This window comes from Tamandua tetradactyla, chromosome 15 (assembly GCF_023851605.1).
Source record: "Tamandua tetradactyla isolate mTamTet1 chromosome 15, mTamTet1.pri, whole genome shotgun sequence".
NCBI lineage: Eukaryota > Metazoa > Chordata > Mammalia > Pilosa > Myrmecophagidae > Tamandua > Tamandua tetradactyla.
Window position 1 is genome coordinate 83,334,777 of NC_135341.1, and position 71,422 is coordinate 83,406,198.

The window sequence follows — 71,422 nt, forward strand, 5'->3', positions numbered from 1 at the left end:
GTCGCTCGGAAAAACCTCCTGTTAATATGATTTTTGTTCCTCTCTGTATTACCTATTTTTCTCCTCTCTGGAAGTGTCTAGGTTTAAAAGAAATCTTTGCTATAATAATAATTCTTAAGAATATGAGGAATAAATTAGTTATCATTTATTTGTTATTTATCTCTGTAATAACTGATACTCATTTTCAGTCAATTTAGTGCTTGGTTTATTCTTTTAATTAGAAAATGTTGGAGTCTTACACTTTGGGAAGCTGTCTTTTCCTTTTCTTTGAACTTTTGGTGCAGAGTCAAGTTTAGCATTCTCCTCAATTCCTAGCCTTTTATGCACAGCCTTCTGTGCATAACCTTCTCTTAATTTTGCCATCTTTCTCCCTTATCTTTAGTCCTCACTTCCATTCACCAGCTCCCTCCAATGGTGCCCTCTCTAATGTTTTTGCCACATATCCTTGTACTACATTGTATTTTCATTTGTATACATGTTTTTCTTTTCTGTCTTCTTTTTCTAGACCTGAGGTGCAGAAGGCTGAGTTACTCACACTCCTCAGTTCATGATCATTTCCATTATTTGTCTATCCTAGGCTGCTCTCTTATTTTATTTATCTATTGCATTTTGTTTTCCTATCTACTCCAATCCCCTTCCCTCCCATCCCTGGACGTTTGTGTGTACTCGTGTAACGAAAATATATAAGGTTGTAATCTGTGAAGTTATTTTCCATTTATACGCATGGTCTTTTGCTACAGAGCTCATTATGCTTCTTTTCACTGATCAGTGGTTTTAAAAGATCCTTCCATGCTGCTGTTGTGTGTGTGTGTGTGTGTGTGCACGCGTGTGCACAGTTCTGGGATGGGGTACCAAGTGCTTTACTTGCTGCCTAGAGATTGATCCCCCAGAGAAAGACACTTAGGTTGCCTCCATCCCCTGCCATCTCAAACACCGTGACCATGAACATTGCACACATGTCCCCTTATGAAACCCTGAGGGATGTTCTTGAACTATACGGCTAGATGTGCAATTTGTGGATGATGGGATATATGTTTTCTTAGTTTGGTTAACTACTGCCAAATTTATCCCCAAAATGCATGTACCACTGCATCCTCCCATGATCAGTGAGTGAAAGAAAGTTGTTATATTCTAACATTTTGTCAAAAGTTGGCATTATCCAGCCTTCTTGTTTTTTTTTTTTTTTTTTTTTTAGAGAGAGGGAGGAAAGGAAGGAAAGACAGAGAGAAGGAAGGAAGGATGGAAGGAAGGGAAACATCTTTAAACATTTTCTTGTATTTTGTTTGTTTGTTTGTTTTTTACATGGGCTGGGGCCGGGAATCGAACCGAGGTCCTCTGGCATGGCAGGCAAGCACTTTGCCCGCTGAGCCACCGCGGCCCGCCCATTTTTTTTTTTTTTTTAAAGACAGAGAAGGAAGGAAGGATAGAAGGAAGGAAAGGAGGAAGAAAGGGAAACATCTTTAAACATTTTCTTATTTTATTATATTTTGTTTGTTTGTTTGTTTTTTACATGGGCTGGGGCCGGGAATCGAACCGGGGTCCTCCGGCATGGCAGGCAAGCACTCTTGCCCGCTGAGCCACCGCGGCCCTCCCCAGCCTTCTTGTTTTTAACAATCTAGTAAGATACAGGAGTCTTGATGTTTTACTTTGCATTTTTCTAAACACTGAACATAGTTGTTTCAGTTTTCTCTTTGAAATTGCCTGTTCATGTTATTGCTCATATTTTTTTTCATTGGGTTTCTTGTTTCGTTCTTGATTTTTAGGACTTCCTTGCATAATCTAGAAGTGACACCCATGTCAGTTTAATATATTGCAAATATTTTCTCCCAATCTGCCTATAATTTTCTATAATTTTATTTAGCCAAATACATCTTTGTCTATTTATGGCTTGTGGTTTGTGATTTGGGGGTTCTAGGAAGTCCTTTTCCGCCTCTTGCGTACAGAAGGTCCTTATCTATTGTGAATGTTATAGTTTACTTTTCGCTTGTAAGCCTTTAACCCACCTGAGTCCTACTCTGTGTGTTCTATTAGCTGAGGATCCAGGTTAAACTTTTCCCTGAAATGAACCATGTTTTTCCAGGGCCATCGTCCAAAGAGACGATCTTTCTCCTGCTAACTTGTGATGCCACCTGGCTCTGCTGATTTTCCAAGACCCAGCCCACACGACTGCAGCTGTGGCCGTCGGGGTATAAAGAGTAGTGGGGAGGAGAGAATGCGGGAGTAACCTGTGTTAGCTGCTGCACATCCCAGTGGGACCTGGGAGGGTAGCCAGCTACTGCCTTTCTGCTTCATCGAAACCAAGGGAAACCAGGGAAGTCCCAAAGCAATTTCAGGGAGAGAAAAAGGCAGACCAAAGCACTCTCCCTTACCCGTCTCCCACCCAGGGGCTTGGTTCTCTTATGTGCTGAGCTGCCACTCCCCCCTCCTCACCCACAACATACTGCCACTGCCCTGGAACAGTGGGGTCCCTGCAGAATTTATGTATGGGTTTGGCAGGCTTGTCACCCTCCCTTTGGTTTCTGAGAATGAACCAGTGAATATGCTGGTTTGCTTTCTCAGAGGGATGTTGGTGCTTTTTACTTCCTCTGTAGTTTCCCCCTCTCTTTTTATTTTCTCTGCTCACTTCTCCTGGAACACCTATTAGAACACAAATACTGGAATTTCTAAATCCATATATCTCTTAATTATTCTTTTGTGCTTACCAGACATTATACCTCTGCACTGAATTTTAAAGAAATTAAAACAATCTTTTAGCACATTACTTACTCCTCAGCTTTTCTCTTTCTGACACTTAATGCATTTAATTTAGTTTTTAAATTCTGATGACTGCATTTTTCATTTTCCAGACCTTTGATTGCTGTTTCTTTTAGGGGAGCTTTTTCATGGATGGGTTATCCTCTCTTATTCCTCTTAGGACATTAGTATACTCTAACATTGCTTTCAGATTGTTTTCTAAATCTCTTTCCTTAGCTGTTGGTATTATTTGTTGAATTTGGTGATTCTTCGGTGTGTCCTTTCCTTTGTTTCTGAGATTCCCTGTGTTCCCAGCTGGAGGTGCTGTTTTGTTTACTGTCAGAAGCCTGGTTCTAGTGTTTGTTTCCAGAGGGAGGGGGCATGGTGAGTGTGGGGGAGCAGAGGTGTGGTGGGCTGAACTGGACTCCAGTGGACACATGTTCTTAATCTTACTCCAGTCCCTGCGAGTGAGAACCCATGACAAAGGGAACCCTTTGAAGATGTGATTTTAAATTAGGGGGTGGCCCACAGACCCAGGGTGGGTCTTAATGCATTCTACCAGAGGCCTTATAAAGAGAAGAGAAACGGAAGTCAAGAAGGTCCAGGAAGAAGCAGGAACTCAGCAGAAATGGAAGAGAAAGAAGAGGACGTGGTCAGGTGACAGGAGTCTAAGACCCACGTCAGGGTCCCCAAGGATGCAGGTGACAGGCGCCAGAGTGCTGCGTACGCTGCGTGCGTGAGAGCTAACCTTGCTGATATTTGATTTTGGACTTCTTCTGGCCTCCAAACTGCGAGCCAGTAAATTCCTGTTGTTAAGCCAAAACCAGTGTGGTATTTGTGGCAGCAGCTCTGGAAAACTAAGACGAGAGGCTCATGAAAATGTGCGCACTCTAGGCAGGGCTGTCAGGACTCATCTTTGAATTCTCTGCTCTGAGCTCCTGGCTTCACCTTACAGGCTGCTGCTTGGCACAGGGATGGGGAAAAGGATTCTCTTGCGGTGTTCCAGACACCACATCCAAACAACCATCCTGATGGTCACCCCTTCCTGCTCGCGTGCCAGCTACTTCTGAGCTTAGAAGCCCCCAGGGTTGTACCGTATTTCACCGCGACCCCCAGCTGAGTGTCTTTGGGTGGTGTTGCTTCCAACGGCCCAGTCCCATCTGTGTTCTGTCTTTCAAGAATTCCTCATCATTTCTGGTCACCACTAGAACTGCTTCTTGAACTTAGTTGTTTGTTTTGTCATTTTAAGGATTTACGCAGGAACAGGCAGACATACGTGCTCAGTATGCCATCTCCATGGACTATTTTTATTAATTGTAAAATCAATTTATTGTTCAGAAAAATATTTTTATTAAGTGTCAAGTAGATAAAAATTGCACATACCAGCAACCCAGGAACTGGCAGTTACCGAATAGCTGTGAATTGTGCTACAAAACTGGACCAAAAAAGGTCACTTTTCATGGATGGAGGCTTCCTTTCTCATCTTTGAGAGATGTAGACCCCAAGGCTCTGGCAACCCTGGAAGCACATGGGGACAAGCCTCTTGTCTGCAGCCCCCCACGGCGGCTGTCCAGACCCCCTCTGCAAATTCACCAGCTCTGTTCAAAGGCAGGCATTCTGCTGCTTGCACTGACTGTGTCCTAGCCCTCTACGCCAAGCTTGGCCGTGGGGACTTGTCTGTGGCTGGCACTGACACAGGGCTAACGGTCCAAAGTTTGGACGGCCCCACAGTCACTCTAGCTGGAGGCCTCTTACTCTCAGAGCTTTGTGCACCTGTGGGCCAGTGTCCCCTACCCACAGATCTCTGACCTCTCAGTCTCAGGGTCTTTCCTCCCCACTTGTCTTGCTCTCTTCATCCTCCTTCTCCTCACCCTTTCGCTGTCACCATTGATGTTGATCTTTAAAAATGAAGCTTATTTGTAGTTGACTCCAGACTTCTCTCTCTTTATTTTTCCTACCATGAAACTCTAAAATACCTGGGAGGAAGAAGTCCAGAACTGAAAAGCTAAAGGCCTGGCTTCCCTGCCTGTGACAGGCAAAGGCTAAATTCCTTCATTCCTTTTCTGATGGCCTCACCCCAGCCAAGGTGGACGCACGCCCTCAGCTGCTCAGCCACGCCCCTGCCACACCCACTGCGGTTGCTGTTAGTGTTGGGTATGGGTTTCAGGGCTGTTTCCAGAGGCAGGAGGCACCTCCGTGGGCCCAGCCCTGCCCTCTGGCCTTCGGTAGTCTGTCCCTCTGCCCAGTCTCTCAAGGTAATGTCCCTTTGGAGGAGAATGGTGTGCCCTTCATCTCTCCCCTGGGTTAAGTGAATAGGCATAGTGAGGAGAAGGGGTCTGCCAAGGGAGATCCAAGGACAGACAGACAGACAGCCTTGTCAGCACCTGAGATGCCCATGGAGAAACTTCCGCAGGCACAGGAGACATTCCCTGGGAGTGCAGCAGCATCTGGGTCTGTGCGCCCACCCCATGCCTGGACGTCTAACCCGGGCTCCTCAGGCCTCTGCAATGGGGCCTGCCGTCTTCTCAGACATAGGCAATCCGAGAGGGGAAGCTGAGGAAGCCTTCAACCTCTGGGGAGGAGATGTGACGGCGCTGAGATTCCACTAAGTCAGGGACGCTGATGAGGTCCGGAAAGGTGAGAGGAGCCAAGGCCAAGCGTCCCCACAGGAGCCCTCTCCCTTCCACCCAGGCAGGCCACGCTGCTCAGAAATGCCAGAGCTGCCCTCACCAGGACTGCACCTGCAGTGGCACAGACTCCCGAGGTGGACAGACCTATGGGTCAGCTACTGCCCCTTGACTGCCACCATATCCGATGTCTGCTCCTGGAAGGCAGGCCTCAGGGCTCCTCACCCAGGTCCTTTGTGCCCATCTCAGCACAAGCCAGGCCCCTGGTCCTTCCACCCCCCGTTCAGATGGGACTCAAGGCGGTGGCTCCTGTTTACCCATCTTTGTGTCTCCTAATCCCAGGCAGACTCTGGGCCCTGCTAGGCGTGACAGGTGTTTGGTGGCTGAAGGAGCCCAGCTATCAGCGCGTGTTTGCCGAACCCAGCTGTGTGCTGAGCTCCGGGCCGTGGGAACCTTTGAGCAGAGATCTGGAGCATGGCCCCTTGGAGCCAGAATCGGTGCCAGAGGGTGCCGCTTCACAGGTGTGACCTCTGCAGAACCCCTCGGCCTCCTCCCACCCTGTGCCGTCCCAGCCCCTCTCCTCGGGCAGCTCAGCAGCACCCATGGGAATGTGAGGCTCTCGGGCTCTTGTTTGTCTCAGCTAATCTGAAAAATGCACTTGTTTTCCCTGTTGGTTTGGGAAGTCCTCAGCAACGCTCCTTCATGTCGATAGAGCTGGGGGCAGAGGCCGTGGGAGCCAGAGGGCCATGAACTGCAGCGTGTTCGCTTGCTTTCTTGCTCTTTCCAATTGTTTCTGTTACCTCTAGGCATCCCAGCAACCATGGAAGTAAATGTCCTGCATTTCAGAGCTGCCTCCACCCCTTCTGCTTCTCCTCACGGTAAGCAGCATCTGGGCAGGTGCCGTTATCTCCACTTTACAGAGGAACCCAGAGCTCACAGAGGCAGGGGCTGTTCATGCCACACAGCAAGTGAGAGCAGAGCTGGCGGAGAGCCCAGGACCCCCCTCCTAGCTCCCAGGACCCTTCCTCCAGTTCGAAGCTCCCCCTCCTCCTGTCAGGGTGCTAATCTCCCAGGAGCCGCTCTGTGTCACTTGCTGTCTCTTTCACTGGATTGTGAGTTCCTTGAGGGAGGGGGCTCTTCAATAATCACCTTCAGATTCCCAGACCTTGTGCTATGGATTGAATCATGTCCCTGCAAAGACATGTCCAAGTTGTAACCCCTGGTCCTGTAGATGCGAAACCATTTGTAAATAGAGTATTTGAAGATATTATTAATTAAGGTGAGGCCAAAGTGAACTGGGGTGGGCTTTAATCCAATGTAACTAGAGTCCTTATAAGCAGATAGGGAAAGAGTCAGCAGGGGACAGATAGGGAGAGAGAAGGCTACGTGGCAGAGACAAAAACGGAGCTCTGCATTGCAAGCAAGCCACCACCAAACACCACAGACTTCAGGAAGATGGTGGAGAAGGAAAGTCCAGGAATCAGTCCCTCCCCCAGAACAGCTATTGACCAGGCAGGAATTCTCTGAATCAACTGTTCTGAAACTCCGGAGCCAAGTGGAACACTGTACAGTGTAGAGGGAAGAGCGGAAGGAAGAGGCTGCTAGACTACCGTAAAGACCAGTAAGTTGCTCCCTCCTCGCAGTGGTCACTGATGACCATCTGCACTGTTGCAGCAGGCAGAAGTGGATCTGGCACTGGCATAGCTTGCTGGCCCTTGCCAGAAAGGGACCTACAAATCCACTTCCCCAAGATCTGGGTGGGCCCAGGCCAATTGCTGATCACGGCTTTGCTTAGTGTTCTGGTTTGCTAGCTGCCGGAATGCGACACACCAGAGACGGACTGGCTGTTAATAAAAGGGGATTTATTTTGTTGGTGCTTCAGAGGAAAGGCAGCTAACTTTCCACTGAGGTTCTTTCTTACGTGGAAGGCACAGGATGGTCTCTGCTGGTCTTCTCTCCAGGCCCCTGGGTTCCAACAACTTTCCCCAGGGTGACTTCTTTCTACATCTCCAAAGGCCTGGGCTGAGCTGCAAGTGCTGAGATGAGGAATGCCGAGCTGCTTAGCTGTGCTACGTTGTGATCTCTCATTTAAGCACCAGCCAATTAAGTCAAACATCACTCATTGCAGCAGACACACCTCCTAGCCGACTGCAGATGTAATTAGCAACAGATGAGGTTCACGTACCATTGGCTTATGTCCGCAGCAACAAGACTAGGTATGCTCACCTGGCCAAGTTGACAACTGAATCTAACTAACACACTTAGTGACATTGGATCAGTGGGGGCCTGGCTCTGACGTGGCCATTGTTCCAACCTGCCTCAGACAAAGGAGGGGCGGAGACTCAGAGACAGTGTTTCCTCAGAACTGCAGAGGGCAGCTGAGGGGCTGCGTTTGTTGGGTAGGTCAAGAAGATCAGCATTGGGGACCCATGGAGGAAGCTCTTGGTGCTTTTCCTGGCCCCTCCCTCGTCTGCTCCGGGGCAGTTTGGAGCCAGCTGGCCATCCCTTTGTGGGCTACTGGCCTTGTTCTGGCTGGGAAAGACTGACTTGGGATACTCTCCTCCAGTGATGCTCCTCCCAGAATTTCCTACCGAGGAAAAGCAACTTAAGACAACAAAAGCAGTATAAGAAACAATTAAGGCAGATGACCTGGGGCAAAGGCTTACCTGCTTTTAGACTAACGGGGAGCACGCAGGAGAAGGTCTGTTCCCTGGGAAGTAGAAGGGGCATCTAAACTGTGAACTGGGGAATTCCTAAGGCTACTGGCAAGAATAAACCCAGGTCAAGACTCAGGTCCAGAAGAGACAGGGAGGCCCCATAATTTGTATTTGCCATGGGTGGGCTTTCCTGAAAGGAGCACACTCAAGAAAATATTTCTCATTATTACCAGCTGTTTACAAACTCAAGAAGCAGACATCTCAGGGAATGAATTTCAGAGTTAACATTTAAAAATATTAAAATGTACAGTGTGCAACAAAAGATAATAAGACAAACAAAGAAACAGGGAATGATGGCTCATTCAAAGAAATAGGATAAAAATTCAGAAAAACATCAGTGAAGAAGACCAGACTGTGGATATACTGTACAAAGACTTTAAAGAAATTATCTTCAGTCTGCTCAAGGAAATGAAGGAAAATACAGAGAAAGAACTAAAGGATATCAGGAAAACGATGAATGAAGAGTATGAGAATTTAGCATTAAATCTCTCAATCTTAGTAGAGAGATAGATATTTGTAAAAGGAACCAAACAGAACTATAGGAGTTGGAGACTGCAATTACTGAAATGAAAAATTCCCTGTCTGTTTTAATAGCAGATTGGAGAGGTCAGAAGAAAGAATCAGTGAACTCGAAGACAAGTCAATTGAAATTGTCAGTCAGGCTGAGGAAGAGAAAGAAAAAAAGAATTATGAAACTTGAAAATAGCCTAAGAGACTCTGGGATACCATCAAGCATACCAATATTAACATTATGGGGTCCCAGAAGGAGAGGAAAGGAGCAGAAGTAATGTTCAAAAAAATAGTAACAGAAAACTTTCCAAACTTAGTGAAAGATATGAATATACACATCCAAGCAGCCCAGAGAACACCAAACAAGGTAAACTTGAAGAAAAATATGCTCCATCATATATTGCTTAAACGGCCAAATGCAGAAGACAAAGAGAGAGTTCTGAAGCTGCAAGAGTAAAGTCACATATCATGTGCAAGGGAACCCCACCTAGACTGAGTGCTGATTTCTCATGAGAAACCATGGAGGCAAGAAGGCAATGGGTTGAAATACTTGAAGTGCTGAAAGAAAACATTTTCCAAGCAAGAATTTTATATTTGGTCAGATTTTCCTTCCCAAATGAGGATGAGATGAAGGCATTTCCAGATAAACAAAAGCTGATGGAGTTTACCACTATTAGACCAACCCTATAAGCAATTCCAAATGGAGTTCTTCAGACTTACAGGAAAGGACACTAGACAGCGATTTAAAACAGCATAAAGAAATAAAGACCTTCAGAAAAGGTAACCATTTGGGTAATTATAAATTCCAGTGCTATTGTATTGCATGTTTTGGTATATAAGTCCATTACTTCCTACAGGTGCTAAAATGCAAATATATAAAAAGTAATGCTAAATCTGTGGCTTTTGACATACAATGTGCAAAGATATTGCAATGGTTCATGTGTCAATTTAGCCAGGTGATGGTGTCCAGTTTTCTGGCCAAGCAAGCACTGTCCTATCTGTTGTATCTGTTGCTGTGAGGACATTTCATGGACTTAAGTCCTGAGCACATTGGTTGCATCCACAGCTGATTACATCTGCAGTCAGCTAAGGAGAGTGTCTTTTGCAATGAGTCATGCTTAATCTAATTACCCAGAGGTTTTTAAGAAGAATTCAGATGAGAGAATCTCTCTTTCCATTTCAGCCAGCCAGCCTCTCCTAGGGAGTTCATTGAGGACCTTCATTGGAGCTTCCAGCTTGCACCCTGCCCTGAAGATTTTGGACCTTTATGTCCCCACAGTTGTGTGAGACACTTTTTATAAATCTCATATTTACGGATATCTCCTGTTGGTTTTGTTTCTCAAGAGAACTCTGACTAATACAGATATAATTTGCAGTGAGTACGAAAAAGGTGGGGGTGCAGAGGAGTATAAGAACAATAGTTGTGTATGCTATAAGGTTGTGGTTTAACTTAATCCATTCCTGTGGGTATGACCCATTGTTAGTAGGATCTTCTGATGAGGTTACTCAGTTAAGAGGTGGCCCAACTCAATCAGGATGGGTTTTAATCCTATTACTGGAGTCCTGTATAAGCATAATGGAGTTCAGACAGACAGAAGGAAAGCCACAGAAGTAGAAGTCAGAAGCCAAACACCAAAAGAACCTGGAAGAGGAGGGAGAGGCCAGGAGAGGCTGCCATGCATATTGCCAGATGACAGAGGAGCCCAGGACCAAGGATCACCAGCAGCCAGTCCTAGGAGAGGAAGGGGAATGTGTTTTACCCTCTCTGAAGTCTGATGGGGCAACATTTTTCCTGAGCAATGAAGTAGAAGGCCCACCCTCTGCTTCTGGAGCAAACTCACCCTCTCCACATGCATGGATGGATCTGCTCTCCTGGGCCAAGATTTCCTGACTCCAGAGCTTAGCTTTCACGGTTCTACTTTCAAAGTAATTTCCCCTTTTCTGTCCCTTTTAGTCCAGACTGGCAGTAGTTCCATTTATGCAGATCCTGCAACACTCTTGTCAGTTTTTCATGCAGTATATTGGGATCACAACTGTCAGACAATAGAACTTTCTCCAATCCTGGCTTATGCTGAATGGCTGACTGGTTCCATGTTTGGTTAAATTCTCACATGGGGCATTAGTCTTTGGGGTCTCATTTTTCTGGAAGCACAGAATTTTCCAGAACATCAATTTCTGGTTTCTTTATACCCAAGGGTTCAGTTCTCAGCTTATGTCTTTCCTCTCACATTTTACTATAAGCTACATGGAGAAACCAGGTTGCATTTTCCACATTTACTTTGGAAATTCCTCAGTGTTTTGGCTTGTGAAAGCTGACAGAATGCAATATACCAGTAATAGAGAACCTTTTAAAAAAGGGAATTTATTAAGTTACAACTTTACAGTTCTGAGGCCATAAAAATGTCCAAACTGAGGCATCCAGGGGAAGATATCTTGACTGAAGAAAGGCTGATGGGTCCAGAAATCCTGTCAGCTGGGAAGGCATGTGACTGGCATCTCCTGGTTATTTGGCTTCTGGTTTCAGTTTCCCTAGGGAATTTTCTTTTTGCATCTCCAAATGTCTGAGTCTCATATTGGCTCTGAGCTTTCTCCAAAATGTTTCCCCTTTTAAAGGACTTGAGAAAACTAATCAAAGCCTTCTCTGAATGGGTGGAGTCACATCTCCATCTAATCAAAAAGCCATACTCACAATTGGGCATGCCACATCTCATTGGAAGTAATCTAATCAAAAGATCACACCCACAACTGTGTGTGTCACATCTCCATGGAAACAATCCAATCAAAGTTTCCCACTCTAAACAATAGGCCTGGCCCTACAAGATTGGGTCAGGATTAAAACATGGCTTTTCTGAGATACATAATTGTTTCAAATTGGCACCCTCAGCTAGATATCTAACATTGCCATGTGCCTTCCTATGTGACAGAGAAACCCCAGATGCAATTGGCCTTTCCTGTGTGAAGGTATCCTCTTCTTGCTGCCTTAATTTGGACATTTTCACAGCCTTAGAGTTGTAACTTTTAACTTAATAAATCCCCTTTATAAATCCAGTCCATTTCTGTTATACTGCATTCCAGCAGCTTTAGCAAACTGAAACAGATTTTGGTACCAGAGAAGTGGGGTGCTGCTGAGTTTACAAATACCAAAAATGTTGGAATGGATTTCTAAATGAATAAGGGGAATATTCTGAAAGAATTGTGAGACACATGAAAGGAAAGGTCTAGAATGCTTTGAAGGGACTGTTGATAGAAATAGAGGTGCTAAAGATTGTTTCAATAAGGCTTTAGACAGAGATGATGAGTGTGTTGTTGCAAACCGGAAGAAAGACAATCCTTATTTTAAAGTGGCAGAGAATTTGGCAAAATTGAATACTAGTGTTCTATGGAAGGCAGAATTTGAAAGTGATGAGCTCAGGTATGTCTGCTGTCCTTCTCTCTGGGCTTCTGATTTCAAATGGCTCTCTCAGCATCTCCAAGTGTCTGTGTCTTGGTTTCTTCTCTCTGTTCTCTGTAATGGCTCTTTGAGCATCTGTCTGCTTTCTTCAAAATGTCTTCTTCTTAAAGGGCTCCAGTAAGTAGATTAAGACCTACCTTGAATGGGTGGAGTCACATCTCCATGGACATAATCTAATCAAAACGGTGGGTGGATCACATCTCCGTGGAAACAACTTAATCAAAGATCCCATCCAATAATGGGTCTGCCCCCACAAAATTGGATTAGAAGAATATGGCTTTTCTGGGGAACATAATGGTTTCAAGTCAGAACACTCTCTCTAATTTTTAAAATTCTCTAGTTCATTGATCTGTGCTCTAATCTTGGTTATTTCTTTTCTTCTGCTTGCCTTGGGTTTAGTTTGTGCTTCTTTTTCTAGTTCTTCCAGTTTTGAGATAAGGTCTTTAGTTTGAAATCTTTCTTCTTTTTAATGGAAGCATTTAGAACAATAAATTTACCTTTTAGTGCTTCCTCTCCTGCATCCCATAAGTTTTCCTATGTTTTTAAAACATTTTTATTGTGAAAAATAATATATATACAAAAAAGCAATAAATTTCAAAGTGCGTTTTAGCAAGTAAGTATAGAACAGATTTCAAAGTTTGATATGGGTTACAGTTCCACAATTTCAGGTGATTCCTTCTACTCCAAAACACTGAAGACCAATATAATGATTCAGCAGTCATACTTATTTGTCGAATCCTAACTTCTCTGTTATAACTCCTCCTTCTCCGATCCTTCTTCTAATCTTTAGGGATATTTAGGCTATGCCCATTCTAACTGTTCATGTTGAGAAGGATGTCAACAATAATGGGATGGGGGTGGAGCTGGTTGATGTTCTTGGAGAGATGGCTATGCTGTTTTTCTTAAATTTTCATTTGCCTTAGGATATATCCTACTTTCCCTATGATTTCCTCTTTAATCTATTGGTTGTTAAAGCATACATTATTTAATTTCCATCTATTTGCTGTATATTTGTGAATTTTCATTTACTCCTATTATTGATTTCTAGCTTTGTTCCATTGTGCTTGGAGAAGATGCCTTGTATGACCTCAATATTTTTTAAACTTATTGAGACTTGTTTTGTGACCTAACATATGGTCTATCCTGGAGAATATTCCATGTGTACTTGAGAAGAGTGTGTATCCTGTTGTGTTATATGAAATGTTCTCTATATGTCTAGTTGGTTTAGAGTATTGTTCAAGTTTTCTATTTCTTTATTGATCTTCTGTCTAGATGTTCTTTCCATTATGGAAAGTGGCATATTAAAGTTTCCTACTATTTATATAATCACTGTTTTTCTCCCCTCAAATCTGGCAGTATTTGCTTCATGTATTTTGGGCATCTGCTGTTACATCCATATTTATTTATAATTGTTATATGTTCTTATTGAATTGACCCCTTTATCAATATTTATTGACTCTCTTTGTCCCTCAAACTGTTTTTGACTTAAAATCCATTTTATCTGATGTTGGTATAGCTACCCCAGCTCCCTTTTGGTTACTTCTTGCATGATATATTTTTTTCCCATCCTTTCACTTTTAACCTACTTACGTCTTTGAATTTAAGGTGAGTCTCATGTAGATAGTGCATAGTTGAGTCGTGCTCTTTTATCCATTCTGCCAGTCTCTGCTTTTTGACTGGAGAGTTTAATCCATTTTCATTTAAAGCCACAACTGACAATGCAAGACTTTATTCTGCAATTTTGCTGTTTAGTCTTTGTAAGCCTTATACATTTTTTGTCCTTCAATTCTTCTGCTAACGCCTACTTTCATCTTTATTTGCTTTTTTAAAATATAGTATTATATTGAGTGCTCTTCCATTTCTATCTGGATATATTTTTCTTGTGGTTACCCTGGGGTTAAAATTTAAGATCCTAAATATATAAAATATGTTGCTTTGACCCTTGGTCTTTGGCTTCTCTGTTGGACAGCACATGGTGACCTCTCCTGGTCGCTTCCTTCTTTTCCAGTTTCTCTTGATGTACAGCTTCTACTACTTCCTCCATGGCATTCTATTCTTCTTCCTGAATTTTATTCCATTCATAATTTATTCCAGTAATCCAGTTAAGATCCATACTGATTGAAGTGGGCCATACCTTTACTGAAGTATTTATAATGGTTACTTAATCTGCAGGACTGGATTAAGTTTAAGGACATGTTTTTCTAGGGTACATACAGCTCCAAACCACTACACCAACAACAACAAAAAGGGAGAGGACACAAATAACTAAAATCAGACATTTAAAGGGGGACATTAATAATAACCCCACTGAGATAAAAGGACTATAAGAAGATAGTGTGAAAAGGTAAACTAGATGAAATGAGCAAATTCCTAGCAATATACAAACTACCTACACTGACTTAAGAACAAATAGAAGATCTCAACAAACCAATAACTAGTAAAGAGATTGAATCAATAATCAAAAATCTCCCAACAAAGAAAAACCCAGCACCAAATGGCTTCACAGGGAATTTTACCAAATATTCCAAGAAGAATTGACAGCAATTCTGTTCAACCTCTTCCAAAAAATTAAATGAGAAGGAGCACTCCCTAACTCATCCTACGAAGACGGCATCAACTTCATACCACAGCTAGATAAAGATACCACAAGTAAAGAAAATTACAGATCACTATCTCCTATGAACATAGATGCAACAATCTCTCAAGAAAATAACACCAAACTGGATCCAATCACATCTCCTCTAGCCTGTGGTGGTCACCTCTTCCCAGAGGCCCTCTATGACTACATCAGTCCTCAGAGCAAGTCAGGAAGCACGTGTCCCAAGATCCTTGGAGAACTCTCCATGTACAGTGCCTCACCCAACCACACTGAGGCCATAAACTCATTTCTTAGGACTTAAGAATTTTCCCTGGGAAGTTGAAGATGAATATTACACATCGAATTCCCTGAAGAGAAAGAACATCTAAGTTAACTTATCTTGGAGTAGGTATGCACACATGGGGCGCTGCCAGGAGCAGGAGTTCTCTGGCTGCATAAAAGGGAGTGAAAACCCACAGGGGAGGGAAGGGACAGCATCAGACTACCTGGCCTCTGCCGTTCAATGGGCACTCAGTTCTCCCATGCTCACTCATTGACTCATATGTATGTATGTTTGTGTGTATGTGTGTATATATGTATGTATGTGTGTGTGTTTCCTCCAATATGACTCCTGGAAGAAGAAAAATTTTCTTGTTGGTCCCACAACTTCAGCAAGGAATTAGGTACACACTTGGTGCCCAATAAGGGCTTGTAGTTGGCTTGTTGCCCCAGGCAGGAAGGGTTGAGGCAAGAGAGCATCTTCCTGGTTTCCTGTGCTGCTCCGATGAGCTCCTTTCCCATGAACTCCATGTCCTTCTGGCGTATGAACTAATAATCTAATCGAGCAGCTTCCCAGGCTGCAGGAAGTAGTTGAGGGGCAAGGAAGCCTGGACATGCTTTCAGGGTCCCACAGTCCCTTTCTAGGGCCGGAGTCCCTCTTGGGAACTGTGAACTTGCTGCAAATGGTGGGAGACCTTTTCTTCAACCTCACCCAACCCTTGTTCCTTACATTCATTCAACAAGTATTTATATATGTGGGAAGCACTTGCCTGGGTGCTGGAGATGCAGGGTTAAACAAAACCGACAGAAACCTCTGTGCTTATTGAGTTCATATTCTAGTTTTTTTTGAAGGGGGCAGGGGAGGTGGGGTCAAGGGGAGGCAGCAATAAAAAAGGAAATAAAATATAACACCACATTAGGGATGAGCCTTAAGGAGGAAAAGATAAAGCAAGGAAAAGAGATGTGAAATGTCTAGCGGGGGAGAGTTGACATTTTAGAGAGAGTAGGCAGAGTAGACCTTTTGGAGAAGGTAATTTTTGAGTAAAGATCTGGAGGAAATGGGGACACTAGGCATGTGGAAGAGCACTTGGGGTAAGGAAAAGCCAATGCAAAAGCTCTGAGGAGACATAATGGTGGGTAGGTCTGGCTGGGAGTGAGGAGGGTAGATGAGGTCAGAGAGGTAGAGGAAGGGGAGTGACAAATCACGGAGGGCCTGGAGTTTGGAGAGGATTTTGTGTTTACCCTGCATGAGATTGGAAGCCATTGGAGGGATGTGGGCAAAGGAGTGATATAATCTTACTAATGTCTACCCCCCCCCCCCCCCGGTGACTGTGTTGAGAATAGATTTAGGGGTCTGGGGCAAAACCAGGAGGCCAGTGAGGAGGCCACCCAGGAGAGAGAAGATGGTGGCCTGGACCAGGGGGTGGCAGGTGGTGAGAATCTGGACAACAGGATTTGAAGAGAGACTGAATGCAGGGGTGAGCGAGACAGCCAAAGATGATACCAAACTATTTGATCTGAGTAATTGGACAAATGGAGCTGAGTAATTGGAGGGAGGAAGATTGCTTCAGGAACAGGTTTTGGGGAAAGATCAGGATTTCAGTTTTGGACATGTTCTAAGTTTGGGGCATCCATCAGGCATCCCTGTGGGCAGTTGGAGATGGGCCTGGAGTTCAGAGGAGAGGTCCTGGTTGGAGTCATAGAGCAGTCAAGGAGATTCCTACATCACTGTGTGACCTTAGGTCAATCCCTTTTCCTCTCTGGGCCTCAGTTTTCCATGAGCAAATAAGGTGGCTGTGGGCAATGGCTTCTAGTTTTGGTATTTCCTGATTCTAATTGGAGAGAAATGGAAGCAGGTGCTCTAGGCTGCCCCCACCTCTTCCAAACACTTGTCTCCCTTCCCTAGATGATGTCCCACCTGTCTGGAGACCTCTTAAGATCACCTTCTCAAATAGACGTCCCAGCAATTAAGACCCGGATTTCAGATCTTGGAAAGCATTGCAGAGAAGGAGCACAGCCGGTCAAATGCTCACTCAATGATATTAAGTCCCAGTTCTCATCAGAAACCATAGAGGAAAGAAGGCAGTGGGCAGATTTATTTAAAGTGCCGAGAGCAATGGGGAGGTAATGCAAAATGAGTGTAAGTTTTCTGTTTGGGGTGAGGGAAATTTCTAGTAGTAGAAATGTCTGTTTGGGGGAAGGGAGCTTTCTAGTAGTGGAGGTGATGAAAGGATTGTGACATTGTGACTGATTAATCTCGCCAAGAGTAGGCGTGGGAGGGGCTGGAATGGGATGTGTGTTGGATGTATGTTTCTACAACTAAGAAAGAAAAACCGAAGAGATAATGACATGATTCATGATACTGCATGGGTTCTAAGAATGGAGGAGAAAAGGCTCAAAAGGACTATAAGAAGAAATGGAATAGAGAAAGGGAGCTTTATGTCAACGTTAAATTTCTTGCACTTGATAACTGCTCTTAAGTTGATTACATAAGTGACTCTGTTCATAGGAAATGCCTGTAGAAGAGTTGTGTGTGTTCAAGGAGGATGCTGTGTGCAACCTGCTCTCAAATGTTCAGAAAATACATAGGGAGGTGGAGAGATAGACACATGTATTAGAGATAGATAGATAGATAGATATAGAATGATAAGGCAACGTTTACAAAATGCTAACATTTGTGAATCTGGGTATTTGGGGGAGGAGGATGGTGGAGGTAATTTGGGGTTCTCTGTATGTGGTTTGTATTATTTTTGCAACTGTCCTGTAAATTCGAAAGTATTTCAAAATAGAAAGTAAAACAACAACAATTAACCAGTTTGGAAGAAACTGGGGTGTTCCTGGCGCCGGGGCTGAGGACTGTCAGAGGAGGTCAGTTGCCATGGGGTGAGGCCTGATGTGACACACAGTGCACTGCACGGTGACATCCTTCGGAGCAAGGACAGCCTCTCCCGGGGCCCCTCACGGCGCCCTTGCCGTAGGTCGGGGCTGAGCTCAGTAAAGGCGCTTGTCAGGAGGGGTAAACAGGGGCCCGGATCAGACCGTAGGGTGGCGGCTGCTGTGCTGCCAGGGCGCCATATGGTAGCACCAGAGACACCCTGGCTGGAGATGCGGGGACCCCAGCAGTGCTAGAATGCCAGGGAGGGGGGCCATTTATTGCTCTACAGCCCCCTAAGCCCCCCAAAGGACTTAGCCCCCCCTCCCACCCTCCTGTTCAGGGCAGGGCTGATAGCATTCCCTGAGGGCAGCTACTGCTGAAAGAACCCGGGGCCATGTCCCCCCAGTCAGTCCAGAGCTGGGGAGCAGGGCCCAGGAGCCCTCCCGGCCCTGCCGACCGGGGAGCAGCTTCCAGCATGGCTGTGCCCACCGCTGCTCCCAGGCACACCTGCTCCCGGAACTGCAGCTCTGGGAGCAGTTCACCAGAAAGTGCTTTCCTGGGACCCAGGCAGTGGTCTTGTCTTGCTGAAGCACAGAGGGAAATAGGGCCAGGTCCCGCCTTGCACAAAGATCGGCTCCATGGATGTCCTGAAAGGAAGGAATGGAAAGACTATCAGAGGAGGTTTCACATCCCGAATGCCTCTGTGCGAGGACTCTGGGGATGGGTTTCTGAACCCCCATGCGCACGTCCAGAACGGTACAGAATCCCCAGGGAGCCAGGCTGGAGCCTTGAGAATGGGGTTGCCCTGTAATTCGGAGAGAGCCCCCTACCTCTGGGGCTGTGTGGGATGGGGTGAAGGGAGGCGTGGGTCTGTGAGTCAGCAAGTCTGGTGTGATATTCACCCGATGTATTGGCTGAGAAGCTGTGAGATGCCACTTCTCTGGGCCTTTGCTTCTGCAAATTGTGGCTTGCACCATCCACCTCCGGGCACTAATGAAGCATGCAAGGGCCCGAGCCCTGCCTGCAGCAGCAGAGACTCTGAAAAGGGCATTCCTGAATGTGGGGAGATCTCGCATTCTGGTTCAGTTGTTCCAAGTTGTGCAACCTTGGGACGGCAGCTTAACTTTCTGAGCCTCAGTTTCCTCGTCTATAAAGTGGGGAGAATAACACCTTGCAGGATGCTGGGAGGAATGAAGGAAATGGCACATAGCGCGTCAACCACAGCGCCTGGGACATCACAGGCGCTCAGTAAAGGCGGTCATGGTGGTGGTTATTATTATCAGGTGCCAGACTGTGTTTCACAGGGTTGGAAGTCCAGAGAAGAGCTGGGCAATGGGAGGCCACGGCTGTCACGGAAGTCTTCCTGGGGAGGCAGCGTTTGTGCTCAGCCAGATAGGTTTCGGTTTGGGAGTTCTCAAGGAAGAGAGCTCTCGCCCCAGAGCAGGGCCGACAGTGAACAAAGACAGAGCTGCGTATTTGGTCAGGTGAGGGGCTGACCAAAAAGGTAAGGGAGGGGGGTGCAAGGGTATTTCTGTGGTAGGATTTTCGCCTGCCATGAGGGAGACCCAGGTTCAATTACCAGTCCATGCACTTCCCACCCCACCCCCCAAAACAAGCAAAACAAATAGAAGACAGACAAACAAAAATTCAGCAAATGATGCTGCAATAATGAGCTGCTCACGTGGAAAAATAATGAAATCTGACCCCGCCATACAGCATACAAAAAAAAATTAAGGGAGAATTTTGGGGGAGCAGCAAGAGAAAAGCCATTTCTGCTCAGGTGTAAAAGATCACAGAGTCGGGGGGCCTGAAAGGACAGCGGAGGAGAGCAGGGGGCCCCTTGGGCAGGGCAAGAATTCACCCCATTCTACAGATGTCAAAACTGAGGTCCAGGGAGAAGAGATGAAATGACTGCACAGAGTGAACGAAGATCTTGGCACTGGAATACAGGTCTCCGGACAGGTGGCTCAGGGCTGGGTGTTTGTGCTTTCCTGAATCTTTCATTGGAAGGAAGAAGCAGCCACAGTGGGCAGCTGCCTGCTGAGATATATCCGGAAGAACAGGGGGAAATAACAAATGGGTGTGGGGCTCAACCTGCGACATTTGGAGAAGAACCCAGACAAGCCTGCTTCTCTCTCTGTTACGGAGATTAATAGCCACAGACAAGGGCCCTCATGCATCACAAGGGAGAGGATTGCAAAGACCCTTAAAAATCATTGGGAAACATTTTAAAGAGAAACCGCTGGCAGTGCAGCCAGAGCGCCAAATGCGATGGCCTATATCTGCCCGGGAGATGCTTGTAATCTAATTGCCCATGAGCAAGAGTTTAAAACAATATTTATGATGTGGAAAAATAGCTCGTGATTTGATTTGTACAGAAGAAACACTCCTAATGAGTAAATTAGATTTTGATCTTTCTGGCTCAGGTCCTGGGGGTGGAGCCTAGGCCTCTGGGGAGGGGCTGCAAGGCTGTCCCAGCTGCACCCCCACCCCCAACTTCCCTCCCAATCCTTCATCTTCCCAGGGTGGGCCCAGGAGCTGCTCTGGGCCCTGGTGTGATGTCTGAAGCCAGCACCAGCCCCTGACGTCCATGCAGGGCCCAGCTGGCCAGAGCAGCCGGGAAAACCTGTCCCCCCTTTTTCTTTGGCCTGCCAGTCCTGTAAGCCCTACCTCCTCCTCCAGGAAGCTTTCCCGACTGCCCAGCCCTCTCTTTTTTCACCCAGCACAGCCCCAAGAGCCCATGGCATACAGTTTGGTTTAGATGAACTGCAGCTTGGCTCTTAATTAGCTGTTCCCTCACTTGCATAGCTCTTGCTCGGTGTGTTGTCTCCTGAGGCTGCCGCTCATTCCTCGGCTGCCACGTTCCTTCCTTGCCATATGCAGTGGAGGAGCGCTGGGGGATACTCACTGTTTGTGTCTGTCCAGGGCCCATTTCCCAGCTTTTGGCCAGAGCTTGCTGATTTCCTTGGTCTGGGCTGGGTGGACTACAGTCCACCCTGGGCACATGGCCCCTGCCTGGCCAAGCAGAGCAGCTCTCATTTCAGCCACGGTCCCCTGACCTGCCCCAGGCCAGTGACAGGCCTTGTTGGGATGGTGACTGGACAGTCAGAGGAGAAAGGGAGCTGTGGGACATATAGATCCCGGGGTCACGGTCAAGCCCCTGAAACCAGCTTCACTCCAGAACCTTCTCCCTTATTTTTTTCGTTTGTTTGTTTCAGCCCATTTGAGTTGGGGTGTTTTACAGCGAGACCAGTCGTTCTGATTTCCCTGCCTGGCACAGGACAGGTGCCTGGGGGTGGTGAGCACAGATAATCCAGGACAGAATGAAATGTAGAGACTGTCAAAGTGATTAAACCATTTCTTGACGTAATCTGGGCGTCTGTGACTGAAGCCAATTTGCCAGACTTTTCCGGAATGCCTGCTCTGTGCGGGCTGTTTCTCTGGATGCTGGGGACACAGAGGAGAATCAGAGCAGGTCCAGCCCTGAGGGAGCCTGCCTTATGGGGAGATGAGGGGAGCTCCAGCTCACTGCAGCCGGGTGAAGGGCGGAAGCGGTGCTGGGGGCTCTGGGGAACCTTTCCACGCGCGGGGCTGTGGGAGCCCTCAGCAGCAGAGCAGGGGCGAGACTAGGAAGGTATGCGAGCTCCCGGGGGAAGGAGATGGGGCCCAGGAGAGGGTGACAGACAAATGGTGAGGTCGGCAGCAGTGCCAGGACTGCCAGGGTGAGGAGCATGGAGTCGCCTTGCCCGGGCCTCTGGGGCCCAAAGTTGATGCAGCACCTGCTCCAGGCCTCTTGGCTGTGTCTCCCCCCTTGCGCCACAGCAGCCCCTGCAGCTGGGGGATGTGCTTGTCTGGGGGGCATGTGTGGGCATCTGGGGACAGCTGGCAGGACATGGGGCTTTCTACCTGCACGGACCCCCAGGCGGAGAGGCACGTGTGCGTGATGCGCGTGATGAAGGCCTTTGCAGCAGCAGCAGCGGCAGTTGTGACTCTGACGTTGGCCGGGCACTGCCCTGTGGCTTTGCTTTCAGCCCTGTGTGTCCTCACTTCTTAAAGGCGACTGCCCGTCTTGCCTCTCGCTTTTTGGCCACGAAATGAGATGGTGCTTAGGAAAGCGGCAAGTCCTGAACCGGGCAGCGTTGTCTCGCCCTGGTGAGAGGGTCTGCCTGGCTCCTCGGTGGGTGGTTTAGTAGGAAGTAAGTCAAGCTGAACTCGACCGGTTCCCTCACCAGGTGCCTGTTTCCTGAGCCTGCCTCCTTCTCCAGTCAGCGGGCAAAACCAGAATCTGAAGCAGCCCGAGATGAAAACACAGACACTTCACCATCAGCTCAACAGCTCAACAGTCAATGCTGGAAGGATGACAGGGTTCAGAAATACACACAGAAAAGGGCAGCTAATTGTGTTGCAGCGATCAGGAAGAGTGCGCGGCACGTGCGGAGGTGCTGAGTCAAGCTGGGAAGAAAGTGGGAAGGGGAATTGGCCTTCGGGCAGCAGCTTGTTATGCAGTCAAATCCTAATGGCGGCAGGTCCCCATTTAGTATGGTCCACGCGGCGCCACTCCTAAGAAGTACATGCCATCACCCCATTTTACGGAAGAAGCAGTTGAGGCTCAACACGACTGAGAAAGCTGCCAGGGCAAGCACAGCAGGGCTAGGATCCAATCCCAGGCTGCTTACGGCCAAAACTTAGACTGTTTTCTCTTATGGCTTATTGCCCCTTGAGTATCTGTGGCTTCTGCCACCCCTCAGTGAATCTGCAGAGTGGCGCCTCCTGTCACTCTGCAGGGCTGGCACTTTCCACTCCTCAGTGGATGCCGAGTGTCACAGCCCTGGAAAGGATGGCAGAAGTACTTTCATCTGTCCCCTTCCCCCCCCCTTCACAGGTAGAGAAACTGATCTGGGAGAGACACAGGCTCCTGCCTCTGAGCTTGGCTCTCCCCAGCGTCCCTCTCCTCCGATTGTGGGGATGGATGTCAGACTTCAAAGGCTGCAGCGCCGTGTCTCTCCAATCCCAGGCCCCTGAGAAAGTGCCCAAGTCCCAGAACAAAGGTCAGTCCCGACTCATCACCTGCTGGGCACTCAGCACGGGGCTTAATGAGAGGAAGCAGCTTCTCGGGGAGAGAGCGAGAAGTGAGTGAGGACGTCCACAACCCTACAGGCACGGCCATTAATAGAGCCAGACTCACTGCGAGTAGCCCACTTGAATTCTAAACAGGACACATAATTGGGAATCTGAGCAGGGTGAGTGGTGGGGCCGGTGGGGTGGATGACAGAGGTCTGGCAGCTGCGGGAGACCCTCTGTACTGGGCGACATGGCCAGGGCCAGGGTTCCTGAAGTAACTCAGCCCCGGTGGCCGGTGACCTCTCGGCCGACACCCAAAGACTAGGCCCCAGGTGATGGCGATAGTTGACGCTCAATGCACTTGAAATGCTTTGAGGACACTGCTCTCGGTTCTTCACAAATGTTAGTTCATTTAATCCACATATGTGTGTGTCCATCTATCTGTCTATCTTTCCATCCATCCATCCATCCATCATCCATCCATCATCCACCCATCCATCCATTCATCCATCATCCGTCTGTTCATCCGTCCATCCATCCATCCATCCATTGATCCATCATCCATCCGTCCGTCCATCCATCCATCCATCATCCATCCATCCGTCTGTCTGTCTGTCCATCCATCCGTCCATCCATCCATCCATCCATCGATCCATCATCCATCCATCCGTCCGTCTGTCTGTCCATCCATCCTTTCATCCATCCATCCATCCACTTACCTACCTGAGGAACAAGGAGTTTCATAATTTTCCCAGGATCCCTAGATTGCAAATGGCTGAGCTAGGGTTGTGAACCTCGATGAGATGGTCTGAAAGAACCTGCTCATGACCCCTAACCCCACTGCCCCCCGAGCGGGCTGCCCTCTCATGCCTGCTTTGTTGGATGGAGTGGGCAAGGCCCACCACTCTCTCCATCAGCAAATGTCTATCAGGCACAGGGCAGATGTGACAGCAACAGCAGTGGCCACTGTGTATGGCCACTCCTTGCCCAGCACTGAGCATTTTACACGCAGCATCTCCCTTAACCCCCTACAACCCATTAGGCAGGTACTTTTACTGTCTCTGTTTTATAAGAGAGGCTAGGTAACTTCCCCGGTCCCCTGGCTAGTGTGGAGTCAGAATTCAAACCACATCTTTTAGTTCTAAGTTCAGTCACTGTTGCTGTCCAGTGCTTATCCTCAAAGCATCCTCACGTGGAGCCTGGGCGGGTGTGCTCGCGGGCAGGGAGGACACGGCTCGGCTGATAGGTGCGGCACACACCCAGACCTCAGCACCCCTGGAGATGAGCCAGACCCAGGGATGGCCCCCGAGTCCATTTATGGCCTTGAGGCCATAACCCTGGGACACTGCCTGACCCCCACCAGCCCTGCCTCTAGCCTGCTGCCACCTGCTCATTCCCAACAGCCCGAAAGCTGGGGGCGACTGCCCCAGGGATTCTGTGCCATCCTGGCGCTTGTGGGGGAAGGCTGGGTGCCTGCTAGATGAGCGCCTGGCTCCATTCGGGCAGGAGACAGAACCTGATACCTACTCAAAAGGCACCATAGCAGAGCAAAATGGGCATCCCTGTGGGAGGCACAGGCCTGGGTCTGACTCCTGATTTGTGAGCCTCGGTTTCCCTATCTGTGAAATGGGCCCAAGCATCCAGAGACGGGGTGGTGGGGGCTGGCTGTATGGGAGCCCACTGAAACCTACGGCACCTTCCCTGGGGAGGAGGAAGAGAGTCTACGTCTGTGACCTGGAGAACACAGGGAGAGGACGAAGCCTTCCTCCCCCAGCCCATCGTACGGGGCTGAGGAGACCCCTTGGAACAGGAGGTGAGAACAGTTAGGGCAAGTGGGAGGAGTGGTGAGCGCCGAGGAGGAAACTCAGGCCTTGCTGCCCACAGAGCACCTTAGGCTGGAAACGTGGATGGGCCCAGGGCACGTGGGTCCCTGCAGGCGCAGGCCAAGGGGTCCTTGTGATGGATCAGGGCACAGCGTCGTCTTGAGGGCCATCAGCCAGGAGTCTTGCCCCAGGAGGAGCGCGGAGGGTCTCGCCACCGCCCTGTCCCCCACCCCCCCCACGGGGCCTGGAGAAAGTTCTGCTTGGAGGCTTTGTCACATTGCCGAGGCTGGCAGGGCTCCTGGGCTTCTTTAGGTGGGCGAGGGGCACGCAGGGTGAGCGGTGGTGCGGGTGCAGAGGGAGGCAGCGTCTGTGGGCGCTGGGCGGGTCTGGGGCGGTGCCCTGCATGTTCTCCCCCAGCCTGACACCGAGTCTATGACTCTGACCTCTGGGTCTTCCCACAGCGATTACCGATGACCGTGACCGTGCCAAGGATGAGAGCTGAACCGGCACTCCACGTTAGCTGCAGATAGCAATGGATTCAGGGGGATACTAGCCAGCGTGGGGCAACAGCCCTGAGTTGTCGCATTGCTGATTTCTGAGAACTGCACCTCTGAACCACCCAAAGTGCGCCCCGAGCAATTCATCAGGCGGCTCGAGGCCCGCACTTCAGGCCCCCCCACGGGCAGGCCCCTCCCAAGGCTCGGGCACTGTGCTTGTGGGGCAGTGTGACCGTTACTGTTTGCAAGAGTGATATATGTTAACTGCAACTGCCTAAGACTGCGGCCCCTTTCCACCTGCCCAGCTCATGCTCTCTTGGATTGAGTGGTTTGGAGTGGTCTTGGGCATAGTGTAATTTGTTGTCATTGTTTTTCTCGTTTTAAATAAATATTCGTTTTGAACCTAATTTTGCTTTCTTTTACTTAAAGAAGGCTTCGAAAATTATATATGCTTCCAGCTGCAAAATCTCAATTCAGGGTGGGCAATGGTGGCTCAGTGATAGAGTTCTCACCTGCCATACCAGAGACCTGGGTTCGATTCCTGGAGCCTGCCCATGTAAAAAAAAAAAAAAAAGAAAAAAGCCAGAAAATCTCAATTCAACCTGGGAGTGAGTTAGATTAGAAATTATCCTCCAGAAAGTCTTACAGATTGTTACTCTGTGCCTTGGAGTCACATTGACGCGTGCAAGTTCATGATTCGGTCCAGTTTCACTGCCTAAAATTCCTCTTTCGTTATGCCAAAGCTCTGCTCAAAATCCGCATGGCTCCCCTTGAGCCCTGAAACTGGCATTCAGCAATTTACAGGTTAACTCCCATCTCCTTGCCAAAAATACCTCCTTTACTCCCTGCACATCTCCTAAATAAAACTTGCTCCCCTTGTACCTTTGCTGAGCTTATTTCCCTGGCCTGGAGAACATTTTCTGTCTCTTCCTTTCGGCATTTTGTTAAATGCTTCTTCTTTATGTATTGAGATGATTATGTGTTTTTTGTCCTTTATTCTATTAATTGAATTTTGGATACTAAATGATCTTGCATTCCTGGGATAAATCCCATTCGGTCAGGGTCTATAATCCTTTTTTATGTGTTGTTGGATTTAGTTTACTAATATTTGTAGAGGACTTTTGTCTTTATATTCATAAGGGCTATTGGTTTATAGATTTCTTTTCTTGTGAGGTCTTTATCTCACTTTAGTATCAGACTAATACTGGCATTACAGAATGAGTTGGGAAATGTTTTCTCCTCTTTTATTTTTGGAGGAGTATGTGACAAATTGGTATGAATTCTATTTTAAATGTTTACCATTTCACCAACTCAGGAAGTCATTTGGTCCCAAGTTTTTCTTTGTGGAAAGTTTTTAAATTATTCAATCTTTTTACATGCTGTAAGTTTATTCAGACTTTCTATTTCTTCTCGAGTCAGTTTTGTTAGTTTGTGTCTTTCTAGGAATTTGTCCGTTTCATCCGAGTCATCTCATTGGTTGGCATAGCGTTGTTCATAGTACCCCTTTATAGTCCTTTTTGTTCTGTAGCGTCAGAAATGATGGGCCCTCTTTGATTCCTGATTTTAGTGATTTAAGTCTTCTCTCTCTCTCTCTCTTCCCCCCTTGTCTATCTAGCTAAAAGTTCGTCAATTTTGATGATTTTTTTCAAAGGACAAACTTTAGGTTTGGTTGATTTTGTCTCTTGTTTTTCTGTTCTCTATTTCATTAATTCCCACTCTAATCTCTATTTCATTAATGCCCATTCTAATCTTTACTAGTTCTTTTCCTCCACTTGCTTTAGATTTAGTTTGCTCTTTTTCTTCTAGGAGAAAGTATGGGGAAAACTCCTGAAAGTTAAATAACCTAATATTGAAGTTTTAGGAGATTGGCTGGAGATGTAACGCAGGATGCTGGCCACATTTGTTATACAAGGCAGCAGAAGCGGCCCGGTGACAACTCACCCCCACTGCCCACCTCCAGCTGCTTAGAGAAAACAGAGATTTGAAAGGGATTCAAGAGTTCTGGAGTTCTCCCATCTCTGCTGCCCCACAGGGAAGAAAGGGGATGTTCCCACCGCAGACAGGCTAATAGGGCTCCATGTGAGCGTCTCACAGGAGTCTGGAGAAGGCCAGCAGGAGGGGGGTCTGCACAGACCCCAGGCAGGTATTTGTGGCGCTTAAGGGGTGATCGTGGAGACCATGGCACACACCTCCTGGGGCTTGGGAGCGTGTGTGACCATGGAAACTACAGACTCCTCCTTTCTAGGCACTAAGGATGGAGGGTGGCTGCAGTGGCCTGGGGTGGCAGGGGACGGGCAAGGTATGGCAGTGAGGCTACCACGCATGAGAGCTGTCCGTGTCCGTGGCCATGTGGACACCATGGAAATATCGGGCTTCGAACTGTCGCGACATGACCTGCATGCTGGGGGTTGGGGGTGGGCTGGACCATAAGCCTAAGAGGCCATGAGGAGGGTCGCACAGCGTGGGCAGAGGGGAGCGCCCTGAGAGGTCGGCCCGGGGTGCACAGCTGCCACTAGGGAACTGGGCTGCACAGTGACAGGGCCCCATGGCGCCTCTAAGAGCCCACAGATGCATCCTCTGTGGGCAGGGGGAGGTCAGCGTTTGGATGCCTGACTTTACAGAGGGCAAAACGCCAGTCAGCGATACCCTGCAGGGAACCATGAGCATGATTTGGCTCCTCCTTTCTTTAGTCCCTTCTCCACACACCCACCCCCAACCATGGAACGTTCTGGAACAGCGGCGACGAGCGGTAGAGAAGGACCACATGCGTCCCCCACTTCAGGCTCCTGAGTCAGGAAGGTGTCACAGGTGAGGGCGGCGGAGGAAACAAGTGTCAGCTGGAGGTGAGTTTGAAGTTGTAAATCAGATAGGCCTGGTGTTTTTATTACCTGAAAGGTTTAACTCCTGGCTGTGGGATCCACTGGAACGTTTTGGAGGTAAAGAGAGATGTGGGAGGATTTCTCCTGCAGCGCATCAGACCCTTCTGTGCACAGGCAGATGCTGTAAGACCATCAGCAGGACCCCTTCTGAGCGCCAGGTGACAGAGCATCACACCTGGGCAGGCTGACCGCCGCCAGTCCCCTGTGGCCCACCCCCTACCGAACATGGAGCGACACACAGGAGATCCTCAGGCCTCCCTAATGCACAGGTTTGGGAGCTAAAGTCCACAGAGGGGAAATTTTGTCCAAGATGACAGTGCTGGGAAGTGTGAGGGGCTCCTGACCCCCCAAAATATCAGGAAGTAGGAAGCTAGGACACTTTCCTATTCATCCTTTTCATTCAATCCAAAGAACTTAAATGATAAAAGGACATGGAAGGGAAAAAAAACAAACAAGGAGAGGATAAAATGTAGACACTCTGAATTTCATTTCCATCATTAAATGTTCCTCGGGGGGAAAAAAAAACCAGGCCAGATGGGGAAGTGGAAATGGCCTGCACTAGCGTCTAGAAGCTATAGAGAAGGCATTATTTTAACTCCATTCCCCCTGAATTCGTATTCATCTCTAGGAAGCTGCCAATCAACCTTCCAGCAAAGGAAAACACACACACACACCTCTGCACGAATGGCTTTGATTAGACTTAGCTGTAGGTTTAAGAAAATTTAATCATCTTAACCTGTTTAGTCTTTTTCCCTGATGAAAATCATCAGTCAGATTCCAGCATGAGCCGGTTAGAGCTGAGCTGCTGTCAGCACTGTTGTTTATGTTAATACGTTATAGGCATGAAATGGAGGAAAGGAGAATTATGAGAAAAAGTCCTGAGTGAATTAGGAGAGTGGGCTCTGCAGCAGGCGCCCGGGGCCGGCAGGCGGGGGCTGTGAAAGGATTGTTTATTTATGAGTCTCCAGCTAGAACCTCCTCCTACCTGCTAAAAGGAGGTTGAGAAGCTCTAAAGTGTGTTCTCCCTGTGGTCAGGACTTGGTGCAGCAGCGCCAGCAACCGTGTAGGCGTTTGCTCGCTGTGTGACCTTGGACTAGTTACTTACCCTCTCTAAACATCAGTTTCCCCAGTGGAGAAATGGGGCTGATAGGAGTGACGGGTGACTGGATGGTGTTGGGTCAGCGGACACATCCAGTAGAGGGACGGGCCCAGGGCCTGTCACCCTGCTCTCCTGTCCCACGAGGAGGCGGCAGGCAGTCCCAGCCTCAGATGCCCCCACGTCTGTCTTTCTGCTCACAGGGGCCTTCCTAACCTTCAGTAACCATAGCTACCACCTCTGTGCACCGACTGTGTGCCGGGCTCTGGCCCTGAGATCATCCTCCTTCCACAGGTGAAGAACTGAGGCACAGAGAGGGCAAGTAGTCTGCCTGGGGTCACTCAGCTTGGGAAGAGTCAGAGCCAGAATTCTAACCCTCGTGTGGCCAGTGCCAAACCTCTTGCTTCCCTCCTTAGTCTTTGCTGAGTGAAGTGGCTGTGGCTGTGGCTGTGCCGGTGGCTCTGGGGGTCAGCAGGAAGCTGGGGCTACCTTCAGATCTCTGGGTGTTCTGGGCTCTGATTCCCTGCGTGAGACTCCATGGCCACTGGTAGATGTCACAAGGGGTACAGAATACAGAGGGCCCTTTGAATTCAGGCTTCCAAGGCCACTCTTGTATAATGTCCTGTATGAGCTAAGTGGGCAGCATACCTGGTCCCCACTGACAGCGGTGGAACTCAGAGAGGCTCAAAGAGGCCAGGCAGCTTGCCAAAGGCATGCGGGAAATATTGCTCTCTAGGGAATGTGAGAAAGCCTGAAATAGCCAAACTTAATAGCCTTTTTGAAGTCCTATCCTTGTAGTCACTCCTGCCTTCTTTCCCCTTTCCAAATCACCACTCCCACCCTCCATACCCTGCCTTAGCAATGTCCATTTCCTTAGTGGTCTGCTGTCAGGGCTGTTCCACCTGAAAGGGCTGATAAACTAATTTATACTAGAGTGTGAATGACTCTCACTGCCTTTCTAGGGGTCTGTACTTTCTGGAAGATGAGATACCAAAGCAGTAAATCTCTAATTGTAAAATATCAGTTACCAGGACGAGAAGAGATTTGAGAAAAGGCAAAGGATCTCCCTGGAGTATATACATCACATTAAATATTAGACTGAACATAAGAAATGACTGAGTATTTTACAATTTTTGACTTACAAAAATGGCAGGTCATATGGATCAACTTAGTAAATGCCCACATCCTTGCCGAGATGTGCCCTGATGAGGTTTTCAGTGGAAAAAATCTAGGCCCCTAACCAGTGTGCCAGTGGGCTCTGGAGTCTCCCCTCCCTCTCCTTGTGGTGTGATGTTGGACAAATCATTGAGTGCCTCTGAGTTTCAGATTTTTCATCTGATTATGGGGCTCAGAAGCCCCTAACACCCCCAGAGTGGACACAGGAGCTAGTGTGATAGGCTGGTGTGAGTTGGCGCGGAAATTCCTGCAGCTGGCTGCATGTCTGGACCTTCTGCTCTGTGCAGCCCACTTTGGGGTTTCTATTTCCAAGTTTGTCGGCTCCGGTTGGCTTGGGGGGATCCGGCCTTTGTTTCTCCCTGTTCTGGGTTGGGCCTTGGCTTGGGCTTTGCTGGGCTCCCAGAGACAGATCAGCTGTGTGCCTCACCAGGACTGGCTAGGCAGCCTTTCTGGGTGACACGTGCCACCCAGCAGGGTGTCTTGAGCAGCACATCCTCTGCCCCCATCTGGCACTCCCTCTTGCCACCCCACAGGCCCATGGAGGCTGCTTCTGACTAATCTGGAAATCTGCCCCCAGAGCAGCCCCAGCCTCGGCAGCTTGGAGAGGAGGTGCTTTGCACTCACGTCCCACAGACATCGGAGCCCAGGCTGCCGTGTTTCTGGGTGACAGCTTGGTCCCCTGGACCCTGCCCCCTCCTTGTGGGGTGATGTTGGCAGAGGAGGTGCTTTGCACTCACGTCCCACAGATATCGGAGTCCAGGCTGCCGTGTTTCTGGGTCCCCCTGGACCCTGCCCCACATGGCAGAGGGCTTTATGCAAACCCTTGGCAGTGGTTCCTCCCTTCCTGTATGTAGCTATTTTCTAAGCTGGACTAGAAAGCTGTATTTCTGAGATGACATAAAAAAGGCTACTTTCACCCAGTGGGTTTATCTTTCCAAGAGGGAGAAGGGAATTTGGGGGTGGAAGTGAGTTGGGGGGGATGGGAATTAGATGGGTGGGAGGAGGTACGGGGTGGAAGGGAGAATAGTGGCAAGTTGCTGACAGAGCAAGTTCCCCCCCGAGGGCAGCTGGACATCTGTGTAAAGGGGTCTGACTTCTCTCAGGGGCCCCTTGGTCCTTCCATTGCCTGATTTTTGGCCCCCCCCTCTCAGCACCCCACTTTGGGGTGATCCCGCCGGTGGCGAGTGCCAAGGGTACCAGCCGGGATGAGTGTGCCAAAGCTCGTTCTGGACACGAGTCCATGAAACCCGGCCCTGGCAGATCACGGTTTCCAAGTGGCGATGCCTCTGCCGGGGCCCGCAGGCGGCACTCACCCCGCCCGGTCCTCAGAGGGACGCTGCGTCTTCCCGGGCGGACTTGAGGATGCTGAGGCTTGAAGACGGGAAAGAGCACGTCCAAGGCCCATGTGAGGGGCTGAGTTGGGATTTGAACTTTAAGCCCACACCTTAAAAAATAATTATTGTAGCAACACATATAACACAGTTTCCCATGGGAACCTTTGTAAGTGTACGATTCAGTAGATTTGATCGCGTTCGCAGTATTATGCTACCATCACCTCTACCCATTACCGGGACTTTGTCATCACCCAGAGCTTGTGATTTCCATTCTCCCCACACCTTGGCCCCTGGTGACCTCTAAGCTACTTTCTGTCTTTATGAATAGGCTTATTCTGGATATTTCCTATAGATGTAATAATATAGTATTTGTTCTTCTGTGTCGAGCTCATTTCACTCAACATGACGTCCTCAAGGTTCGTCCATGCTGTCACACGTATCAGAAATTCTTTTGTGGTTTAATAATATTGTGTTGGACGGATGAGCCGCATTTTCTTTATCCAGGCGTCGGTTCAGGGACACCTGGGTTGGTCCCATCTTGGGCTCTTGTGAATAGCACTGCTGGGAGCATTGGTGTGAAGTGTCTGTTCCAGTCCCTGCTTTCGATGCTTTGGGGTCCACAGCCAGAGGTGGGATTCCTGGGCCACATGGTAATACGTGTTCTACTTTCTGAGGGACCCACCAACCTGTTTTCTAGAGCGGCTGCACCATTTTCACATCCCGGCCACAATGTAAAGAGTTTCAATGTCTCTGTCTCCTCACCAAAACTTGTTATTTTTCATTTGTTAAATAATTGCCACCATGTGGGTGTGACGTGGCCTCTCCATGGGGTGAGCGCCCACGCTTCTGACCACCGCCTACCACCCAAACCTCCTTCCTGGCGAGGGGGCTGCCTGCACTCCTCCAGGACTGCCTTCTTTATCTTAAAAAGAAAATCAGAAAGGCTTAAAAATCACAAATGAAGAGCAGGCTGCCTTTACTCCAAGAGCCTCAGCGAACACCAGAGGGTGTGAAGGTCTCAGATCACAGTCCCGACCCCGCCCAGGGAGCACAGCCTGGCCTAGGGAGAAAAGCCGGTGGTCCCGTGGCTGCCCTCAGGGCTTCCCCGGTGGGCGGCTGGGTCGGCTGTGTGGGACAGGAGAGAACCCGAGGCCAGGGCCAGCGCCCAATGCCCAGCATCTGAGCCAGCGCCCAATGCCCCGTGCCCAGCACCCAAGCCAGTGCCCAGCGCCCAGCGCCCGAGCCAGCGCCCAGCACCAGAGCCCAGCGTCTGAGCCAGCGCCCAACACCTGAGCCAGTGCCAAGTGCCCAGCACCCAGCACCCAGCACCCAGTGTCTGAGCTAGCGCCCAACGCCCAATGCCCAGCGCCCAAGCCAGTGCCCAGTGCCCAACGCCCAGTGCCCAGCTCCCGAGCCAGCACCCAATGCCCAATGCCCAGCACCCAAGCCAGTGCCCAATGCCCAACGCCCAATGCCCAGCACCAGAGCCAGTGGGAGCCGGGTCGGAGAAGGCCTCTGAAGAAGGAGTCCTGAGGGCTGAGGGCCTTCCATGTGTGCAGGGAAGGAAAGCGACGTGGGGCAGGGGATACCAAGAATCTCCTAGGGGTGGCGTGGGGGGGATCCCGGGGGTGGGGAGAGGCCGAGACCGCACAGGCAGATTGGGAGGCGCCTGGCGTCAGTGCAGGAGGGGCTGCGCGAGCCGTGTGGGCGTGGGGTGCTGGGGGCGGGCAGCGGGGTCACAGAGGCAGCTGGACGGGGAGGTGTGGGCCCCTCCTCCCACCCCCTCCGCTGGGGACCTGGGATGGAAAGAGAGGGAAGGAGTGCTGGATTCACTAGGAATTGACCTGAAGGCGGTTGAGAAAGGCCCATGGCGACTGGGTGTCCTGCGAGAAGGCTGGAGGGTCCCTGCTAAGCCGGCCTGGGAAGTGCGAAGGGCTCGGCGTTGCCCACTGGGTCTGCGAGGGAACTTCGCACTCCGTAAGTAGTGCAGCGTCTCCCCCGGGGTGGGCCTTCGCCCTTGGGCCGCTGGCACCTGAAGCACCGAAGGGCGAAGCAAGGCGCCTTAACCACGGTGAGCGGCCGGATCGGTGGGGAGGGGTCTGAGCCCGCGTCTGTCTGTCCGCGAGGCCCATGTCTGTCCGCTTGGCCCCACGTTTGCAGCCGGCCTCCAGGGGCCCCGGGACAGCCTACCCGCTGCGTTCCCAGCAAACCGACCCGCAGCCCCGAGATGCACCGGTTCCCCGGCCCCGCGGCGCCGGCTCCTGCAGGCATAAAAACCCGGCCCCAGGGTGCCGGACCGCGTGGCCTCTCCACCCTTCCAGCGCCGCCCGGAGCTCTCTACGGCCACTTCTGCAGGCGACTGCAGGGCCCAGCCCCTTGCACAAACACACCGCCGTGATCTGTCACCCGGAAGCCGGAGAGCATGGCGCAGAAACCGTGATGAGTCGACCACGGGAGATGATGCAACCCCCCCGGCCTCTGGCGCAGACATCTCCATCCGAAGGATACCACGTCCAGATGTGGCACCTTCTAAAAATAGCGGGTGGAGTCATCGGCCCTGGCAGATCAGCCTAAGTGGTCCCTCAGTGCCATCTGGAAGTGAGTCTCGTGGATGTACCAGGACGTCGCCCCAATTATCAGCGCGACGGCTCTGCAGCGCGGGTCCCACAACAGAGGGACGGCAGCTGTTCCCGCTTACCCTCCCCCCGCCGGCCCCCACGGAAGCCGACCGGGGGAGCCCCTGGGAGGCAAGGATCGGGCAGGACGAGGCCACTTCCCTCTCCCCGCACCCCTGGCCATGGGGAGGGAGGAGGTGTGCGCCGTGTGTCCACTGGGCTGCGGACCGAGGGCAGGACCCACCACGGGCAGGGGCCGCATGGGAACCAGGCTTGCTGGTGGCCGTGGGCAGGCTCCTCCTGCCGGATTAGCTGACACCTCTGCTCTGTCCCCCGGTCACTTCCGAGGAGCGCTGGATGGCCGTGTCCTCCTGGCCACCTGGCTAGGTGCGTGCACGACCCGGGGGTGCATCCTGGAAGGGGTAAGGCCCCAATCATGGACTTAGAGCAGCGCGGGACAGGAGGGCGCGGCAAGCGTCCCGTTCCTAACGTGTGGTCCTTCCCTTTTGTGCCTGTCCAGCGCACGTGTGAGTGCACACATCACACACACAGCCTCCACACACTAGGCTTCCCTCTGTCGGGACACGCTGTCTGTCTCCTCGCCAGGCTATGAGCCCCTGTGCTGATTATTTGGCCAGCACCGTGTCTGTCAAGCAGAGATACCCAGTGGAGGTTTGTTGAATGAATATTCGGAAAAAGGAATCAGCTGTCCTTTTTCTCACTGTAATCGCAGCAATCTTAAATTGCACCATGTGGGTTTCCCGTGATCCAGGGGGCCCCTCCTGCCAGTGAAGGAGTGGCTTTCACAGGGACAGTCCTGGGGCTGAGGTTTCCTGGCCGACAGGATCGGACAGACCCTGCCTGGGCTGTGGAGGTGTGTAAGCTGTCACTTCTCTCATCAGGCCCCGTGTGGTCTGGGGGTGGCCAGAAGCCAGGTCATGGGCGGTGGCCGCCAAAGGCCGCTCCAGGTGGCCGAGGGCCTGGGTGGGGGGAGCCGAGGCAGCTGCTTTCCCGGGGAGGGGGCGTCAGTGGGGTTGTGACCGGCTTGGGATGAAAGGAAAGGATGTTCCCGGGCAGAGAGGCAGGAGCCTTTGGCATCAGGGAAGCCACGTGGGACTCAGCCTACCCCATCCTGGAGAAGAGAGTGGGGAAAAGACGCAGGGGCTGGCGTGGAGGCTGCAGCTGCAGACCTGGGCCCCTCAGAGGCAGCCCATGCAAGACTGCTTTCTGCGGAGCGGGACACGGAGGGCAGGGGGACGCCAGGACGCAGGCCAGGGCCTGGGCCGGGTGGGACAGGGCTTCGAGTGCCCCATCCAGGCTGCTTAAGCTCCGCCCCATGGAAGGGGCATCCTCCCACAGGACAGGTGGGCAGGCCCGACACGCATTAGGTGGGGGGTGGGGGGAGCCTCTGCAGGGCCCCTCGGCGCTTGGGAGGCCTCTGTGACCCCGCACATCTCCACCCCACCACGATGCCCCAAGTTCCCTTTTCCTTTGGGTGAAGGCGCTGCCTCCTCTGATGATGCCAGAAAGGGCAGTGCATCAGACCTCACACACCACAGCAGGGTGCGGGCTCCTGCACCAGCAGCGCCCGGACGGGGGCCTGGGCCCCTGGTCTTGGCTGAGCGCGCGTCGGTCGGGCAGGGGACAGGCCGGGGGTCACTCCATCTGCCCCGCAACATGGCTGGGACCTGGCTGCAGCCCGGGCTGGCCTGCGTGACGGCACTGACCAGGGAATCCCCTCCCAGGACAGCCTCAGCAGACGGGCTTCACGCACGGTCACAGAGCCTTTCCAAAGCTTGGTGTTGAGCGTTAACTAACGAGTCACAGAGCGACACACACAGCGTTAGAAAGAAAGCCCAGTGGCTCGGAGCAGGTACACGCCTCCATGGAAAGCTCTAGAAGGAACCGCAGCAATCTTGTAGCCGTGGTTACCCGTGGAGGCCGGTGGGCTCGGCCAGGAGATGTGCATATTTACTCTGTGCTTCTGAACTAGGAGATTTACAACTAATTTCAAATAAAGTTGGCTAACACTTGAAGACACAGCGTGTCCTTGCTCCCACCTCACGACCCCCGGTCTCTATCTCACGTCTCACTGCCTGTGACCACGAGGCACCCGTCCCAGCTTTCCCACGCGCCAAGGGGGCGAGCAGGGTGGACCTCAGGTTCCCCACCTCTGCGAGTGGGCATGAGGACGTTGTCAGCCTCTCCTCACGGGCTCATCTCGGAGGTGGGGGCGCATGCGGGATCCGCAGACAGTCAGGGGCTGCCGGGACGATGCACGGGTGACACGGGCTGGGCAGGTGCCTGGTCCCCGCAGGAGTAGTCACAGCTGCTGCCCGCAGAGGCCATTTCTGTTGCTTCTTGACCACGGCAGAGGCTAGTGGGGAACACTGAAGCTTTGGAGCCAGGCAAGGATCGACTCCTGGCATTCCCGGTTTTTAGCTATGACAATTTGGGCCCCACCGCAGCCTCCCTTTCCTCTTTATAAATGGGGGAAATGGACACCTGCCTTGAAAGATGATTCTGAGTGTTAAACAAGGTAATGTGCTTAGCACCCAGCAGCGTCAGTAGCCGTCTGCTCTGCGGGCCCCTGGGGCAGCCCTGCTCCTCCCAACTTGCCCCTCCAAGGCAGCTCTGGCTTGCCTACCGGCCATCACCACATATACCGTTTTGGGGGCTACCCTCGCACATTGTTCCCCCACACTGCCCTCCATGGTTCTGCTCTTTTAAAATGGGATGCAGAGACACGTACCCATTCACCTGCCCTGGGGGTCCTCCCGCAATGTAATGGGGAGGGGTCCTGGGGTTCAGACGTGGCCATGGCGGTGCAGGGAAGCCACCTTGGTGGGCAGGGAGGACAAGGGCAGCTCCCCGCAGCAGAGTGGGGAGGCACCTGTGCCGGACGCCTGTGTCCCCACTGGCTCTGCTGCGCTCCCGCCTGGCCGTTACCTCCTGAGGCTCACTCAAGAGCATAACCAGGCATGCTCCCAGCTCTGAGCAAGGGTTAATGCTGAGGGGAAATGCAGGGCAGTGCAGCAGGACAGATGCAGCCAAATCTAGGCCACGGGTGGGAACTCGACTCAGGCCTACCCAAAGGGTGCCTGACCCGGTGCCCTGGCAGCCGGGAGGGCCCCTTCCCAGATGTCTGTAGAAACAAGCCCCGGCCCCCTTTCCTCTGCTGGCATTCCCGACTGCCTCCCCCATACACACATTTTCTGGCCGAATTGTTCCTTGGTTTATCTCTGACCTCCACTGCAAACCAGGCTCACTCTGACAAGGCTTTGAAGTCAGCCTGAGTCTCCCCCTCTGGGGCTGGGCCCAGCCCAGCTGGCTTCGGGCTGACAGTAGGACAGAGGTTGGGTCCGTGTGGCTGGAGGCAGGAGCAGGGAAGGCCCTGCCGTGGTGGAGTGTGGGGAGGGGCGGATGGGAGGGAGCGGGCAGGGGAGCAGGGCTGGGCGGGCTGGGTGGAGGTGGGACAGCTGCAGGAGGGGGAGGCTGGTGCTGCCAGCGGTCTAGTGACGGAGCTCGGTGGAGGGTAGCAGCCCTAACAGGCTGGCACTGGGCAGGAAAAGCCAGACTGAGTCCACTAAAGGAGGTGACGGGAGCCTCAAAACTCAATTTCCCAGGATTGACTAAAGGAGTGATAACATTCGTTGAGCTTTTATTGCGTGCTTTTCTCTTTGCCCATGTTACCTCAGTGGATTGTTTCAAGGCCCTGGTAAACTGAGATTATCATTCCCATTGCAGAGAAGGGAAAGTTGAGTCTCACAACAGTCCTCCCCAGTTATCTGCTGACCGGTAGCAGAGCCGGGACTTGAACCCGGGCAGCTTGTCCCCAGAGCCCAGGCTCTGGGCCACACACTCTGTGCACTCAGGACGGACAGAAAAAGAGCAGCGGTGGAGCAGCTCGGAGAACACTGTGTGCGAGGGGGGTCAGGGAGGCTCGCTCGTCCCTGCCACCGGACCCCTGGCCTAGCCCAAGGCACAAGGAGCTCACCCTGCCTCAAACTGCTGAATAGGCCTGAATTATGGGATAGACAGCAAGTGGGGGGGCAAGAAGGAGAGGTGAGGAGTGAGGAGGCAGGTTATGCCCTGACGTGCTGGGCTGCATTGCAGCCCCCACCCTCTCTGGGCCTTTCCATTTGTAAAGCCAGGGCTGGAGGGGCCAGTCCTGCCAAATGCCTAAGGGGGCTCCAGACAAAACCTGGGCCTGGGGGTCCCGGATGGCCAGCGGGCCTCCTCCTGAAGCTAGGTCACTCCTCCTCTTCTGGGGCCACAGCCACAGGAGGAGAAGGGGACTGCGGCCAACCCCAGCGCATTGCCTGCCCCGGGCTCCCACTTTTGAGCCCTGCCAGGGCAGAGGGGAACAATTTTCCGAGGAACAGGGCTGAGCTCAGTCCTGTCTGATAGTATCGGGAGTGCTAAGATGTTGGCTTAGCTCCTTCCTTTTTTTTTCTATTAAAGTTGTTTCTGAACCTCCTCAGCCTGTATTTTATTTTTCAGTTGAAAGAGCTCCTCCCGCCCTCTCTGATCCTCTTGGCTGTGTAATTCTGGGGCTGAACACATCCTCAGTGATGTGAGTGTGTGTGAGCTTACGCATGTGCACACGGATGTGTGAACACATGTGGGTCACTGTGTCTCTGCAGGCATATGTGGTGTGCAGGTGTGCATGTGCTCTAGTGTGCCTGCAACCACACATATTTGGGGGGCAGGCATGCCTGGGGGTGCATCCATATCTGAGGTACACATATACCCAGGGATTCAGGACTATTTTGGGGTGCGTGCATATCTGGGATACACATATACCTGGGGATTCAGGACTATTTGGGGGTGCATGCATATCCAGGGACAAAGGCATATCTGGGGGCACGCATACATGGGGGTGCACGAATATCTGTAGGTGCATGAATAACTGAGGGTACATATATACCTGGGTACATGCATGACTGGGGGGTGCACAGATATCTGGGGGTACATGCATGCCCATGGGTGCAGGAATATCTGGTGGTACCTACGTACCGGGGGGCACGTGGGTGGGGGTCTCAGCGCATGCTGCCTCACTGTGCTTCCTGGATGGGCACTGACCCCTGACTGGGAACAGATGTTCTCGCAGGGCCAGGCAGGGTTTGCAGCTGTTTGCTGCCAGAAGGCAGCCCGTTCTGGGACCCAGAAAGGAGGCTGGAGCACCTTGACCCAGCAGAGGAGCACCTTACCCTGGGTGTTGCTGCCCGCCGGGAGGCCGCCTTTCCCAGCCTGTGCCGTGGCGTAGGGTGTGGGGGAGACAAGGCCGCCAGGCTGTTTATCAAGCCCTTTGAAATGGTTGGGGGCTGCCGGCCAGGCCAGCGGGGTAGGCGGGGCTCTACGGGCCTGCCTCAGGGTAAACGCGCCTCTGCTTCCTCTCTGCGCCTCTCCTCGCCTCTCTGGCCAGCCACCATCCCATCATGTCCATGGGAGAAAGGAGGCTCTCCCCCCTCCCCATCTGCTTTGCAACCCTGGGGGACAGAAACAGCTCCAGGAAGACAGGGGTAGGGAGGGAGGGTGCCTCTGCATGCCAGGCTGGACCTGCGGGGCTCAAGGAAGGAAAGTGAGGCTCAGCTCTGTGTGCTCCCCTCTGTGGTTACAGGACAGCCCTGGTCCCCCTCCTAGCCCAAGACAGACTCCCAAGAGGAGATAGAAAAGGATGGAGAGTGAGAGGGCATAACTGGAACAGCCCTGTATCAGTCTATTCCCAGCGTCTAGGACAGCTCTTGGTACATAGCAGACACTTAAAAATATTGACTGACGTATTTGATAAGTGTTTTTGAATGTAAAGGGAAAGGACTAGAAGCTTGGGGGGTAGGGACTGGTGGAGAAAAAGAAGCCAGAGGATGGTCAAAGAGAGATGTGAGGAGTCATCTCTTGCTGTCTATGAGATACTACTGGAGGTCAGAGAAGGGGAGGAAGAGAGGGAGAGAAGGGAGAAGAGATAAAGGAAGCAGTGAGCAAGGAAGGGTGGTGCGGGAGGAGGGGGCAATTTGCCTCCAAGCCCCCCCCCACCTGAGTGCCAGCACCAGCAAGGTCAAGTCCAAGCCCGCGGAAGCTTTATCTCCACCTTGCCTGAAGCAAGGAGTGGTGAGAATGGGTGGTTGGAACTAGGAGGCTGGTCTGGGCATCTGGGTTCTGTTTTGAGGTGAAAGAGAACGCTCAAAGGAGAAAACCAGGGACCTGGCTGAAGCTTCAGACAAGAGTGTCACGCGTGGCAGGAGTGGGGGGGATGGGGCAGCAAAGTGGCCGTCTGTGTTTACCAGCCAGGCTCACTCTGAGAGGCCAAGGGCCGCACCGAGCCAGGGGCTCTCCACCAGCGTCTCCTAGGACGGTCAGCACGTCCCTGCCATGGCAGTGCTGCCTGTCCATTCTGTAGTCAGAGAAATTGGGTCTGAGCGGCTAAGAGGCTTGCTGGGGGCTGGTGGGGAAAGGGGACAGTGTGGGGCAGGAACTCAGATGTGTCAGATGTCAGAGACCAGGGGTGAGGACAAGGCTGGAAGGCTTCTTGGAGTAGGCGGAATTTGATCAGTCAAGACTTCAGTAACAATCAATCGCATTAGCTGTAAGAAGCAGTTGCTGGAAAGAAAGTGCCTGTGTTTTCTTTGCCAGGAGAGGCGTCCTGTCCCGCGCTGCCACGGCTGCCACCCCGCATTAGGCTGTCCTCGGGCCCCCTGCGTGGAGCAAGGGAAATTAGAGCCAATCAGTACGATTTCAAGCCAGCAGCTCCTTCCCGGCAGCCCTTGGCCAAGCCTGTTAACCAGCGCACAACCCCCCCCTGGCCTGAGACCACAAGCAAATGGTCCCTAATGGGGACCAGACCTCCGCGGGCCTTCCCACCTGCCCGCCTGAGTGCCTGCGTGCCTGTACGCTGAGCTGAAAGCTCTGACCTCCGGGACCTGTGCCCACCAGCCCCAGGACCCTTGCTCCTACTGGGCCAGACCGGGGGAGGCTTGACCCGGGTAGAGCCTTGCAGGGGACCCTACTCAGAAGGGAACAGGGCAGCTGCTGCCTGTGGGGTGGGCACTGCAGGGCTCTTTGGGCCCTGGGCAGCTGCGTTTTGGTTACCTGATCTCTCTAACCCCCACCACCTTCCTCTGCCTTCAGCAGGGACCAAGAATCTTCTACTCACCAAGGGCAGTCCGGGAAGGCTGGGTGCTAGAACTGCTGGGGAGATCCATGCACGACTGCTCCCGTCCAGGCCCTCCTTGAGCCCGGGTTCCCAGCCCTGGGTCCAGCCCTTATGTCTCTCACTGGCTCCTGGCAGTCTCCCTGCTTCCAATCGCTTCTCCTCCTGATGCCCCTTCCACCCTGCTGCTGCTGGGGGATTTTCTAAAATACATCTGAGGGCATGACTCCCCCACCTTCACCACCCTCAGTGACTCCCCGCTGCTTTCAGAGTGAGATGCAAACTCTTGTGCTCAAGGGGTTATCCTGGGGCCCCTGTCCTGCCAGCATCCCAAACCTCCTTTCCTGAATGGGCCAGGACTAGGGTGAGGCAAGTGAGGCATTTACACTGAATGCGAAATTTAAGTGACTACCAAAAATCTTCAGGAATCAAGATAACATACTTTAAGGCAATTTTTTTAAAAATAAAAATTGAGACACGTGCAAAAAACACCACAATAAACAAAATATCAACATTTTCAATAAAAACATGGACCAACAGGACCAGAATCAGAGTAAGGCAAGCGAGGTGCATCAAGCAGGGCCTCACCCCAGCCTGGACCTGCACCTAATGCGCCAGCTCTTCTGCCATCCAGCTGTGCCCCCGTAACTGCCGAGAATCCCCCAGACACCCAGCACAGGTCTTTGCATGTGCTGTCCTCTCTGCCTGGAATACTCTCCTGCCTCCCTGCTTCTCTTCTTTACCTGGATCCTTCTAAACTCCCGGAAAACAGTTCTGGTGGTCTCTCCATCACTCCCAGGCCGGTTCAGAGCCCCTCTTGGTGACCCCCATTCTCAGGCTTCCCGCGGCCACCGTGCTGAGTGCACTGGGCTGTGACTGCCCCTCATGTGGGCCCCATGGCCAGGTGCGGGCTCCTGGAGAGCAGGGCGGTGACTCATGCATCTCGTAGGGCCTGGCACCCACCAGGCTCCCACCATCTCTGACGGACAGGCCACCTGAGCGGCTGAACCAAGGAACGCGTGAAAGAGCAGCATGGCTGCGGATTATATCCCATATCCACCAACACTTCAATGAACCAGCCCGAGAAGACACTCAGACTCAGACGGATCCATGAGCTACCAGCACCAGTAATTAAACATCACAACATTTCAGTCCAACAAAGAGGTTCTAACAGTCTCTGAAATTCCTGGCAACGGAATATACTTTTCAAAAACATTCTTTTTCTCATGAATAAAGCCCTTCAACTTACACTAAAAGATAACATAGGAAGGGGGAGAGAATGCAGACCAGTCTTCTCCAAATAAGGCAAAATCCAACTTTCCTTTATTTTTCCAAACTGCAAGAAAGGCACAATTCCATGGACCAGCCTTGCAGAAACCCATCGACTTCCAGAAAAGTTTTAACAGCCCATAAAGGTTCACATGTGGAAGAAAAGACAGTGACCTCTTTCAGGGAAGCCCCCACCTCCGGCCGAGTTGGGGCCCCGTTACTCCCCAGGAAATGTGCCTGGTCCCCATGACAGCCCCCCAGCCAGCCTGGCCACGGACGCCCCTGACCAAGCCCGGCTCTGCGGGATTGGGCCGACCCGCCTCTCCTCGAACGCCTGGATGTATATATATATTTTTACACTTTGATGTTTGGTGGCTCCAACACCAGAGCATCCTTGGAAAGCCACATTCCCTGGAGAAAAATCTGACTCAACTCTTAGAAAGCAGAGACTATTAATTAAATTCACGGAAGTCCCTGACATCAAGTCCTAAGCAGAGATGCTGGAGGGAGAGACACCTCAACGAGTTCACCATTGCTGTCCATGCCAACGCTGTCCTCAGCCTGCTCCACTTTTAATCCTAAGCAGGAGCAGCCTGTAAGTAGGGCGACTGGCAGAGACCCCTGGCTCCCCTCTGTCAAGCCAAGAGCTCTCAATGTCTGTTGACTTATCTGTAGAATGGGGATAACATCAGGATGAGCTAATCGATGCAAGAGCCAGAAAGCTTGCTGCCTTGCCGTGTCTCTGTTTCCAATAGGGTTTTTATGACCTCAAAGATGGTGTCTCCTTGTAAGCTTTTGCCTGCAACAGGCTTGTTTTTCTCCTCAAATTCCCCCACGTTTGGCTAAGGACAATCTGTTTCTCCTACATTTGTCAAGTTGCTCCAAATTCTGAATGCCCATTCCTGTTCTTTCCAAGGATTAACAGAGCATCCCTTGCTCGTCTTTCATCACACCCCCTCCGCGTGTGGGGTGAACACTGCATTTGAGTGGAGCCCTGGCTATCGATGCCTGCAAAGTGGGGACTTCGATGGGGCTCAGTTGCACGGGTCGGAGTGGGAATGTGGCGGGAAAGCAGGCCCGTGCACCTTTAACGACGTGCAGAAAGAGAGGGGCCTCTGCCCGTCCGGGCAGATGTGCACAGCTGTTGACGGAGAAGCCCCTAATACTGCGGCCAGTGCAGAGAAACGGATCCCCCCGAATGTTTCCTCGTGAAGTTAAGAATTTTTTGTTGCTCATGCCTTTGAACTAAGGTCATTTAAGTATACAACAGATGTTCCTCCCAGGGAAACAGACTTATAAAGTCAGGAACACAGAAGGGACCTAATGGTTTACGGGGGGTGGCGCATTAAGTTCATAGCAGTTTAACTCCTTTCAATGCTAAACAAAACAATGACGCAATTTTATGCACAATAAAAACCTGTCAAAACAATCATCCTGGGCAGCGGAGGTCCTTTCAGTCATTCTTCTAAAGACCCACGGAGGGCACAAATGACAGACACTTCTGGCTTCTCGGTGTGGTTGAAGCAGTTGACGTGGCAGCCTCAGCAATTCAAGGCTGGAAGGTCCAGCATGGCCAAAAACTGAGGCCTGGGAGTAGAGGGAGGGCGCAAGAATAAAAGTAGAAGACAGAAAGTTCAAGGTCTGAGTGGCTTACTTGCCGAGCTAGCCTTCCACGGTGGACTGAGTGGTCACGGGTGAGGTGAGATGGGGAGGGGGAGTGGGCAGGTCCCACTGCCCACCCAGTAGGTCCTCTGCCATCCACCCCCACATGTTTAACTCCACCGTCAGCGTTTTCTTGGTCAGATCACAGATATCTGTGGAGTGTCTGCTGGGTACCAGGAACAGCCGTTGGGGTTAAGCATTGCCCTCTCCATGGTCCTCTCTACAACTGTTTTTCTCCATGAGAAGGATCTTGGAGCATGGCAGAAGAGGACTGGATTTAAATTCAGGTAGTTCTGAATCTGAATCCTTCCCTGACATTTTTAGCTGTGTGACCTTCGACAAGTTACTTAAACTCTCTGAGCCTCAATTCCCTCATTTATAAAATGGAAATGGTCATACTCAGTGTCATGGGTTGTTGTCAGGCTTGAGGAATAGAGTGGAGGGGACTTCCCAGCACAGTTCCTGACACAGAGTAAGTATCTATGAGTGTTAGTTCACTTTCCTTTCTCAAGGGAAGAATAAGGCAGACTTTAAGGAGTCCAGATGGGTAGACAGGTTTCACATGCCCTAAATGCAAGTGACTTTTCTGGGCCTTAAAAAAGTAGCTGATGAAAGCCACAACGAGGCACTATAGAAGTCCAGGAGAAAGCAGCTGCTCGAACGGGGTGATCAGGCATGGGTTTTGGGAGCAGGTAAGCCTTGAGTTGGGGCTAGGAGAAAAGAGTGTTCCCCCAGTTGGGGGAACCGAGAGAGCCAAGATATGGAGATGGGAAAACTGAAGTCATGTTTGAGGCCCGCAGAGGGGCGGCTGAAGCAGAGGCCTCAGTGGGAAACTGGCAGGAAAGAAGATGGGCGAGAGAGGTGGGATAGAGATTGTAAAGGGCTTGACCAACAAGCTGGACTTTTTCTGGAAGCAGTAGAGAACAGCACAGTTTTTGAGCTAAAAACCACTAATAAAATGTACATTCTAAGAAAATTTGTCCAGCCCATGGATAAGGAAAACAAGGCAAAGACCCACCTTCTGTGCCCACGGCAGACATCGCTAATCAATCTCAGCCTGGCAGCCAGGAGACAATGTGGAAGCTGTTGTGTTCCGTGTAAGTGGTGGTGAGGGTGTGCTCTGGGTGAATTTGTCCACAGTTACCTAAGTGCACGTATCTCTCTAGTTTTCACTTGAGGACAGACGGAGAGGAAGGGCTTGCTGTATGCAATGGCCACCTCTTCTGAGACCAGCGGCTCTTTCTCCCAGGCGGCCCGGCTGTCGGCGTTCCCGGTCCAGAGCAGTCTCTGGTGCCCCCTGCGGGATTCCGAAGCAGAGTCAGCCGGTGTCGGCAGGAGCCGCCCAGCCCTGGCCGCGGGGACAGCCTGGGCCCCAGGCCCAGCAATAAGCGGTCGGTCGCCGGTTCCCGCCCGCGCCCTCCCCGGCAATGACGCCCACCCCCGCTGTCTGACTGGGCAGGGGTTGGCCAGCATGGCCTCATCCTGGAGGTGGGGGGTGGGTGGGAATGTTCTTGCAACGACAAACCATTTAGATCCCTCTGGACTTTCTCAAGTTACCAAGGTGCCGGAAACAGAAGGCAAGTCTGCTGCACCGTGCTGTAATTTTCTTCTCGATTTGATTTAGAGGGCACTTTGATGCCTGGAGATGGCACCTCCACGTCTTCACGGAATCCCTGGCTGATGTCTGCCTCCGCGGGAAACGGAGGCGTGGAGGGGGCTGGGGTTGGTGGGTGGTGGCCTGTGTCAGCCTCCATGCCACTCGGCCCCTTCCAGCTCCCTTCCGCCTGCTGGGGACGCTTCGGGAGCAGGCTGGAGGGGGGGACTGTCAGTTCTCACTTCTCCCATAGCCCCGAGCATCACCAAGTGCCTTGAGTCCAGCCACTTTCCTTCACCCCCACAGAGGCCCTCATCCCTCACCTGGGAGATTGCAGCAGCCTCTCTCTGCCTCCTCTCTTGCTCCCCTCCCCTCTCCCACCTCTCTATATAGCAGTCAGGGTGACCTGTTTATACAGAAGTACTGATCACAGCCAAGATTGAGCTGACCAGCCTCCTGGGTGCTTTGCATGCAACAGCCTTGTGGGGCAGGGCCATCATTTCATTGTGCCCATTTCACAGATGGGGAAATGGAGGCACAGATGCTTAATATCTCACCTGGGACCACACAGCTAGCAGTGGCAGGGCCAGGACCAGAACCCAGCCTGTCTGGGTCCGGAGGCCACGCAGTTTGCAGCACATGGTACCGGCTCCGTGACAGCCCCGCGCTGCTTAAAGCTGACCTCTGCCTTCTCGCCGCCTGGCACTGCTGGGCTCCTGGGCTGCCGTCTCCTCGGGCTGCCTTTCTCTTGCTTGCTCTGCTCTGATCAGCCTGGACTAAGGTTGCAGGATGAAATAGAAGACGGGAGGTGGCATGTGTCCCACTGCAATGTTTGGGACATACTTCCACTGAAGAAGCCTTTGCTGTCTGTCTGAAATTCACATGAACTGGTGTCATTGTGTACTGTGCACGCGTACCCCAGCCTGCACACTTCCCTCCCTCCAGCCGCAGAGTCCATCCCCAGCTTGCCAAATTTTCCCTCCTTGTGCCCGGCCCAGGGAGGCCGTCCGGGCTGCCAGTCCGAGGCTGGCTCCCTGCACCTGCCTGGGAGCAGCCGCATCTTTTCCCACAATTTGTAACGACATGTACAGCTGGGCGTGCGCGCTCTGTACTGCCTGCTGTTGTCCCAGGCGGGGAGCTGCTTTGCTTACCTCTGATGCACAGTGCTGGCCAATGCACATTGCATCTCAATACAACACCCTCCTCTACGTGTGCCCTCCTCCCAGGAGCCCTCTCCTTCAGCCTGCACGCCATTCTCCACCAGCTCTCACTGCCTTTCCGGTTTGGTTTAGTCACTGTGGTTGGTGAGCCCAGGTGTGTCTGAGGCTGGGCCAGGTGGGTTCTCTGGGTATAAAGGTGAGACTGGGCTGGAGTGAGGAGTAGAGACACTGGGACACGTGCTCTGGTATAAAGTGCTAAGGGCCAGGGCGAGGCCTGGGTGACGTGTGGGGAGCAGACAGAGGCTCCTCTGCTGACTGCCTCCCCCTCGCCCAGGAAGAGCTGCCCCTACCCCCCGTCCTGGCCCAGGAGACCCTCCCCAGGCTTAGCTCCAGGGGCGTCTTGGCAATTTCCCCCCCTTCCATGACTCCTCAAGGGCAGAGGCTCTGTCTCGCTGCTTTGCATACCCCCCCACTCCTCGAGCACGGCTGGAATCACAGCAAATCCGTTTATCACTCAGAATGCTTTTGGGTAGCTCAAAACCACCTTAGACCCTGAGGAAAATATCTCGCAGTACAGGAAGCCCAGAGGCAAGGTGGGCAGACCCAGCGGCTCGGTGATGGCACCGGGGACCGGGTCTCCCTGTCTCTCCGCCCTGCTTTTACTCAACACGGGCGCCTTGCTGAGACGGCAGGGTGCCACTGGGGTGCCGCTCTGGTGCCCCTCTCCCCGCTCAGCCTGAAAGGGAGAGGCTCAATTCCCCCCACCCATGGCCTGTGTGTCCTGTTCTCAGCCATGTAGGGACAATGGAAAGTTGCTAGGGAAACACTAGGTTCTGATTAGATTAGGGCAGAGGTTCCCAAACTTTCTCAGTTTACGGCACCCTTCCATGCTTCAGTAATTTTTTGCAGCACCCTTGTTGGTAAGAAATACCTAACAGTTCCGTTTATTAAGTAGTTCGGTCCAAACAATTTAACGAGTATTTGTGTCCCAACAACTTAGCAGCCTTTGAAAAATTACTACACACCAATTGAAAGAAAATATTTTTAGTTCATTATTAATTAACCACAATTATTTACTAATGGGATGTGTTTGTGTTGAGCACTGTGAAAACTTCCCTAACCTGGGATTTAGATTGGGCACCACCACCTTTTTTCCTGCTACACTGAGTTTTTCACTGTACTTGCTTTTTATTTTTTTCAGGTGTGAGGTCCGGGAATTGAGGCCAGGGCTCCCACCTGGAAGGCAAACATTCCTCCACCGAATCACTGGTGCGTCCTCTACTTGCTTTGTTTTAAATGCAATTTTAATGCGCTATAGTCACATACCATATAATCCACCCAAAGTGTACAATCGATGGCTTGCAGTATCATCCTATAGTTGTGCATAAAATCAGCATAATTTTAGAATATTTTCATTATTCCAAAAAAACCTAATAAAATAACATAAAAGTAACAGAGTACTCGAAGCATCCCATACCCCTTCTCCCACTTACTATGTTTAATTTGTCTTTGTTTTATTACTCATCTGTGCATACACTGGTTAAAAGGAGTGTCAGTTACCTGTACTTGCTTTTTAATGACAGCAATCACTGAAAACTCATCTTCCCAAAGATATGATGTCACTAATGTTAAATCTGTGCAGCCCCTTGAGTAGTTCACATGCCGTCGGACAGAGGTCACCATGTTTCCCTTGAAATCTTATGATACCCCTGGGTGCTGCTGTGAGCTCATGCCGGCACCCCTGTGCACTGCTGGGGAGCCCGGGCCTTGTGCCTCTATGGAGCTGGGCGTGAAGGAGATAAAGACTTGAACAAAATCAGGGTTCTGTTCGGAAAGAGAGCGCAGGAGCAGGTGGTGCGCGGGCAGTCGGATGTGCCGCAGTGACCGTCCTTGGCTATTGCGTGGATGCTGAATCTCGAGGCCATCGGGAGAGGAGAAATTCCTTCTACATCTGACGCTCCAGATCGAGACAGAGGTGCAAAGTGTGCTGTGGAAACCTAATTCCTGTTACATGGATTGTTTTCTCTGTTTTTGTAGTATGGTTTAGTTCAGCAAATCAGTAACTAGTTCAGGGGTTCTTAATCTCTTTTTTGCCAGGCCATGGAAGTCCATGATGAGCCTTTCCCTGAACAAATGGGACATAAGAGACACATGTTCCCATGTTGGTTCAGTCCCTCGTTCACTTATTATTTTAGGCACATTTTCTGACTGCTCTCAACCTCACTTTCTGGTTGAGACCCATAAACTATGATTGGACATTCTCACCCAAACTCCCCCCAGAAGGATGTCCTGTCCCAGAATTAGGGGTTCCTATTGCTCCTGAGCAAAACTGGGGCGCTCGGGGCAGCTGTCCACCAGCATGGTGACCCCTTCCTCCTGAGCGCTGCCCCCTGCACTGACCATCTACCGTCCTGGGGCACCCTGGCCCTGCCCTGCAGCTCGAAGCTGGCCCCTGCAAGGAGGTGCACCTCTGCCCCTGGCTTTCCCTCCACCCTCAGCCCGGAGAGAGCGAGAGAGAAATGCGTCCTGATGCTGGCCTCTGCCCTGCTCTGCCCCCGCCACCCCCGCTGGAGGAGATCTGGTGTCTACTCACCATGGCCCCACAAGAAACATCTGCGGGTGAGTCAGCAGGGCCCTCCCCAGGTCCCAGGTACAGTCCCTCCTGGGCTACTGCGCGGGCTTATCGGAACCCAGCGACCTTGTTCCCCAGAAGCTCAACTTCAGGCAATCTCTTGTGGGAGATTAAGTTCTCAGGCCTCTGTGGCGGCCGGGAGCTTTGCTAGCCACCTGGTGTGGTGTCCTTCAGCTTTCCCCCGGGGCAGCGTCATGTTGCAGAGCTGCCTTGCCCGAGGGAGGCAGCACGGCTGGACTTCAGGCCAAATGGGGAACAAGTGCCGGGCACTGGTGGGCGGTCAGCAAGGCAACCGGGGAACTGGGGCCCCCAGGCCTGGGGTGCCTGCTTGCTCCCCTGTCCCTGTGTGCACCTTACAGGGCCCCTTCCGTTTCATTGATGTGCTTGGCCCAAAGCAAGCAGATATGATAGCATCAAGCCCTCCCTTGTAAGAATTTTCGATAGACAGTCGCTTTCACCCCTCCTGATAACCTGACAGCATGGTCCTTTGGTTTCCCTTCATGCCCATGTAACAGGTAAGATGATTGATGAGGACAGTTAAATGACTTGCCCAAGATCATACTGCAGGCAAGTGGTAAAGCTGGGACGTGAACGAAGGCAACCTGACACCCCAGTCCTGGACCCTTAATCCTGCACTGCCATGCCACCTCGCGGGCACCATAAGTTCTGAGCTCACCCTGCTCATTAGTGACAGAGAGTTCTGGAACCTTATCTTCTTATCTCCTGGGCCCAGAGCTCCTTCCAAACATGCACAGAGACTTTTACTTTGTGGGGAGGGTGGCTGGGGATTGAGGGGCCATTTGGCGCCTGGAAATCCTTGAACCCACAGCAGTGGTCAGGTAACTGAGTCCCCAGCAGCAAGTGCCGTGGTTGAGGGAGGTGCTGCCACAGTGCTGGGCACAGGGCATGGGAACCTCTATTCATCAAGTGTGAACTGGTGGCTACTCCACTGATGACTGGGGAACAGGGACCAAGAGCCCTAAAAGTGTTCCTGCACAATGCCAGTTCTAGGAATGTCTCCCAGGGAAAGATTTTGAAATGCAAGCAATGCTTCTTATGTCCTTACCTTTGTAACCCCATGAGACAGACAAACCGAGCACACGCTAGGAGAAAACTTCTGCAAGCACTGGCTCAGCCCAGTGAAGGAAGACTACGCAGCCTGTAAAAGTGGGGTTTACAAACGGAGTTGGAGGAAGTGAGAAAACGCCTTCAGATCTAACACTAAGCCACAGAGGTAGGGGGTGGACAGGGGAGGGGGACAGAATGATAAATATTTTATGTTCTCAATTATGCAAAGACAATGAGCAGGAGTGGGGGAAAGACAGGAAGGAAAAATACCTTAATGTCAATTGTCACTCTGCAATTTTCTGCATTTGTCAAATTTCCTACAGATTAAGCACTATTTGCACAGCTGGAAAAAAACAACCAACTGAGCAGCCATAACAATAAACAGAAGCGATATGTCCCTGGGACTGGTGTCCCTGCAGACTGGGAGGCAGGGGCAGCTTGGGCTCTGGGCTACCGTGGGGCTGGCCCAAGGGCAGGGGGAGGCTTGGGGAGCATCAGGGGCGCTGGTGTCCCGAATTGACCTGGGAACCCTCACTGCCTCGGCCTGTGCCTGAGGGCAGGGTTGCAGAACATGTGCCCATGAGGGAGGGGTGTGGGGGTGGTGGGGAGGGGTGCAGGGGCCACTTCTCAGGCCAGGGCACCTCTTCCCTGCAGAGGCGGCTGAGCAGAACTTGTCAGTGGCTCCAGGGAAAGTGCAGCCCTCAAAGCTGGAGGAAGGAGAAGGCTTGCCAAGAGGGCAACCTAGCTGGCCAACAGTTGATGCTCAGCCGAGCTTCCCCCTGTCTCTTCTGCAAAGCAAAGTGAAGTCTTTGTTGTCTTTTAAGGGTGCCAAGGTCTTGAGTGGGTAGGAAAGAGCAGGGCCTCCGGCCCAGAAGAGATCTGCATTTGGGTCCAGGTTTGAAGTCCTGAGGGATGACCGGGAGCTCAGGAGAAACCCTGCCAAGTATGGTCCAGGACGCTCAGTTGGACTTTGATGGGCACACTAAAACCAGGCCATGCTTCTCCTGGACACAGCCTCCCATACCCCAGGCAGACCAAGACTGGCTCAGGGGGTGATGGACAGAATCTGCACACAGGATACTGGGGTGCCCAGACAAGTGGGCTCTCGAAAAGTCCAGCCGCATCAGCCAGTTGTAGTAGCTGCTATTTGTTGAGTGCTTGCCCTGCCATTGTAGGTCCCGACCAGGGAAATACTCACACGTCCACATGTTGGGCAGCAGGATGAACCATCAGAGCAGCTCATGAATCTAGAGTGAATAAGCAGGGGTGAGTGCAGGAGTTGGTCCCCAAGGAGAGACAAAGGTCCCTGAGCAAGTGGGCAAAGCAGACATATCTGTGTGAGTGAGCAAAGCAATTATTCTCATGTGACTCGTTGACAATGGAGCTCTACCACGTGGAAACCTGAGCTCGCCGTGGCCTTTCTCTGATTTTCTGTGTTCTGGAGCATGGATCTGGTTCACTCCTGAAGCCCCACAGCACTGTCCTCCGTCTCACCCCCTCACTGACTCATGAGCTGTGTCTTTAGCACAGGTGTGTGCAAGTGTGCACACGGGGCTTGCACTGGCATGCCAAGTCCCGGCCGTGCCTGGAGTCCAGCCCCTGCTCACACTGGCTGCCTTGGTTTCCACATTGGGGTCTGACTTACCCCACAGGAACGTTTCTTGGGTTTTCCTTCCTGGATCTCATAAGGACGCGTCTTCCTCTGTGGTGGCTGGACCAGCCCCCCTAAGCCGTGTTTCATATCTGTGTGTGGCCACAGGCAAGAATTATTGAGCTACTTGCTACTGGTTGCTTTTCTTGGGGGTGGGGGTGGTGTGTTTATTTGCTTATTATTTATTAATAATGCTTAGGTAAGATAGAGGGATGGTTGTGCAAGAAAAGTAAGAAATTTCTGCTACAAACCACAAGAAAACTCACAGTGCAATGTTTCAGCCTTTCCGTCAAGCGACTGTTGATTGAGCGCTTACTGTGTACTAAGCTCCCTCCTCCTCATATCTCCACGAATCTTCAGAAAAACCTACAAGGCATGTCCTAGTTATGCAGTACTTCATTCGTGCCACAACCCTTTAATGAGCTGTTGCTATAATGCCAGGTATGGTCACCTCTCTTCTCAAAGAGGGTAAGTGAGTTGCCTTTAGAGTCAGGGTAGGGAGTGGTACGAGGGAAGTTGGGACTACTGGAAGGGACCATGTGTGCCAGGCTAAGGAGTCTGCTGCTAGTGAGAATGCGCTTGGAACAGGTGGTGTGCGTGTGAGGGTGTGGAGGTGTGGGGGCATTGTGGAGAGGGGAGCTGGAACCGGGAGAGGGCAGGAGTGCTGCAGATAACCCTGGGTCATGTTATAGGTTCCCCAGACTTTGAGTCAACAAGTACACACAGAAAGAAGCATTGAGAACCTAGGAACCATTGAGACTCTGAATTTGGAGACATCAGATTGGCCTCATTGGATTTGACTTTCTAAACACCTCCCTATAAGACTCAGGTTATTTTTTTGGCCACTTCAGCTCATGGCAAGGTGCTCTTGGTTGCCACCTACCATGTGTTGGGCAGGGCTGGCTGCCCCAGGGGAGAGAGAGAGAGAAGGTGTGGTCCCTGCCCATAGGGAGTTACAGTGTGTGGGGGGCACAGGACGAGTGGCGGGCCACAGTGCCCACGGTGACTCCTTGGGGAAGGTGGCGTCCGAGTTGAGCCTTAAAAGAAGGTAAAAATTGGATTGGTGGTCAGAGGAAGCAGCAGCCCGGGGAGAAAGCACGGCACGGCTGCTAGAGGGACGAGCAGCAAGCTTGCCAGGTAGGGGAGAGCCTGGCTAGAATGGAAGACAGGAGGGCGCATGTTCTTTGACAGCTTTAACTAATCTAAGATGTTCCCACTGACAAGGAAAAGCAGAGCCCTGGGCCCCCTCTGGAGCCCTCTGGACTTGGAGACCCCCTGTCCTAGATCTCCAGCCCACCCCACTTCCACCTGGGAACTAATTCCTGAAACCCCTTTTTGGGAAAATGCCTGTGCCCTTCCAATTAGATGCAGAGTTCAAGCTGAGATGGGTTATGACCTGGTGGTTGAGGGTCGGGAAGACTGGGATTCTGTCCTGTTTGGCCATGTCTCGGTGCCATGGCCTTCAGCTTAGAGCTGACATGCTCTGCTCAGCTATGTAAGGACACGGTGAGAATTTCTATCTCATCACCTTGTTGTGGGGAGTGAGTGAAATGTAACCCTTGTAAGGTGCAGACTCTGCACAGAAGCCCTGCTCAAGAGCTGAGAGTAACTCAGAAGGTGTTTCATCTACACTACATCTCTTGAAGAACATCACAGGAAATCCACTCCAGAGATCTCCTTGACGATGACTCTCCTCTCCTCCTCTGTTCCTCCATAACTTTCGTTCTTCTCCAAATCCTCCCTGGAAAAGGGCTTTTCTATCCTCTCCCCACTGAATAGCTGATTTGCACCATAACACGTTAAGCGGCTCACACATTTTTTCCCTGTTACAGAAATTTCCCGTATAAAGCCCTTAGCATAGAGCCTGGCACTTAGTACGGTCTTAATAATTCTAGTATTATTAATAAGAGAAGCTCCTTGACAGCATGTAGTAATTGTTTCAAAACCAGAACTCAAAAACTATAACTGGATAGCACAAATAACACTTTTTCTCCTAACAAGATTAAATCACTGAAGACAGTTGTTCAACTTGCACATCTCTTCAAAAGAAACTTTTCTCCAGTGCCCTAGTTCTATAACTCTGCTTCTTGAAGCCAAGTCTGCTCTGGCAGCCTGTCTAGCTCCTGTCACCTTCCTCCTGCTTCTTGGGACGCACGAGCGTCACTGAAACTCTCTGGGGACAATCCTAAGGGCTCTGACGCAGGAAGGAATGTCACGCCCCTTAGTCTCCAGAAGGAGGGGCTGTGATGTGCCACTTGGGCTCGTCAGAGTTGGTGGAGTGTAAATTGAGAAGAATCCTGTGAGAACAGAATGGAGCGATGGATGGTAAGGAACAAGAGTCATTTGTTCATTCATTTGTTCATCGATTCATTCATTCAGCATCTGCTAGGACCAGACTGTGGCAGACTGTAATCTTCAGAGATGGCCATACTTCTTGTGTTTATTTCACCCTGCATGCTTTTCTTACAGTGTGCTGGAAACTGTTCCCACCAAGAAATGGGGTCCTATGTCTACTCCCCTTGAATCTGGAAGGTAGTCTGTGTGACTACCTTGACCAACAGGGTATGACAGAAGGCATGGCTACGTGACAGCATGACTACCAGTTTTGCCTCTGCTCTTTCTCTCTTGAGATGCTTGCCCTGGAAATCCAGCCACCGTCTTGGGAGGAAGCCCAGGCCACATGGAGAGGACCAGCGTGTCACCTTCAGAGACAAGACATGGTGCTGGGCTGGATTCCTGACCTCCAGAAGCCTTGGCGGTAGTAAGTGACTGTTGCAGTCTTGAGTCACTACGTTTTGGGCTGATTTGTTACGCGGTCGTAGGTAACTAATGCGTGTAGCCTGGTGGGGAAGCTGGCCCACAGAGATGAAGAGCTCTCAGGTTCTCTGGGGAGATGTCTAAGGAAGCAGACAAGCACTGGGCTGTTTGATAAGTCTACAGAGGGAAGCGCTGAGGAAGCATATCTACCACTTCTGGGGGTTCACAAAGACTTCTTGGAAGAGGTGACACCTCATCTCGGTCTAAAAGGGCAATTAAGAGTTAGCCAGATGAAGGGGAGGGGGAGAATCGGGAAGAGGACACTCCAGGGAGACCCGCACTAGGGGCCGAGCCCCTGGGAAGTGGCCGTGCAGGGGGGTGTTCGGCTCTCAGAGCACAGGAATGACAGATCCCTCTAAGACCTGGCCCTTTAACTGGACATAGTTGGTGTGCCGGTTTGAAAGGATTTATGTGCCCTAGGAAGCCATGTTTTAATCCTAATCAATCTCATGGGAGCAAGGATTATAGTATTGAATAATCCCTATTCAGTACTATGGGCTGGAAACTTGATTAGGTTATCTCCATGGAGACGTGACTGAATCAGCTGTGGGTATTCAACCTGATTAGGTGGAGACGTGTCTCCACCCATTTGACGTGGGTCTTGATTAGTCTACTGGAATCCTATAAAAGAGGAGACATTTTGGAGAGAGGCCCTTTTGAGAACCAGGAGAGAGCTGCAGAGCCACGACAGAATGGTGAGAGATCCACAGAGTCCACCAGTCAGTGACCTTTGGAGATGGAGAAGGAGAACGCTGCCAGGGGAGCTTCATGAAGCAAGAGGCCTGGAGAGGAAGCCAGCAGATGTGGCCATGCACACCATGTGTCTTTCCACTTGAGAGAGAAACCCTGAAGGTCATCGGCCTTCTGGAACCAAGGTATCTTTCTCTGGATGTCTTAGATTGGACATTTCTATATTCTTGCTCTAATTTGGACATTTTTATAGACTTGCTTTAATTAGAACATTTTCTCGGCCTTAGAACTGTAAACTAGCAACTTATTAAATTCACTTTTTAAAAAAATTACAAGAAACAAACATTCCCAACACATACACTCAGCAATTCACAATATCATCACATAGTTGCATATTCATCATCATGATCATTTCCCAGAACATTAGCATCAATTCAGAAAAAGAAATAAAAAGACAACAGAAAAATATAACAAACAGAAAAAAAAATTTTACAGCCCATACCCCTTACTGATCCCTTTCATTGATCACTAGCATTTCATTTCAAAAATAAATAAAAAAATTTATTTTTATTCCATATGTTCCTCTCATCTATTGACAAGGTAGATAAAAGGAGTATCAGACACAAGGCTTTCACAATCACACAGTCACATTGTGAAAGCTGTACCATTATACAATCATCATCAAGAAACATGGCTACTGGAACACAGTACATTTTCTACATTTTCAGGCAGTTCCCTCCAGCCTCTCCATTACATCTTGGATAACAAGGTGATATCTACTTAATGCATAAGAATAACCTCCAGGATAACCTCTCGACTCTTTTTGGAATCTCTTAGCCATTGACACTTTGTCTCATTTCACTCTTCCCCCTTTTGGCTGAGAAGGTTTTCCCAATCCCTTGATGCTGGGTCTCAGCTCATTCTAGAGTTTTTCTCAATCCCTTGATGCTGAATCTCAGCTCATTCTGGGATTTCTGTCCCATGCTGCCAGGAAGATCCACACCCCTGGTAGTCATGTCCCACATAGACAGGGGGAGGTTGGTGAGTCTGCTTGCTGTGTTGGCTAGAGAGAGAGGCCACATCTGAGCAACAAAAGAGGTTCTCTTGGGGGTGACTCTTAGGCCTAATTTTAAGTAGACTTGACCTATCCTTTGTGGGGTTAAGTTTCATATGAACAAACCCCAAGACTGGGGGCTCAGCCTATAGCTTTGGTTGCCCACACTGCTTGTGAGAATATCAAGAATTCAACCTGGGGAAGTTGAGTTTTCCCCCATTCTCGCCATTCCCTGAAGAGGACTTTGCAAATACTTTTCCACTCACTGAGCAAATCACTCTGGGATTCATCAGGGCATCACCTGGACAAACCAACAAAATCTCATGTCCTGTACAAAGTTCCATGTAATTAAGGTGTTCAATCAACTATCTACATAAGTTGTATTAGGAGATGCCTAGTCAAAGTATAGATTTGTACCAAATAACATTTTTTGCTTTAGTCTCACACATTGGTTGAAATTTTAAAATATTAAGTTCCATCTATTTTCAGCACACTGCAGTAATGACATTCTTTTGTTCTTCCTCATGCAAACACATTTTTTAAATTTGTACATTTAGTCACTATCATTATACACTCTAGGCATTCCTAGATTACACCATCTCAATCTTTATTGTCTATCTTTCTTTGTGATTTCATTTATTCCCCAGCCCTCCTCCCTCTATCATTCTCATATGCAGCTTCATTCAGTGTTTTAGCATAATTACATTACTGTTAGGTAGTATTGTGCTGTCCATATCTGAGATTTTATATTCAGTCCTGTTGCACAATCTGTATCCCTTCAGCTCCAATTATTCAATATCTCACCCTATTTCTATCTCCTGATAGTCTCTGTTACCAAGGAAATATTCCAAGTTTATTCACTAATGTCAGTTCATGTCAGTGAGACCATACAGTATTTGTTCTTTTGTTTCTGGCTAGTCACACTCAGCATAATGTCCTTAAGGTCCATTCATGTTGTTACATATTTCATAACTTTATTCTGTCTTACAGCTGCATAATATTCCACCTTATGTAAATGTCACAGTTTGTTTAGCCAACTGTCTGTTGATGGACATTTTGGCTGTTTCCATTTCTTGGTAATTGTTAATAATGCTGCTATAAACACTGGTGTGTAAATGTCCATTTGTGTCCTTGGCCTTGTGTCCTTTGAGTAGAGACAGCATATAGATGGGTCCTGTTTTTTAATCCATTCTGCCAGACTATGTCTTTTGATTGGAGAGTTTAATCCATTAACATTCAGTGTTATTACTGCATGGGTAGTACTTTCTTCTACTATTTTGCCTTCTGGATTTTATATGTCATATCTAATTTTCCTTCTTTTTACCTTTACTCATAGTCTTCCTTTCTACACTCTTTTCCACACCTCTCTCTTCTGTCTTCATATCTGTCTCTAGTGCTCCCTTTAGTATTTCTTGCAGAGCTGGTCTCTTGGTCACAAATTCTCTCAGTGATTTTTTTGTCTGAAAATGTTTTAATTGCGCCCTCATTTTTGAAGGGCAATTTTGCTGGATATAGAATTCTTGGTTGGCAGTTTTTCTCTTTTAATAATTTAAATATATTATCCCACTGTCTTCTCGCCTCCATGGTTTCTGCTGAGAGATCTGTGGGCTTCCCTTGTATGTGATGGATTGCTTTTCTCTTGCTGCTTTCAAGATCCTCTCTTTCTCTTTGACCTCTGACATTCTGATTATTAAATGTCTTGGAGTATGTCTATTTGGATCTATTCTCTTTGGGGTACACTGCACTTCTTGGATCTGTAATTTTAAGTCTTTCATAAGAGTTGGGAAATTTTCAGTGATAATTTCCTCCGTTAGTGTTTTTCCTTCTCTTCTCCTTCTGGGACACCCACAACACGTATATTCGTGCGCTTTGTATTGTCTTTCAATTCCCTGAGTTCCTGCTCATATTTTTCCATTTTTTCCCTATAGTTTCTGTTTCTTGTTGGATTTCAGATGTTCCGTCCTCCAGTTCAGAAATCCTATGTTCTGTCTCTCGAAATCTACCATTGTAGGTTTCCATTGTTTTTTTCATCTCTTCTACTGTGTCTTTCATTCCCATAAGTTCTGTGATTTGTTTTTTCAGACTTTCAGTTTCTTCTTTTTGTTCTTTCCTTGCCTTCTTTATATTCTTCCTCAATTCATTGATTTGGTTTTTGATGAGGTTTTCCATGTCTGTTCGTACATTCTGAATTAATTGTTTCAGCTCCTGTATGTCATTTGAATTGTTGGTTTGTTCCTTTGACTGGACCATATCTTCAATTTTCCTGGTGTGATTTGTTATTTTTTGCTGGTGTCTAGGCATTTAATTACCTTAATTAGTTTATTCTGGAGATTGCTTGCACTTCTTTTACCTAGGGTTTTCTTGCTGGATGAATTTATTGTCTATCTGTTCTTTGACATTATGTTCAGCTTTATCTGGACCTTTAGCTTAAGTTTTGTTTAACAGAGGAGAATTTTTCAGTTCTTGTTTTCTTGTTTCTTGCCCTGCTTATGTGGTGCCTTTCCCCCACACACACTTAGGAAGGTCTACTTAGATATTATAGACCCCAGCCAGATTTTCCCAGACCAAACTGGCCTCCTATCAGGAGGAAAGAGTCACCTGTGTCGGTTTTCCCTGCGGGTGAGACCCAGCAGGTTGAAAGACTTTCCTGTGAAGTCTCTGGACTCTGTTTTTCTTATCCTGCCCAGTATGTGGTGCTTGTCTGACTGCAGGTCCCACCAGCATAAGATGATGCAGTACCTTTAACTTTGGCAGACTCTCCATGCTGGGGGCGTGGTGGAGACAGAGGAGAGGTTGTAGGCTGGTTTTAATGGCTTCAAATTACCAATCCCTGGTGTCTGAATTCCTTGATGGAGGGATTCCACCTGGGTGGGCCTTCACCCCTTCCCTGGGGAAGGCACAAGCTCCAGATAAGCCCCCAAAAGAGCTCACTTCTGCCTATGCCTGGGGCAGTTGCAGCCTGAAAAGTCCTGCTGCTGTATCCAGAGGCAGTCAAGCCTTTGTAGATACACAGCCACAAAAACCTCTGTTTCCTTCTTTTTTTTTCCCCCCTTTTTCTGTCAGTCCTACCCCCTTGGTGCCGGGGCAAAAATGAGCAACTTCCACTTTGACCAGGTTCACATAAGCTGGGGGCCTAGTTTTAGTAGTCAGCATTTGTTAATTAATTCCACAATTGGCGTTTGATTGTGCCCAGTCCCTGCTGCTGGTAAAGTCCTTTCCTTTCCCCTCTGGGAAGTGGCCTGTGGGGGAGGGGCACTGGCCGCCGCAGCTTTGGGAACTCACAGTCCTGGGGGGTGCTCACAGGCAGTCCAGCTGGTCCGGACTGGGGTACGCTGTGTGTCTGGTCACTGACATGGCCCCAGGAGCTGTTCTGTACTGTTTCTGGTTATTTAGTAGTTGTTCTGGAGGATGAACTAAAATGCGCACGTTGTTAAGCCGCCATCTTGACCCAGAAGTCTAAATTCACCTTTTAAAAAGCCATTCTGTTTCTAGTATATTGCATTCCTGCAGCTAGCAAATGAGAACAGTTGGTGTGTTGGCTTGAAAGGATTATGCTTCGTAGAAAAACCATGTTTTGACTCTGATTCATCTCATGGGGCAGTCATTTCTTCTCATCTCTGTTCAGTGCTGTGGGTTGGAAACTTGATTAGGTTATCTCCAGGAGATGTGATGCATCGAACTGTGGGTATTATTAACCTTTGATTAGAGGGAGATGTGACTCCACCCATTCCAGGTGGGTCTTGACTGGTTTACTGGAATCCCTTAAAAAAGGAAGCATTTTGAAAAAAGCTTCAGAGCCACGAGAGAGCCACGAGAACCACGAGAGCCCACTCAGCCAGAGACCGTTGGAGATGAGGAAGGAAAATGCCCCCAGGGGAGCTTTATGAAACAAGAAGTTTGGAGAGGAAGCTAGCAGATGCTACCATGTTCACCATGTGCCTTTCCAGTTGAGAGAGAAACCCTGATCACCACTGGTCTTTCTTGAGTGAAGGTAACCTCTTGTTGGGGCCTTAAATTGGATATCTCTATTAACTTGCTTTAATTGGGACATTTTCATTGTCTTAGAATTGTGAACTTGCAACTTATTAAATTCCCCCTTTTAGAATCCATCTTGCTTCTGGTATATCGCATTTCAGCAGCTAGCAAACTAGAGCAGTTAGCCAAGTCCCTGCGTCTGTCCAGGGCAGATGAAATAAAGACCATGGGCTCTAAGCCCTGTTTCCAGCCAGGCTCTGGGCTCCGGCAGGCCAGGAGGTAGCTGTGGGCCACAGTGTGTCCCCCTGGGCGGCAGTGGAGTGGGCTCCCCCAGCATACTCTTTCCCTTGGGCTCGCCTGGCCATGTTCCTGGTCAGCCTCTGAAAGGACTGGAAACTGATAGTGGAGGGGTCAGGAGCCTTGGCCAGTGTGGCTGGCCAGCACTGGGGTTCCTGAAGGAGGCACCCATGCAGAGGGGAAAGCTGCTTTTAATGCCAATCACACGAGGCTGACTTGGAAGCTACTTCGGGGGCAGCAAGACCGATCTGATCCCATCTGATGCGTCCCTGCCACCCCCCGCCCGGCCACTCCCTGTACCCTGTCCATGCTGCAAGACCTGCCCTTCTTGGAACATGGCTTCTCCGTAGTGTCCTTGGTTCTCTGCTCAGGCTGCTCCTTAGGCCTAGAATGTGAGTTCCTGCCATTTATCTAATCCCCACCTCAGGTGGCCCCTCCTCCAGGCAGACCTCCTGGAATCCCTAGAGACTTGAGGGCTCCCCAGTCCCCTTGCCATAGCCCTGACCCGTGGTGACACAATGGCCTGCTTTTCTGGGTGCCTCCCAAGCTAGTCCAGGAGTTCTCAGAAGGCACGGACCATGTCGGTTTGTCTCATAGTCCAGAATCCAGCACAGAGAAGGTCTTTTTCAAAGTCCTGTCTCCAGTTGCCTTAGTTTCCTGTGGCTACATAACCAAGTACCACAAACTGGGGGACTTAAAACTGCAGGAACGTCCTCTCTTACGGTTCTGGAGACGAGGAGTCTGAAATCAGACATCAGCAGGGCCTCCAGCCTCTTGGCAGTCCCAGGATTTCCTTGGCTTTCGGCTGCATCACTCCATCTTCTCATGCCCATGTCCCTCTGTGCCTGTGTCTGTATCGAGTCTTCCTTTCTCATGAGGACAGCGGTCTTATCGGATTTAGGCCCCACCCTCATCTAGTATAACCCCACCTTGGCTAATGCCATCTGCAAAGACCCCCTTTCCAAATAAGGGCACATTCTGCGGTTCTGGGTGGACAGGAACCTGGGGGGACATTATGGACCCTGTATGTCAGGTGAAGTGATGGGAGTGGGGTACGTCCTTTATTTCTCCCATTCTGTCCGTGAGGACAGGCCCTGGGACACCCTGTACCGCGGGGCCTTCCACGCAGGGGCTGCCCTCTCGCCCCGTTGAACGGACCGTCAGTGGGTGTGATGACCTGGCCCACGGCAAAGGTCTTTCTGAGTCTGATAACTTGGTTCTCACCATGACAGCACGCGACAAGCGGCTGTTGGATTGAGCTGAGTGTGATTCCAGGCCTACGAGGGGATGTTTGAGCAGAGGGGTGGGAGTGGCTCTCTGCATCCGTGTGCTTTGCTTCGCGTCTGGGTTTGTGTGTCTGTGGTGCCTCAGCCTGGCTGCATCCTGTGCGTGTCGGGATATGCTGGGTATCTGTGTGGGGTCCCTGCAGGCTGGGAGCAGGGGACAGAGGCCCTCACTGCCCAGGCCGGACCCCGCCAGCTACGGCTCCACGGGCCTGCTCGCTGCCAGGGTCCAGCACAGCTGCCCAGCCAAGCAGGCCTCTCTGGGCCATTCTTTCAAGTCCATGGTGCTGCCTGCTCCGGCCGCCCTGCCTGGGTGGCATGCACGGGGGTGCTGCTGGCATCTTCCCGGCCTCCTTGCTGCTCAGTAAGGAATGGATTATAATTCCCAGGCAGGCTGCATCTGCAACCAACTTGAGTGACATACTTGTTGAGTGAGTTGAAAGGAAAAAATTGTAGCAAGGAACTTCAATCCAGCCAGCCAGCCAGCCGTGTCATTAAATTAGGCTAATCTAAATCCTCAGAGCCTAATTTAGCAATTTCCAAGGCGAACTGCCTTACCCTATATGGCTCTCAGGAATTTCCACTGCAAACTTCCCAGCACAGGAGAGTTTCCATGGGCATGGCGGGCAGTGGCCCCACTGCCTGGAGACACCGCGAGCCTGTAAAAGGCACTGGCCGCTCCTCAGGAACCCCGGCCTCGGGCTGCCTCTGACTCTGTGTCACCCAACCAACCGCTCCAGGCCTCAGCTGTTCTTGCCCACATCCCAGCTGCTGTTGGGAAAATCACTTGGGCCAAAAAGGAAAGTGAAAGAGTTTCCCAAATCCAAGATGTTGGCATGCAGAGGAGGCATGAGTTCCCCCAAATTTGCCTTAGTGTGTCTCCTCCAAGGAGTATGATGGAGGGGGGAAAGAAAGAGAGAGGAACGTGTGCTATAAAACCTGACTTTTGCAAAGAGTGCAGTGAACCATTAATTCATCCTCCCATTCAGATATTTAATCATTCATTAATTCTGTCATTCCTCCTCTCCTTTACTCATTCGTTCTTACCTTCCTCACTCACGTGCCTCTCTCTGATTTATTCATTTATTTGTTGACTCCAGCTCCTCTCCATCCCTCTCTCCCTTCCTCCTTTGGGGAATTGCCTGGTGGACGCTCATTCCAGTGGCTGCCCAGAAATGGAAGGAACTTGGAGCAGTGTGCCCACACTCCAGTGTGCTCCCCACTGCCCCTACCTGAAGCCCTGTTTCCTCTCTGCCCCCTTCCCAGTGAGCTGCTGGTGGGCTGCGAGGGAGCCCTTTGTCACGGGCACTCAGGAGGTGCTGAACTGACCTGATACATGAACCAACAGGGATGTGTGGCCTGGCTCCCCTGTTCCCTTTGATCAGAAGCCTCTGAACCCCTGATGACATCCCCTGGCATATCCCTCTATTAATCAGAAAAGCCTTGACAGATGTAAGCAATTTGTCTTTGGGGAGGACCAGGGGAGGGGGAGGGGAGAAAGCCCCCGCTCCAGACCCGTCAGGATGGGGAAGAGGCTGAGCGGAGGGCTGCATACATGCATACTAAAGAAGCCAGGAGCCAGGCAGATCAGAAAAGGACGTGTTTTCATTTCAAAGCATATTTCTTCCTTGATTGAATACCACCCCACTCCCCCTGTGCCCCCCCCCAAACCAAGGAGGCTGGAACAAGGATGGGGTCCAGGGGTGACTCAGATGCTTGAAGCAATGGAGGCTAAGCGGGTGGGTCCAGGTGTGGCTTTCTCGGACACAACGGCACTCAATGCTCTCACAATGTCACGTGTTTATGTCAGCTTTTGTCTGCAGGTGACAGCGATGCTTAGCTTATAAATATCACCCAACACCCAGTGAGCCTACTGCGTGGCAGGTTGGGAGCTGAGCACCAGAGAGGCAGAGGAAAAGAAATAATGCCAACCTCCGAGACTTCCAGCCTGGACCGCCAAACACATAAACAAGCCCGGAAAGGAGCTTTGGCATGGGGGTGGGAAGCCACAGTGTGGAGACACACAAACGGTGACCAAATCAACAAAAGGAGGATATGCAAGCTGGGTCTTGAAGTATGCGTAGAAGTTCTCCAAAGGCGCAAAGAAGGGAAGGGCATTCTCCTCGTCCGTCTCCCTCACTAATTCCTTGAGGTCATGAACTGTATCTGATTCTTCTGTGTCCGCATTGCCCAGCCCAGGGCCTGGCACAGAGTAACTACAGATGCTTCCTGGAGTGACTGGAGCAGAGTCGTGGGTCGGGGGAACAGTGCGTACACAGGCACAGAGGCAGGCATGAGTCAGCACGGGTGTGTGCAGAGAGCTGTGGCCTGTGGGATTTGTGTGAGTGGGGCTGCGCCTGGACTGTTTCAATAGGGAAACCGAAAGCTGACTCGCCTTGCTCAGTTTTCATTCAGATAACCCGGCACCCCACGAAGGCGGCCCAGAGAACTGGCTCCGATGGAGAATAGTTTACAATCTTATTCTGACTGTGGTTTAATAATAATAAAAAAAAGTGCCTCATGAATCTGTTTAGATGCCTCAAACATAGGTTTTAAAACTTGCTCTTGCAAGTTTCAGAGATCAGAGCCACGGCCAATGTTTTTATCATTTGCCTCCTTCCCCTTCCAATAAACACCTCATGCACTTGGCCAAGCTTTCTGCGGTCAGGATTTACAGATCTGTGATTCACCCAAGTGAGCCAGGGAACATGAAAAGATGTCGCCGGGGAGAAGTATGCAGGGAAGGATGGGAGAGGTCAGCGCCTGCACCAAGCGGGACAGACTCCCACAGCTTTTCCTAATAAACAAGGTTCCAGGGCCCTTTGAATTCTTCCGGAGAGGAACATGGGCATTCGCAGGGAGGCCGGACCAGCAGGGACAGTGACCCCACGGCCCTGACCGCAGAAAGGAGAGGCACAAGCCCCGGCAGGAGACAGGACAGGAGGCGGCTGGTGCCGGGGTCGCGGCTGTGGACACTGAGCTCGAGCACCAGTGGTCTGCAGCCTCTGTGCGGGGCCTGTCCAGAAAAGGGGGCCCAGTGGGGCCTATGGGCCTTGTCAGGGTCACATGGCCGGGGAAGGGGGCCCTGGGGTCAAAGCTGGGTGTGTTGGCTCCAGAGCTTCTGCCTCTCCAGGCTGCAGCGTGACTTGTGCTGTGTCTCTTCCCGGAGCTCAGGCCCAGGGCCGACGCCCTGACCGCCCAGCCCAGCAGACAACGCTCCTCGCTCTAACCCACCCCGGGGTGCCCGCTGACACCAGCGCCCCCAAACCACCTCCCAAAGGGTTCAGGTCTGCGGGTTTTTAGTAGGATTTCCTCTGAGCTCCCTCCAACCTGCAAGATGAAACCTCTGCCAACCAGGACCACACGTGCAAATTCCATTTCCGGTGCCCCCGCCGTTCCACGCCGACCCCCGACCCCTCCGGGAGGCCCAGTGCGACGCCCGCCCCCGCCCCCAGGCCCTCCCCGGCTCCTCTGGCCTGCATTTATTGCCCCGCCTTCCAGTGTCTGATAATGATGATAGCAGGCTGTCCGGCTTCTTTGCGTTTGTCACGAGCAGCTCTGGGCTCGGGGTTTTCTATACATTATCTTGATTGAGTCTCCCAATCTCAGAGTGGGGCACCGGTGTCTTCATTTTCAGACGAGGCAGTGGAGACTCAGGGAGGGTAAGTAACTTGCGCAGGGTCACACAGCTCAGAAGCAGTGGAGCCAGGATGTGAGCCCTGGGATGGCCTGAAGCTGTGTGCACACCAGAAGAGATGTTGTTCTTAAAGCTAATCTGTTCCTGTGGTGTGGACCCGTTGTCGGAGGGACCTTTTGTTTAGGTTGTTTCGGTTGGGGCTGCCCCAGCTGGGTCTTACTTCTCTTACTGGAGTCCTTTAGAAGAGGATAAAAGACAGGAGCCCAGAGGGAAAAGCCAGAGAAGCCGAGAGGGAAGGGCCCAGAGAAAGCGGAAAGAAGCCACAGCCCCAGAGGCTGGCAGCGAGGACACCGGAGAGAATGGCCTGCAGGCGTGCCACATGCCCGGCCAGGTAACCGGGGGCCGGGAGTCACCGGTACCCGGTCTTTGGGGAGGAGCTTCATTCTGATGCCTTGATCTGGACATTTTCACGCCCTCAGAATTGTGAGCTTGTAAGTTAATCCCCATCGTAAAAGCCAACCTGGTCCTGATGTATCGTGTTCCCGCAACCTTGGATAACTAAAACAAGCCGTTAGCCGCCAGACTGGCGAGCCGATGGCACTGACCGCCCAGCTCTCCTACCTGTAGCTATGGCACGGAGGCTAACTTCTCATTATCCTGTCTTGTGAAGGTCTCTGCACCATTCAGTGAATCCTGGCTTCCCAGGTGCAAGGGGAGTGACCTCCTCACCCCCCACTGCCATTTAGAGCTGTTGATTCACTGTGCGTCTGAGGCATTTTGGCACAGTCAGCCCTTGGTGTGCACTTCTGGAAGGTCATTCTGTGCATGAACGGACCTGTGGCTGTGTGCGTGTGTGTGCATGTGCGAGAACATGCATGCATGTGATCGTATGTGTGTGTGTATGTGAGTGTGCATGTGTGAGTACATGGGTGGGTTGGGGGGGGCAGTGGGAAACAGGAGCAGGGAGGTGAGTCAAAAAGAATTTAGAGTGGTGGGCAGGGTGTGTCTCCAGGAGACAAGAGGGGCTGAGTGTTCCCAGGACTCTCAGGGGGACTCCACAAGGGAGAAGAGAGGAGCAAGCATGAGGAGTCTGAGAAGGGATGCAAATCCTAAAATGGAAAAAGAGGCAGGAGCCCCTGGGGAGGTGGAGGGCTCTGCAATTTAGACACACTCCTCAAGCACTTGGTAATGATTGCCAGGAGGCCTGGCGCAGACTTGTGTGAACTCACAGGGGAAAAAGTAACCCACTTTAACAAATGGGATTTGAAGAAATGTAGTTATAATTCCATTAACTGAGTACTTCCTGTGAGCCAAGTGCATTAAGTACATAAGTGTATATAAACCTCATATCATGATTGAGGAGACTGACCCAGAGGGGTTAAGAGAGTTGCCAAGGTCACACAGCAGATTGGGAGTAGAGAAACATGGATCAGGGCAAGGATGGGCCTGCCTTCCCGTGGCCAGAGCCTGAGCGCCCTCCTGGGGCAGCAGGGTCAACCAGTGTGAAGCCCCGTTTTCGCGAGCCACAGAGGGGTCTCCTTACTCAGCTCTAAGGGAGCGGGTCTGCATGCTAGGGCATTAGGGCAACTGCAGAGTGGACCTGAGGACCTGCCAGCGACCAAGCTGAAGGAGGTGTCCCGTGCCCTTGATCAGAGAGGGTTTCTGTCTCACGTTCTGGCTCAGAGCACCCGGCAACAATGTCGACAGAACTCTGGAGACCTTTGAAGCTGAGTATCAGAGGTCACATAGTGGTTTAGTAGGAAACCCCAGGGCAAGCACGTGTCCTCAGCAAGCTCATTCCTGCCTTGGAGTCACTGGACAAGCCGTCCACATCTTCCCCCAGTTTGATTCTTCCCCACCCTTTGGGGCTGAGTTCCTCCAGGAAGTCTTCTTGTCTAGCCAGGTCATGTTGTTCAGATCCTCAGGGTGGCCCTGCCCCAGCCTGTGGCCAAGGTGCTTGTGACCCAAGCTGGCCTTCTCTGGAGGAAGCAGCACAGGTTGGAGGTCCAGCAGGCAAAGGGAGGTTGGCTGATATGCAGAGGAGAGGGAGGAGGGCAATGTCATCTGATGAACAAGCCCAGCAAGAGGCTTCTCATTTGGAAATAAATTCTAGCAAAAGAACTGGAAGAGTACTGGGAAAAAGCAGGTTTTGCCTCTGCAGCAACTAGGAAGGTCCTTGAAGTGTGTGCAGACACAAATGTAACCAGGATGGTATTTTCAAAATATCCCCTCGACATATAGTCTGAGACAGGTAAGCTGGCTTTTATCTCTGAAGTCCCACCTACTCTCTGAGGCAAAGCTGTGAGGTCAGTGTGCCAGTGGAAGACAGCAGGTGCAGCCTAGAGGGCTGATATCTCTAGTGATGGGAAATAACTAGAGGAAGTCTACATCAGGCTGCAAGGGGAAGGAAAACCTCTTCCAGTATGGGAGTAGGAGAGGAGAGGAGGGCAGGGGAAATGGCTGGAGTGTGTCATCCAGTTTCCCCCACACCATGCCTCCCATAAAACACCAGAGAGATGTAGTTTGACATCTGTAGGCAATACAGGTAAGTTTGAGCATATTTCTGATTTCAGGAGGTTTAAAGTGGGTCATTGCTAAGTTGCTGTGTAGATGATGATAATGATGGTGATGGCAGTGGTGATAGTGGTGATGGTGGTGATGATGGTGGTGATGGTGATGATGGTGGTGATGGCGGTGATGATGGTGTCGGTGGTGGTGATGGTGATGATGGTGGTGATGGTGATGATGGTGATGGTGATGGTGGTGATGACAGTGATGGTGATGGTGGTGATGGTGGTGGTGGTGACGGTGATGACACTGATGGTGGTGGTGGTGGTGATGATAGTGATGACAGTGATGGTGATGGTGGTGGTGATGATGATGGTGATGGTGGTGATGGTAGTGGTGATGGTGATGGTGATGGTGGTGATGACAGTGATGGTGATGATGGTGGTGACAATGGTGATGGTGGTGGTGATGATGGTGGTGATGATGGTGACAATGGTGATGGTGGTGGTGATGATGGTGGTGATGGTGGTGGTGGTGATGACAGTGATGGTGATGGTGATGATGGTGGTGGTGATGGTGATGCTGATGATGACAGTGATGGTGATGGTGGTGGTGATGATGATGGTGATGGTGGTGATGGTGGTGATGGTAGTGGTGATGGTGGTGGTGATGGTGGTGATGACAGTGATGGTGATGATGGTGGTGACAATGGTGATGGTGGTGGTGATGATGGTGGTGATGGTGGTGACAATGGTGATGGTGGTGGTGATGATGGTGGTGATGGTGGTGGTGGTGATGACAGTGATGGTGATGGTGATGATGGTGGTGGTGATGGTGATGCTGATGATGACAGTGATGGTGATGGTGGTGGTGATGATGGTGGTGATGGTGGTGATGGTGATGACAGTGATGGTGATGGTGGTGATGGTGATGGTGGTGCTGACAGTGATGGTGACTGTGATGATGGTGGTGATGGTGGTGATGACAGTGATGGTGATGGTGGTGGTGATGATGGTGATGGTGGTGGTGGTGACGGTGATGACAGTGATGACAGTGATGGTGATTCGAAGAACAAAGAGGAAATCACCAGGGTTGGAACCCAATTGTGCAGAGGCTGCAGGATCTTGGCAAGAAGGCTGGATTTTTTTTTTCCAAGTAAGGTGACGTGCATTTGAGCAACTTCAGCAGGAGAATGCATAATACAAGTTATGTTTTTAGCAGTGAGTGCCTGTGGACAGGATTCTCCCTTTTCCATGGTGCACATGGACACTCCTCATTCCAGGGGCATCTGTCCTGTCTCCCCCTGGAGGAGTGCAAGTGTCCAGAGGTGAGAACTGAATTTGTCCTTCCTGCACCTGCCTGACACCACCAGTGGTGAGCCAGCCACAGAGATGCCAATCGCCACAAGTCGGTATTGAAAAGTTCCTGCTCTTACCTGAAGGGATCTGAGAAACAACTGTCCCAGGGTGGGGGGGAATGCAGCACAAAGGCATCTGTTTCTCTGAAGTGCCTGGGGTCAGCCATTCCACACAATAAAGCAGACTCTGAAGAGAACACCCTTTGCCCCTTGGAGATGTTTCTCCAAGTTAGGGTGGGGGGAGTGCTCTCCATGCAGCCTCCCCCCCAGCTCGGGCGCAGCCCTGGGCCTCATTAGGAGCCTGTCAGATGATCTCAGCGTCCGGAGGGCTGTTCCCCTGGTGCAGGCTGATAGGGAGCAGACGTGTGTGCTGGGGATGACCCGGTGAGTCGCCGCCCCTCTGCCCCCGCCTGCCAACCGGGGGCTCCCGCCTCCCCCGCAAGGTGCTGTGCGGAACGTGAGGCCATCCCCCCTAATCAGAGCTGACTTCTGGGAAAATTAAACACAGAAGGACACGCCAGCTCCAGGGAAGGCTCCTTCTCAGCCTTCCCGGAGGCCCAGTGTGGCTCCAAGCACTTTCAGGGAGAGGGGCTGACCCTGCAGGCAGCCAGGGCTGTGACCTGAGGGTGGCAGTGGCCTGGAGATGACGTGTTCACATCTTCTGGAACGGGAGGACTGGCAACAAAGGGAGAAGAAAAGGGCGAAACCTGTTGCTTTGGCATGTTCTGTCCATGCTCTGAGGCCTCGTGGCTGTACACCATTTATTTCTCAGAAGTACTTGAGCTGAAATCTCATGAATCTCATTTTTATTGAGTGGAAATCTCATTAAGAGTTTCCAGTTGAGCCCTCTGCAAACCTCCTAACTCCTCCCAAAGCCGGGAGAAGGAAGGCTGGGCCTGCCTGAGGTGGTCTCAGGTGGGCAGCCAAGGGGGCCTGGCTGAGGGGGGCCACTGAAGTGGGGGGTCAAGGAAACCCAGAGAAAGGTTTCAGGAGACTGTCTCCCGTGGAGGTGAGACTAGGCGAGGCCACCACTCGATCCCACTGCCACCCGTTTGGACAGACACGCTAGAAGTCCCCTCTCTTGACCCTCACTGAGCTTGCCCACTGGGCAAGGGTGATGAGTCACAGTCAGGGTTCATCTGCGGGCACCGAAGTTGTCCAGAGAGCCCTTGGAAGCCAGCCGTGGGGTCCCCTTCCACTTAGGAAGACGCTCTCTCAACAGGATTTAAAGCATATGCTAGGTCAAGGCTGTCAAAATACATCACAGGCATGGTCCCAAACCAACATCTGAGCACCCCCTGTCCTGATCAAAGTGGAGGATGCAGAGTCCCCACTGCCCGCAGACATAATGGTGGAGCTTGGGAGAG